The 72,089-nt window shown below is 36.6% G+C and overlaps 1 protein-coding gene across 1 annotated transcript; it reads left to right on the top strand.

Moving 5' to 3' along the window:
• The first annotated feature begins 28,278 nt into the window (after positions 1-28,278).
• On the top strand, positions 28,279-66,417 carry LOC127446435 (ubiquinol-cytochrome-c reductase complex assembly factor 1). The gene is made up of 9 exons (XM_051707337.1): positions 28,279-28,474; positions 29,045-29,149; positions 32,531-32,638; positions 36,489-36,561; positions 39,461-39,518; positions 43,837-43,945; positions 57,127-57,204; positions 57,364-57,477; positions 65,790-66,417. The coding sequence occupies exons 1-9, from the start codon at positions 28,400-28,402 to the stop codon at positions 65,922-65,924; spliced, it is 855 nt and encodes a 284-aa protein (XP_051563297.1). The 5' UTR covers positions 28,279-28,399; the 3' UTR covers positions 65,925-66,417.
• The last annotated feature ends 5,672 nt before the right edge of the window (positions 66,418-72,089 follow it).

Below are 72,089 nucleotides of genomic sequence, written 5' to 3'. Positions count from 1 at the left end.
ATAGCCACAAGATGTAAACATTATATGTGTTAACATGATTTTAGTGTGATAAAATTTCTGTTCTACGTGATTTTAGTGATATTGGGTTAGACGGTGTTGGGACGAAGTTGTATTATTGGATATAACTTTACACCGATAAGGTTATTAAGCAATTTTATCACACTAAAATAATGTTAACACATATAGTGTTTACATCTTGTGGCTATACTTTTGAAACAATGTGTATTTTAATGTTTATGAACTGGCCCCATTCACTTCCATTGTAAGTGCCTTACTCTAACCATGATTTAGCTTAGTCTTTTTTATTTATTAATTCATTAACAAGTATGTGCCAATATACGCTACTGGTCAAATGTTTTGAAACTCTTGACTGAAATGTTTCTCATGATCTTAAAAATCTTTTGATCTGAAGGCGTATGCTTAAATGTTTGAAATTAGTTTTGTAGACAAAAATATAATTGTGCCACCATATTAATTTATTTCATTATAAAACAAAAAGTTTTATAATAAGCCAATAAGTGCCCAGCATAGATGGGAACTCCCTCAATACTGTTTAAAAAGCATCCCAGGAATACCTCAAGAAGTTGGTTGAGAAAATGTCAAGAGTACATGTCTAGGCAAAGGGTAACTACTTTGAAGATGCTAAAATATAACAGTTTTTTTTTTTTTTTTCCCTTTTTCACCCAATTTGGAATGCCCAATTCCCAATGCGCTTTTAAGTCCTCGTGGTCGTGTAGTGATTCTCCTCAATCTGGGTGGCGGAGGGCGAATCTCAGCTGCCTCCGTGTCTGAGACCGTCAACCCGCGCATCTTATCATGTAGCTTGTTGAGCGCGTTGCCATGGAGACAGTGTGTGTGGAGGCTTAACGCCATCCACCGCGGCATCCACGCTCAACTCACCATGCGCCCCACCGAGACGAACCACATTATAGGGACCACGAGGAGGTTACCCCATGTGACTCTACCCTCCCTAGCAACCGGGCTAATTTGGTTGCTTAGGAGACCTAGCTGGAGTCACTCAGCACACCCTAGGATTCAAACTAGGGAACTAGTGAACCCCAGGGGTGGTAGCCAGTGTCTTTTACCACTGAGCTACCCAGGCCCCAAAATATAACACAGTTTTGATTTATTTGATAGTTCCATTTATGTTATTCCATAGTTTTGATGACTTTACTATTATTCTAAAATGTGAAGAAAAAAAAATATAATAAAGAATGAATAAGTGTTTCAAAACTTTTGACCGGTAGTGTATGCCACAAATTCTGTCCGCTGAGCTTAACTTGTATTGAACCCGTAACGTTCCTTCAATCCAAGAAATTGTATCTCTATAGCTTTTAGCTCTTTCCATCCTGTTAGGTTCCATACCATTAGGCTTCTTTTAGTTTTTTTTCAATTAATTGCATGTAGTTGTGTGTAAATAATCACATTAGTGAATGAGATATGTGTCTGAGCTTGGCCAGAGCATATATCTTAAAGTCTGTTATACCCTTTTATGCTTCCCAAATAACAACACCAACATATTCATTTTGGGAAAAGTTACCAAGTTCAAAATGTACTGCATAACAGGAATGACCCTGGAGTCTGGAATGTCTTTTACACGGTGTTGAAAAAGCCATCACTCTCAATAGAAGCAGATTTGCAAGGAAACAGCCCTAAAAAAAAACACAAGCTGTCACACGTGATTTTGTGATGGTCTAAAAGGAAGCCTTTAAATTTTAATCTCATTCTGCTGTCAAACACAATTTACAATACGTCAGACAATGCAAGGTAAATGAACAAGGGTTTTGCAAAATATCCCATAATTAATTCAAGAATACACATTTTTTGGAGAAAAACAACTTGTCATGATAGCAGCTGATGTGAATTTCTGTTCAATCACAAATGCGCTCAGCATTTGGAAAGGAAACATAAAAGATGAATTAAAACAAAGACACAATTGTCCAATTATGTAACTTGAAGAAATTAGTTAACCTCTTAAACAATTAAGAGATTTATTTACATGCACATCATATTCTGATTAAAGGTATACTCAGTAATTTTTTTGCTCATTGATAAATCTTTCAATAGAAAGACATTAATAGTATTTTGAATAAATAAAATATGTTCAGAACTGATTCCTAAAAAAATGTTCTTTTGAATCTACAGTACAGTGCAAAAGACAGGGCACAACCAGTATAGTCCGATTTCCAAATTAATCATTCTAATGAGCCGTAGGGCTGAAACGATTAGTCAACGTGATTGACAACTTCAACAATAAAAAACTGTTGACAAAAATTCTCTGATGCACATTCTGGCACGGGTACGCTTGCCCCTCGCACACGTTTGCTGCAGCTGGATTATAACGTGATGGCTCGCGATGTACTGAATCATAATATACTGTCTGTGTCATGGTGTGTATCTTATTGTGTAGAAAATTGACAATACACAGCTCTATTAAGAAGAGAGAGTTTGTTTTTGTGAGCTAAAGATGGATCGAAGTGAACAAAAAGGTGAGAGAGTGTAGTCTTATTCCATTATACACTGCAACAAAATAAGTCTTTTTTTGGCTTGTTTTCCAAAATAATATTTAAAACAACGTACATTTACTATAGGAGCTATACTGCAGATGAAAAAATTGTTACTGGAGAATGTTGAATACAATATTTAAATTTAATATTATTATTTAAATATTTTAAAATATCTAAAAATCCTTAAAACAAAATATATTCACCTGAGAAGCAACATATAATATATTTAGACTTGCTTTCAAGGATCTTGAATATGAGTATATTTTTCTATAATGCACTGGCAGAAGTGTGAACAAGTGAAAAAATACACTTATATACAAAAATTGTATTCAAGATGCATTCTCTGAAAGCAAGTCTAAATATCTTATATGTTGCTTCTCAAGTAAATGTATCTTGTTTTAAGGATTTTTAGATCATTTTAAATGGAAAACCAGTCAAAAACTCTTGATAACAATAGGATGTTTTTACTGAATTAAACTTAATAAAATAAGTTTTTCCCCTTGTAATTCAGTGAATGTCATTTAGAGGTATTTTTAAAAGATGATATTGTCCTCTTTATTGTTAGTAAGCACGTTTAATACAACCTTTTGAAGCTGGTTCCAATTAATAAATAAAAAACATACAACGTGTAGTGAGGTTCCTGAACAAATTACTCTTATAAGTCGGTTCTTTTGAATCTACAGTGCGCAACATACAGCGCGACCAGAGTATTCTGATTTACTAACAATTTATTCTAATTTGCCAGTCCTTTTGAATCTACTGCGCGAAACACACAGCGCATCCAGTGTAGTCGGATTCCCGAACAAATGATTCTAATGAGCCAGTTCTTTTGAATCTACAGCACATAACATACAGACTTCCTAGTACTTGACGCATTCACAGAGCACTAGATGGCGCTAGGAAGTGTATTCCTATCATGATTGCAAAGGAGACTGCTGATGTCAAGATATAAAGTGAAAAATGTGTTACATTTTGGTCTGTTCTCCTCCAAAACCGATTGGATCGCTTCAGAAGACATGGATTAAACCACCGGAATCTTGTGGATTACTTTTATGCTGCCTTTATGTGCTTTTTGGAGTTTCAAAATTTGGTCACCATTCACTTTCATTGTATGGACCTACAGAGCTGAGATACTCTTCTAAAAATGTTTGTGTTTAGCAGAAGAAATAAAGTCATACACATCTGGGATGGCATGAGGTTGAGTAAATGTTTTGGTGAACTATCCCTTTAAGAGGAATCAGAACCGGAATCCTAATTCCTTATGATTCCTGTCTCTTTTCATGAGCGTGTTGCCACTTGCCACGTGTTGCACTCCACTCTGACACACAACTCAAAACGAACAACTCAACCCACAATACACCTTTACACCCAAACATTCAAGCAGCCTCTTTTCGAACTCTGCGATTCTCGCCAAAGTGAAAACGAAATGCTATAAAACAAAATTTAGCCTTGTCATGATGTCATAGTCCCTCTACTCATTTTAACTTATCAGCTCTAGTTTTAATGACTCAGCAGAGGCTGAGCACGCTTACGTTGGGCCAATAAATCCAGTTTGGAGGAATTTTGATTGCCTTTTTTGACCACATTCCTTCCTTTTTTACTTTGCAGAGTACCTCACTGCAAGAACCAACCATGTCGGGCTTCAGGGAAGGTCATGCACCTCTGAACGCATCTGAACACAGACTTTAAAACAGTGGTGACCTTGGAATCAACCTAATCATGAAGAAAGATAGAAAAAATGAAATAAAATAAAACACAAGAGCCATCAAGAGTTCCTTCATATGGCATCGCAAACTACTAAGACTTCATGAAATCAAAATTGGAGATTTGTGGCTTTTAGTCCATGTGTTAGTTAGTAAGTAAAGCTTTATTTATATAGCACCTTTTAAAACAGTATTTACAAAGAACTTTGTCATAGCAAATGCTAGTGTACTCCTAAAATTTGAAAACTTCTTTCTCGTCCAGGAAAACGGACCAAAAATACTGATGCCTCGTGTTGCACTATAATTGTTTGTCCAGTCAAATGTTTCATTCCAGAGGAATGAAAATGTCCCTCCCCCCATAACCAACTAGCAAGTACCAAATCAAGGTATATGGCTGTGATTTAAAAAAAAAAACAAAAAAAAACAGGGACAAGCCCTTCAATAAGTCACACTCAAAGTGAACAAAACTTATGATTTTTGTCTGGAAGACGATAAGCAAGTGAAAAAACCTCATAGATTTAAATTTAAGAAGGATCGTGAGTCATACCACTTTAGCAACAGTTTCACTCACTCGCGTCTCATAAACTGGGTTTCCATCCAAATGTTTCGCATTTTAAAGTGCTTTTCTATAAATCCAAATGAAGAAAATATGAATCATTGCGCTTTTCCATGGTGGGACAGCTGAATTAGCTACTTGTTATGGGGAGAGTGGTACAATGAATATAAAAATGACTTAGTGGTGAATTAAATATAGTAGAAAAGATTAAGTACTTTCTACATTGAATAAGTACGTTTAAGCATGAACTTGAAAATATTAAGTAAATATTAAATTTGTACTTAAATTCAAACATGTACGAATGAATGCTCTAGCTTTTAAGGAAATATTATTCTTGATTGTTATCTAAGCAATGAATCATCATGTGTTAATCTTAAAGTAGAAAACCTTGTCATATTTATTCGCTAATTTGAGTAAATTTCACAGGAAAAAAAAATAAGTAAATTTTATTTAACTTTTCGAAGCTGGTGTTTACATCATGCAACAGGCTTTAATAGAGCTTGCATGTTTTTACTGTTTGCAATGTATTAACAACTGTATTTATTGTTGATTTTGTTGTTATGTTTGGTAACTTCTTGTTTTGGGAAGTCTGAATTTCATTTTCTACTCAAAATTACGCATTAATGAAAAATTAAATCTGTTCATTGTTACCATCATTCTGTTTTGAAGTTTTGAGGTCTGTGTGCTCACCAGTAATAAAAAGTAATATTGTTTAATAGACTATATAGCATGTATTAAGCTTTCCTGTGTTAGGCTTTTCGAATGTCATGTAATATACTATATGACTGAACATGTGTTTATAAGGAAAGTTTCGAATGTGAAATGTTCAAGTTTATTTAAGTACCATTTACATCAGATTTGTAAGTACAAATGACTTTTTACGTTAAGTTTACTCACTTAATCAATATTATATTATGAAGTTAAGTAGATTTTATTTTATACCGTTCTAATTAAATGTTCACTTAAATTTAATTAAGTTTAAGTACCATGTACATCAGATTTGTAAGTAAAAACAACTTTTTAAGTTAAATTTGCTCACTTAGATTTTACTTAATTTTATATTATTCAAATTTGCAACAATTTGCGAAATAAAAATGAAACCTTACTGGTCATTTTTTCAGTGTATTTGCAGTATTGGAGCAGTTGTACATTGTTGTTTTATTGAATGCTGCCAGGAGACGCCGCAGAATGGGTTTAAAATCTGGTATAATGAGGGCTGAAATGGCTGCTATGCCCATTTACATTTGCAAAAATTCTTAAAAAAATAGCTTCATGGATACACAGCAATAAAAGCCACTGTGACTGCAAAAACGCCGTTCTCAGAGTTTGCACTTATTTAGGGGCCGTTTACACGACAACGTTTTCAACTAAAAACGGAAAACTTTTTATGCGTTTTGGCTGTTTCGTTTACACGACAACGCCGTTTTGGGGCCTGAAAACGCAAACTTTTGAAAATGGGTTTCAAAGTGCACGTTTTTGAAAACGATGCCGTTATCGTCTCCGTGTAAACACACAAAAACGCGAATTCATGAAAATTATGACGTCATGCGCACGCGTATTACGTGTTCAGTCTATAGGCATGCGCGCGAGTACTTCAAAACAACTCGTGAGACATTCAAAACTACAATGGCGGACTACAGGACTGTGTTTGTGCTGCTCAAGGCTTGTAGTAATAAAGCAACATCATCATCTGTCCTGACAAAATTGCTCAATGCTTTCGCCATCTTTATTGTTTATATTCACAGTTCTGTGGAAGAATGCTTATGTGCGCAGGCACGTTGTGTTTCTTTACAAAGTGACATCGCCAACTACTGGCCTGGCATGCATAATACAGCATTTTTAGTCGTTTTCGCAGATCCGTGTGAACGGGGATCGCTTTGAAACTTTACAAAAACGCAAAGGAAAAACTTTTCAGTTTTTAGTACATCGTTGTCGTGTAAACGTACCCTTAGACCACCTGTTGGAAATTATATGAATACACAAATAGTTGAATAAAAAAATTGGTACTGTGATCTAAAGTACAGTACCACGAAAACAAGTATTGCGATATATCGAAATATGATTGGATTGGCACAGCGCTAGTAAGCACAACTCACATTTCCATTAGGAAATGTACAAACCCTGGAGTCACGAGTTCGAATCCAGGGCATGCTGAGTGACTCCAGCCAGGTCTCCTAAGCAACCAAATTGGCACGGTTGCTAGGGAGGGTAGAATCACATGGGGTAACCTCCTCGTGGTCGCTATAATGTGGTTCATTCTCGGTGGGGCGCGTGGTGAGTTGTGCGTGGATGCAGCAGAGAATAGCGTGAAGCCTCCACACACGCTATGTCTCCGCAGTAACGCGCTCAACAAGCCATGTGATAAGATGCGTGGATTGACGGTCTCAGACATGGAGGCAAATGAGATTCGTCCTCTGCCACCCGGATTGAGGCGAGTCACTATGCCACCACGAGGACTTAGAACGCATTGGGAACTGGGCATTCCAAATTTGGGAGAAAAGGGGAGAAAAAGAAAAAAAAACATTTACAAACATAGTTAGCAGACGTTGGTTGGTTTGGGCTGTGCTCAGTAGTGGGCAAATATTCTGACTAGTAAGCATTTTTTAGAAAGACTCTTTTAAGCTTTCTGGAGACGGTTCCCCATCATAATTTTTGAACAAGCCAAGCAAAGAAAACAAAACGTCAAAACCACAATTTATTGCTGCTGCCATTTAAAAGCTTCCTCTGTTCTCGCCAGCCATAGCTCAGAGTTTTCTCTCAACTTTTGGTTCTGGATGGCAGGATAGTAAGGTATCTCTCTCTAGTCTAGTGAGTAGCCATTTGTGTTGCTGTAATGTTACATTTATGAGCCCTTTATCCCGAACCCCATCTGACATCACTCACTAGTTTAGCTTTACTGTACCAATGCGTCGTTTACACAAGTGTGTCATTTTATAAGCAGAAGCTCTATTAGATGAGAACAAATTCTCCATGGGTTTTTCTGGTGTTTGGGGTGATGTTTTAGAAGCTGTTCGGACAAAAATATGGGGATTTGTTATATAACCATGCAAGAAATTTGAACACAAGAAAGAACAGCACAAGCAGTTTAAGTGCGAGTTGCCTGAAGGTTTACGTGAGCTATTCAATAACTCGCCATATTGTTAGTAGCCTATTTAGAGGGAGTGCTCTCTTCTTTTGGAGTTTAAATGACCATTCAGGGTATGAAACGGGGATCTGGTACTTAAAGGGGGGTATCAAATTGCCCCTAAACTGGCCTGCTTAATGTCCTCCACTGGAAAAGCATTGTCCCACGTTAGCGTAACATTAGGGTTGCATTTGGGAGCTTTTTGCTGCCACTCTAAAGAGTCAAATGGGACACGCAATGAAATACAGGCAGCGGTCATAAAACAGCAACTAAACAAGGAGCCAGTGAATGGCGTAGGCCTCCTACAGCGCTACAGGGAGCAAAGTGCAACTCAGATGCCCACAGCCAAACCAGAGCATGTCTACAAACTGTAAACAGATGCGGGCAAATGTATACTGTGTTTAAAGTGGTTGAGAGTGAGCATTGATTTGGGATTGTTTATTTTAAAGCATGGCAACAATATTGAGATAACGTGGTAGTACAGTAGCACTACTTAAATTGCTTATGCTTGTATTATTTGTAAGTCTCTTTGGAAAAAGGCTTCTGCCAAATTAATAAATGTTTATGTTGTAAATGTTTCTGTTACACAACTAACACATACAAATGATAAACTTAAATGAAAGAGCATGTAAAACGAAAATAGTAACACAAAAGATGGAGAGAGAAAAAAACATAACCACTGTTTCCTATGAAGTTGGTTTGGCAGTAAAATAGCCATTGCAAACATTTACCATGGTAAATACAATTTCCTCTAAAATACCATAATTACTACAATTGCTATTGGAAAACCACATTAAATTGAAGGAATATTTCAACATCAATACACATTTAGCCTAAACGACATCATTTGTGGCATAATATTTAATAATTGAGCTAAACTTGTATTAAACCCAGAACACTCCTTTAATAAAAGATCTTCTGCAAACACTGTAAGAAGCTTCAGAATGTTCCTTTTATTTTTTATTTTTGTATTTTTTTAAGACAGTGGTCATCACTGTGGTTTTATTGCAGTAACTATAACAGTATGGTATTTTGGCTGAAAATGTGGCATGGTAAGCCACAGTTTTGTGAAAAATATCATTATTGTCACTAGCCTACTGTAAAACCTAAATAAACTAGCATGCGATCACTTTCAGAATCTTTGAGTCATTTTGTTTAATTTATTTTTTTAAGACAGTGGTGTCTAAAACAAAATTACCACAGTTTTATTATTGTTACAATAACTGAGGTAACAATGGCATTTTGTTGGAAACTATGCGTCACATTTTTGTAAGGGAAAGCCTTTGATATTGTAGTGAAATATCCCATACAATGGAAGCATGGCTTCCGATAGAATACCATAGTTACTAGAGTTATTGTTACTACAGTAAAACCATAATAAATTATAATGGGATCTGTTCTTCAAACAGTAAGATGCCATCAGAATCTGCCTGTCATTTAGTTTAAGGGTAACACTTTACAATAAGGTTCCATTCGTTAACATGAGTTAATGCATTAGGTATCATGAGCTAACAATGAACAATATATTTTTTACAACATTTATTAATCTTTGTTAATGTTAGTTAATAAAAATACAATTGTTCATTGTTAGTTCATGTTAATTCATGGTGCATTAACTAATGTTAACATATACAACTTTTTTTTTATTTTAGAAATGTATTACTATCTGTTCAAATTAACATTAACCAAGATTAATAAAGGCTGTAAAAGTATTGTTCATTGTTAGTTAGTTCATGTTAACTAATGGTGTTAACTAATGTTAATAAATGAAACCTTACTGTAAAGCATTACCAGTTTGATTTCTTATAGTGATGACAGTGGTGACTAATACAGAGTTACCACAATGTTAATGTAGAAACAATAATTGTAGTAACTATGGTATTTTGGCGGAAAATGTGGTCACCATTGTAAATGTTTGTAAGAGAAGCCCTTGGCACTGCGGTAAAAACCCTTACAAAAACTTACCACAGTTTCTGCTAAAATATCATTGTTACAACAGTTATTTTAAAAACTAATACATGAATATGGGATCTCCTTCAAGCACTGTAAGCTTTCAGAATCTTTCTGTAATTTTGTTTAATGTATTAAATTGATGACAGTAGTGACTAACACCAAGTTACCACAGTTTCATTGTAGAAACAATAATTATAACTGGCAATCTGATGGAAAAACTTTTGCAGTTTTCTTTTTTAGTAACGGAAGCCCTGAAATTTTTTTATTTTGTGGTGAAGTAAATATAGCAGAAACGATTAAGTACTATATACATTAAATAAGTTAGTTTAAGTGTGATCTTGAAAATATTAAGTATGTTCTACATTTGTACTCAATTTAAACATGAAAAATTAATGCTCTAGCTTCTGTAAATATTATTTATGATTGTTTGTTATCTCTAAAATGTGTCTTCATGTATGAATCCTAAAGGGGAAAATCTTGTCATATTTATTTGCTAATTTGAGTAAATTTCACAGGTAAATAAAATAAGTAAATTTAAATAAACTTTTCAAAGCTCGTGTTCCCATCATGCACCCGGCTTGAATAATTAATGAGCGTACAGTACATAGTTTCACTGTTTGGAAGTTGATTTAAGCTGTTTTTATTGTTGATTTTGTTGTTGCGTTTGGTAATTTCTTGTTTTGTTAAGTCTGAAGTTCATTTTCTTCTCAAAATTTTCTGTTCATGATAAAAAAGATTATCTGTTGATTGTTATCAGCACTGTGTTTTGTGCACCAAGCGTTCAGGTCTGCATTCGCAGCTCTGGATCTTGCTTCTGTCGCCATTAAAGCAAGATGATATTGTCTAATAGACTACAAAGCATGCATTAAACTTGCCTGTGGGAGATAATTAATACATAATTAAGTACGTTAAAAAATTGAAATGCCAGTACACAAATTTACTTGAAACAGAGTATTGCAAAGTCAGCTCTACCTGAGAAGTTCTGAGAAGCCACCAAGAATTGTGTGTAGTCTTTACTTGAAAATATGGTCTGTTAAAGTTACTAGCAATTTTTGTGAGGAAATTGTTTACTAGACATTTTTAAGTAAACCTCATTCCAGTGTTTTTTGTTTTTTTCAGTGTACAAAAGGCATTGCATTGGGTCCTGGGTAACTCAGTCGAGAGTTCGAATCCAGGGCACTCTGACTGACTCCAGCCAGGTCTCCTGAGCAACCAAATTGGCCCGGTTTCTAGGGAGGGAAGAGTCACATGGGATAACCTCCTCGTGGTCGCGATTAGAGGTTCTCACTCTCAATGGGGCACATGGTAAGTTGTGCGTGGATCACGGAGAGTAGCATGAGCCTCCACATGCCGTGGGTCTCCTCGGTGTCGTGCACAATGAGCCACGTGATAAGATGCGCGGATTGACGGTCTCAGAAGTGGAGGCAACTGAGAATCGTTCTCCGCCACCCGGATTGAGGTGAGTAACCGCGCCACCACGAGGACCTACTACAGTAAGTAGTGGGAATTGGGCATTCCAAACTAGGAGAAAAGGGGATAAAATAAAAAAATAAAAAATCATTTATTTACCATAATAAATGAATATGGCATTCTGAATCTTTGTCATTTTGTTTAATTTATTATATTTATGACAGTAGTGGATATGCCAATTTACCACAGTTTTATTGTAGTAACAATACATGTAGCCAATTAGGTGTAAACTATGGTTGCCATGTTAAATTTAGTTTAATAAATCATATCTCCATTAGATAATAGAACCAAATCTTGTTTCAAGACATTATTGGACTAAGTGGTAATAAGCTGAATGATTTATAGATATTTCCAGAGTTGATAAATTGTTGAGAGTTTCATTAGCCACACGCCTCTCAACAGCACTTACACCTCGTGCAATACATGCGCTTTCACAAATAGGCCTGTTATGCTTCACAATTAGCGCTGAGTGAGTGTTGCACAGCTTCAGGCAACGAGTCAGATCTGCCGGTCTCTCGGAGCCTCTTAAACCCTGTGCAGCGTTCGCTGGGTTATTATTGTGTTACCAAATACATGAAAGATATGAGGTCAGTGCTGCATGTTGTGTACAGGCCCCGCAGCGGCTGCCAAACAAAACATGCACGGCCGTGCCACCGTTTAGTCCACACTAAGCGACGCACACAAACACATTCCCGCCAGTGCTGTCGAGTCACATTTGTGAGGTTTTCAGCATCTCGGCTTTCAGCGCCGAACTCTGTTAATTGATTCTCTGTAGAGTAATTGTGTGATATACAATTTCGGGGCGAGATGTCGAAGTAATTGGTCATGTTGGAGCGGCTGTTGGCAGCCGCATTGCACTTTCAGGGAAATGTATGTGTTCAGAGAGTAAGAGTGAGAGAAAAGTGTTTTACATGTTGAAATACCCTAATCACCATTTTGAAAATTAGCTTGCAGAGGATCGTGCAACTGGAAAACATTAGAATCACTCTTCGAAATTCATTCTTGAATGAAGACTTAAAGTGATAGTTCACCCCAAAATGAAAATCCTCTCATCATTTACTCACCCTCATGCCATCCCAGACATGTATGACTTTCTTTATTCTGCTGAACACAAACAAAGATTTTTAGAAGAATATCTCAGCTCTGTAGGTCCATAGAATGCAAGTGAATGGTGGCCAGAACTTTGAAGGTCCAAAAAGCATATTAAGGCAGCATAAAAGTAATCCATACGACTCCACTGGTTAAATTAATGTCTTCAGAAGCGGTATAATAGGTGTGGGTGAGAAACAGATAAATATTTAAGTCCATTTTTACTAGAAATTCTCCTCCCTGCCCTGTAGGTGGTGATATGCACAAAGAACGAGAATCAACAAAAAATAAAAGAAGAAGAATGTGAAAGTGAAAGTGGAGATTTATAGTAAAAAAGGACTTAAATATTGATCTGTCCCACACCTATCATATCACTTCTGAAGACATGGATTTAAGTCCTAGGTATACTTCCATTTTGACGTGAACGCTCAGCGTTTGTGTACAGTCGAACGCAAGCCTGTCAAAGTATACTCCATATAACTGTGCGCACATATACACAGGCGGTTAGCGCATGCGCGCTATGGCTGCTGAGACACCGGACTTTCTGTTTAGGATTTTAGACCCATAAAGATGTCTTTATATTCCTTCAGACAGGAGTTACAAATGCAGGTATCTACAGACCTCCTCACATACGCGCTCTTGACTTGCACATCAACTGTTGTTGTTTTTACTTTCATTTCCTGATGTTTAGCATTGATTACATCTTCTTCTAGTGGTTCTTCGTGACAGCAATGGCTCAAAATGTAAGTGTTGCCACCTTGTGGACCCACTAAAATCAGGCTGCGCATTCAGTGCTAGATCACTCTGTTGATGATGAGATTTGTGTCACTTGTTCTGTACGTGGACACTGCGTTTGCATCTGACCGAAGCATACTTTGGGCATTTAACCACTGGAGTCATATGGATTACTTTTATGCTGCCTGTATATGCTTTTTGGATCTTCAAAGTTTTGGTCACCATTCACTTGCATTGTATGGACCTACAGAGTGGAGATATTCCTAAAAATATTCGTTTGTGTTCTGCAGAAGAAAGAAAGTCATACACATCTGGTATGGCATGTGGGTGAGTAAATGATGAGAGCATTTTCATTTTAGGGTGAACTATCCTTTTAACCTTATTTGTTCAAACATCTGTTACATTAAAGTGCCTGATGATTTAATTATTTAATGGCTATGTGTCTGAAATGTGAGCTGGTAGGTACAGTATTGTTGGATAACTGTATATAATCTATCATAAGCGCAATTACATTTAATATAAATATCAAAGGTTATAATTGCTGCACTTGTTGGTTTTTGTTCATTTATTGAGAAAATGTTTAGCCTGAAGATTTTAAATTTAACCTTAAACATCTTTGACATGTCAGTTATCATTAAATGTGTCAGTTACATTTATGAGATAATTGATTCGGATACAATTGAATTGGAAATGCACATAGAAATATAGCTGTGAGCAATAATTAATGGGGTTCAAGCGGTTTAAGCACATGCGTAATAAGGTATTATGTTTTATGTAGCAAGCATGTAACCACATAGACCATAGATGGAATAGACCATTTACAGCCAATACAGGCAATTTACTAAGGAAATACATGGTTTTTAAAGCTTTTTAAAGCTCATAGCACCACCTATGGTCCGATCTCCATAAAAGTACGCGTGCTTGTTTAGAATCATATGTGGCATGTGCTCACCTAATTTCGTGAAGTTCTGAGTTTTTGTTTAGGAATTATGGGCTTATTTGTACACTTGACCATGCCCATTTTCTAAATGACACTGTTATAGCTACCCAAAGGGTAAAGTTCAACATTTTTTTAAATATAATTATTGACCTAGAGAGTCCAGAGAATTGTACTGCATTGGTTTTACTGAGGTTGAGCGAAAAACCTAGGACTAGTTCACAAAAGTAGGTTTTTTTACATAATCGTGAATATTTAATGAATGATTTGATTGACAGCAGTGGTTCTTGAGGCAAAGTTGTTCAGTATGTGGAGATCTAACAAATGATATGAATTATAGCTGCATCCCAATTCAGAGGCTGCATCCTTCAAAGGTCGCATTCGAAGGCCGATTGCGTCACTGCTGCGCAAACAAAGCTGTCCTAATTCGAAGGCTCATTCAAATGCGGCCTCCAAATCCATCTTTCGTTTCCTGTGAAATGAAGGATACAACAGATGGATCCTTCGCGGCCTTGCCTACCCCAGAATTCATTGCGCGCCAGTGACGACAGGATTTTTTTACACTTTTAAACATAAGTATTGGGTTTCAACTTACTCAAGTATCTAATGATACAAATGTAAAAAAAGTAAACAAAAAAAAAACCTTTAAAGTGGTTCAAATGTTGACTTATATCTTACTAAGATGCGATTATATATAGTTTACACTCTTTATTATATACAGAAATGGACCATGGTGAAAATATTTAGACAGTTTGTGAACCCTGTTTTGTTTTCAGACAGTTTAATATAACTTTCAAAAAAGTCCAGTACAAACGTTACAGTCACTCAGCAGCTGTCACAGTTGTTAGGCGATAAGAACAGTCCTCTGTAGGCTAGACTGTCCCAATTAACAATGCTCAGTCTGACCTTCGCGGTCTTCGAAGGCATGGGATTTGAAGTCAGAGTCCTTCAAAGGATGCAGCCTTTGAATTGGGACACTTTGTGTGTATGTGTGAAACACCACGTGATTACAGAGGCGTAAAACTCGTTAGGGCCATCCATTAACCGATTTCTTTCAAATTTCTCACAGACCTCTAGGGCCAGGAGTCGAACAGGCCCTCTGAGTTTTGTGCCGATCGGCCTCCATTAACCTTGTCTAATAGGTGCTCAAAATTAATTGGCCGAGGGCAGCCATGTTTTTTGAGATACGCCAATGTCCTCATAGACAGTCATGGCGCCTTGGACAAAGACACTGCATGCCGGTTTTCAACTCAATCAGACTAACGGTTGCGTAGTTAGAGCTGTTTTCAAGTTTTTTCCTGTTATAGCGCCACCAAGTGGTTTTTTTACTGTGACCTCAGATTGAGCTGATACACAGGTGTACTGAGTTTGGTGAGAATATCTCATTTCTTTCGGGCGTTATAGCCATTTTAGTAAAAATAGCCCACCCTTTTCGAACGTTTTGGCACCCCTTCATGACCGTAAGTCGAAATTTCTACTTTTTTTTGATAATTATTGATAATCAGACTCCAGAGTATATATCTGCACTGGTTTGGTTCCGATCGGGCGAAAAACCTAGGACTAGTTCACAAAAGTAGGTTTTTAACATTATCTGAAATATACCGAATGGTTTGACAGACACCAATGTTTCTTGAGGCAAAGTTATTTAGAATGAGAAGAGCTATCAGGTGATATATATTACTTGTGTTTTTTCACAACACTGCATTATATACAACCATTAACACCTACAAAAATCGTGATAGCACCACCTAGTGTCCGATTTTTTTTAAACTTTGCACAACCCTCTCAGACCAAGAGTCAAATAAGTCCACCAAGTCAGTCATTGTTAACCTTGTGTAATAGCTTCTTAAATTTGATTGGCCGAAGGCGGCCATGTTTTTCAACATACGTGAATGTCCATACAGACAATGATGTCAGCTGAGACAAAGACAATATATGCAAATTTTGAAGTCAATAGGATTAACGGTTTCATAGTTACCGCCAATTTCATGTTTTTTTTTGGTATTATAGCGCCACCATGTGGCAAAACTGCGCCAACTTTTCTGGCTGACCAAAGATTGACCTCTAGTTTGGTGAAGATATCTCATTTCCTTCAAGAATTATAAGCATTTACGTAAAATTGGCCACTCCTACTTCCAATGTTTTCATACCGTAGCTAGCTCGAGTCGTAAGTTCAAACTTTTTTTGATAACTTCTGATATTGAGACTCCATAGAATCTTTTGGCACTAGTTTGTTCCCGATCGGACGAAAAACCTAGGACTAGTTCGCAAAAGTAGGAAAAATCCAAGATGGCGGAATTTTTATAGGCGGAAATGAGTATAAAGCACTTGAGTCTACGACAAACGGTCTAGGAGTTATGAGCAGTTTCGCGTTTTTGATGGATGTAGCGCCCCCTATTGACCGATTTCGTCGAGTCCGTGTTTCTGAGTAGCGAGCAATACTACTACCATCTGACCAAGTTTCAAGTCTCTAGGCCTTATGGTTTGCTCTGCCCGATCAGTTTTATGGTGGAATAATAATAATAATAATAATAATAATAATAATAAAAATCTTAATAATTACAATTACAATAGGGTTTCAGCACTAAGCGCTTGATCCCCTAATAATGTTAAATTCAGCACCCAAACTGTATAATTAGAGGTATGTGATAATTGTAACACACTGTAATAAATAAATAAATAAATAAACACTATAATGTCAGTATACAGTATACATTTAATGTGTATATACTAATGTACACGCCACCAGACAAAATTTTAAACATATTGTCATAAATAAACTTTTAAATTTACTATGCTCCAAAAGAGATGTATGACACGTGTTTCTTCTTCAATTGCTGTCATTTTGCTCTAAAATCTTTAAAATTACTAATTTTAGGTAATCTAATCTGATTACAGCTCCGTCAAACAACATATTGAGCAATTACAAGAAAAAAAGGCAAGTCAAGATCAGTACCGATATCTTGTGGGTCCTTGAATTTCACACAGTATTTGTGAAAAGCTTCCTCTGTCTAATTGTAATCTACTTCCTGAATTCTTCCCAAATCATAATCTGAATTCAAGTCACCGGGCCAAATATAGTCTTGATCCAGTTTGCAGGTTGATAAGAAGCAAAACGTTGCATTTGGACCACTTCTAAAAATACTTAGTCTCAATGCCACATAGTTGAGTGATACCCTTATATACTCACTTGGGAAACTGGGTGGACCTGAATGACCTTTTGCTATGAACTGAAACCCATAGCACTCCAAGATTCAACAAGGCATGTTGTGAGTAGCTCTAGTGTCAATACTGCCCCTGCCAAACATCCTTGCCATAACTTTGGCCAACCTTACACAGCATGCCGAGTTCCGAGATTTGACTTTCAAGAGAGCGTTGGGATTTGTTGCCAGTGTTTTGCTGTTTATGATTCCCTGCAGCGATTGTTTCTGAGAGCTATAATATAATGCAAATTTGAAGTCAACCAATTAAAAAAGCATTAGGGCCTGTGCTAACCCCTCTTCACCTCACACCAACAGTTGGAGAGAGTCTTGGCGTATCTCGCCATTTCCAAATGACTTTTCTTTTGTTATACATATGAGATTATAAATGTTTCTCGTCATAATCTTACATAAAAATGTAACAACTTGCTAAAGGGATAGTTTACCCAAAAATGAAAATTCTGTCATCATTTACTCACCTCGTGTTGTTCTGAACCTGAATGGCTTTCTTTCTTCTGTGGAGAACAAAAGGAGACGTCAGGCAGTATACACATTACATTCATTTTCATTATATGGGAAATAGAGCAGTGACAACATTTTTAAAAATTTCACTGTGGTGGCGAAAAACATAGAACGGATAAAATTAACCATGGTTTTTCTATAATACTATTGTAGTTACTATGACTGTAGTATGTTTTTAGTGGAAACCATGGTTTTACTATAGTAACCTAATATTGTAGTAACCATCATTTGGATACAATTAACCATGGTTTTACTTTAATAATATTAAAGTTATCATAACTGTAGGAAGTTTTTTTGTTTGTTTGTTTTTGTTTTTAAACCATGGTGTTACTATAGTAATATTGTGTTTTGTTTTGTTTTTGTTTTGTTTTTTTGGCTGAAACCATGATTTAAATGCAATTAACCATGATTTTACTATAGTCATAAAGTAATCATAGCTGTAGTGTTTTTTTTTTTTTGTTTTTTTTTTTTTTTTTGGTTTGTTTGTTTTTTTGGCTGAAACCATGATTTAAATACAATTAAATATGATTTTACTATAGTAATATTAAAGTAATCATAACTGTAGTATATATATTTTTTTTTTTTTTTTTTTTTGTGGCTGAAACCATGATTTAAATACAATTAATTATGGTTTTACTATAGTAATATTGTAGTAAACATGACTGCCATGAGCACGTTTTTTTTGGCGGAAACCATGGTTTTACTATAGTAGCCTAATATTGTTGTAACCATGATTAATCTTGTGGTTACCATTGTTTTTCTAAAAAATACCATGGTTTAACTATGGTTACTGTAGTCAAATCATGCTTCATTTTCATTAGGGTTAACCATGAATTGTACTACTATTTGAACTATGGTATTTGCAGTTAAACCATAGTTACCACAAATTATTATATTTTATTACCATAATTTTCATTTCATATTTTATTATGATGGTTTTACTACAAATACCATAGTTCAACTATGGCTATTGTTATAAAACCATGGTTAATTTATTGGGAGGGAATGCAAAATTTTAATTTTATTTGAGAAAACAAATTCCCTCCCTGTCCTCTAAGGGTCTTCTTAGGAATGACTAGAGTGTAAGTAAATGATGACAGAATGTTCACTTTTGGGTGAAATATCCCTTAAATGTAGTCTTGATCAAACAGACCTGATGTCTTTTTACTAATGCTAACTACAGGCAGTTTATAAAATACAAATTTAATTTAATGCTCTAAAAAGGCTTTTCTAGCCCTGTTATTCATTGATGCTGAGAACAATATCATTAAACAATATTGATATATGTGATCCATTTAATAATTTGTGCATATCGTGTTTGCACTTGCACATTTAAATTAGTGTTATAACAGCTTCAGAACAAGTTTATCCAGCTGTAGTTTGTTATGCTAATTTGTTAGCACAGCTGTCAAGAACAAGATGTTCGTCTGCAACACTTGTTTGATTGTTTACATCAGTGGTGACAAAAAAGAATCCATTTGAAAGCATTTTTAGCATGAAATCTGCAACCCCTCTGAACTCAGGAAATCTTTGCTTGTGGGTACACCTCCACCCTACCTCGCTCGGCTGTACCCCTCAACTCTAGAGCCACTTTATGGTGGGGGTTTATTTTTCTAAGATTAAACTTTACACACAGGGCAGCTAATTAGGCCCGAGTTTGTTGTTTCACCTACTTCTGCGTCTCTTGAGTGAAATATAATGTTATGTGCTAACCCTTCAACTTCACATGTGCTGAGTTCTTTCTTTTTATGATATGGACAACTAGACTTTATGGAGAGGTTTTCTATTTCCCATAGGCTATGGCAAATATATCTATTTTTGGATATGTTTTTTTGATGTATTTTAAAATATAGAAACATCGGCCAAAAATATATCTTGAAAATGTATCGTTATTGTTTAAAATATGTACATTTTTAATATACAGAATTTTTGTCTATTTTTCATGATTTTTTTTTTGTTTGTTTATTTAAAATCAAAATATATAAAGTAAATATTGTCCTGAACATATTTAAAAAATAAATGTCAAGAAAAGTAAAAAATTGCGGTAACACTACAGTAAGGTTCTATTTATTAACATTAGTTAATGCATTAGATCTTTTTTTACAGGAATTATTCATCTTGGGTACAGTTAATTTATCAGAATACTATTATTCATTGTTTGTTCATGTTAGTTCATAGTGCATTAACTAATGTTAACATTTACAACTTGTAAATAAAAAAAACTTTAACATTAACAACATTAATAAATGCTGTAATTGTTCATTGCTAGTTCGTGTTAATTATTGTGTTAAGTAATGTAAATGAATACAACCTTATTGTAAAGTTTTGCCAAAATTGCTTTTATCCACTGTTTTGTTGGTACGTTATCACTGAATTTACATATTTATTCATTAGGGAGTTGCTAAAGCAACCTACAGTATATTTAATACATTTTATCAGTATTTGTGTTTCCTGGAAATTGAACCAATGACACTGGTGTATATTATTTTGTAATATATTTTTAAATTTGAATGTTTAAACAAATACATTTTCAATTTAGAAAATATAGAATAGGAGAAATGGGCAGGAGTAAAGACCTGAGCGACTTTGACAAGGGCCAAATTGTTATGGCCAGACGACTGGGCCAGAGCATCTCTGAAACGGCAAGGCTTGTGGGGTGTTCCTAATCAGCAGTGGTGAGTACCTACCGACAGTGGTCGGAGGAGGGACAAACCACAAACCGGCGAAGGAGTGTTGGGGCGCCAAAGGCTCATCGATGCACGAGGGCAATGAAGGCTATCCCGTCTGGTCCGAACCGACAGAAGGTCTACTGTGGCACAAGTCACAGAAAAATGTAATGATGGTTACGGGAGGAATGTCACAACACACATTGGGGCTGCATAGCCGCAGACCGGTCAGAGTGCCCATGATGAGCCCTGTCCACCAAAAGCGCCTACAATTGGCACGCGAGCATCGGAACTGGACATTGGAGCAGTAGAAGAAGGTCGCCTGGTCCGATGAGTACAGTTTTTTTTTTTACATCACTTGGATGGCCGTGTACATGTGCGCCATTTACCTGGGGAAGTGATGGCACCAGGATGCACTATGGGAAGACGACAAGCCGGTGGAGGGAGTGTGATGCTCTGGGCAATGTTCTGCTAGAAAACCCTGGGTCCGGCCATTCACGTGGACGTCAATTTGACACGTGCCACCTACCTAAACATTGTTGCAAACCAGGTACACTCCTTAATGGCAGTGGTACTCCCTGATGGCAGTGGCTTCTTTCAGCAGGATAATGCGCCTTGCCACACTGCACGCATTTTTCGGGAATGGTTTGAGGAACATGATGAAGAGTTCAAGGTGTTGCACTGGCCTCCAAATTTCCCAGATCTCAATCCGGTTGAGCACCTTTGGGATGTGCTGGACCAATAAGTCCAATCCACAGCGGCTCTACCTCGCAACTTACAGGACTTGAGGATCTGCTGTTAGTGTCTTGGTGCCACATACCACACCTTCAGGGGTCTTGTAGTGTCCATGTCTAGGCAGGTTGGCGTTGTTTTGGTGGCGCACTGAGGACCAACAGCATATTAGGCAGGTGGTCATAATATTTTGGCTCATCAGTGTATTTCTTAGTCATACTGTCTACAATATATATATTTTGGCCAGGAAAAATGACAAACGTGATTGGTGTGGTATCCTTGTTGATTGTGCTTTCGAGGTTTCAAGATAATTGCAGCTGTATTAAAAGCCAAATAAATAAAAAAATGGAAGTGCTCTCCGGACAAGTCAACATTTACAAAAACATTGTGTTCTCTTAAAGCAGACCAAGCTGAAGCAACAGCCTCCTCATGCTTTTATGACTCGTAACTGACTGTGGATACTGTATATTTACATATATTTTGCAGTTCCTGTGTGGTCTGTAAACCTTATAGCACAAATGATGCGTTTCTGGGCAATTCAGGACTAAAATAGTGGAGTTAGAAATATAGATTTATATAGAAAAGAAGCTTTTTTTAGCCTATGTTTCAATTCATTGACCTTGTTGAATGCATTACTGTGTGTTCTATATGGCTGTATAAATAACATTTGAGCAATAAATTGTTGTGCCACATGACCTCACTTAAAGATGTATAATTTTTTTCAATGTTACAATATTTCCTATCACAGAAACATTGACTCATATAATGGCATGAGTTTGGGGTGGGACTGTCTGTTTTCCGACCAATGGAAAACAGGGGTTGAGCAAACCTGTTTGAAAACCATCATTATTCTTGCAATTCCGTTTTGTGACACTAGTAGCGCTGAAAGTACTTGACTTTTACTGCCGAGTGTTTAAATCGACTAACTCTGCAGAAACTAGCTAACTTCAGTCTTAACTATTGATATTTGTTGTGCATGATTAGTTTTTTCCTTGCCTTGTTTCCAAACCTTGTCGCCATTCTTTCCTTCATGCCAAACTGACATACCGACAAAATGGTACACACATACAACACACACTTGACACACTCCGAATCTCTCTTTCTTGCTCACACACACAAACCCATGGAATGCCTGAGCAGGATGGCCACCGCACATGGACCGACACCCCTTATTTATAGCTTTCTTTCCCAAGGTTTTTCTCACAGGAATGGGACCGGAGCAGGAATCGAATGTTTCCTCTCCTGTCTTCATCAATCACTTCTTATTAATCCAAACACGCAGGAGAAAGCAGCCCTCGCTTCACTCGAGGAAAAAGGCCCATTTTGTTTTCTGAAAGAAACATTTTTCTCATTGAGTCAAGCCGGGATTGAAATGACCCCTCTCCAGCAATAGTTGGGTTAAGAGAGGTTAAGGTATAAGAGTATTACTGTGAGGGATATGGAAATCCAGGTGAGCAATTCATGGAAAACATTTATTACAAAATGGGCAGAGTCAAAATATTATAGGGTTTTTGGTAGCACTTTTTAATAAGGTTACATTTGTTAACATTAGTTAATGCATTAGTTATCATGAACTAACAATGAAATATATATATATATATTTTACAGTATTCATCTTTGTTAATAAATTACAGTTGTTCATAGTTCACATTAGTTCATGGTGCATTAACTAATGTTAACTTGTACAACTTGATTTTAAAAATGTGTATGTGTTGAATATGAGTGATATTAGATGCAGACAGTTGTGAAAAGCCAAGCTATTGAAGAAACATTTTTGGAGTGAGACCAATTTTTTTTTTTACTAACATTTAATGTTGTTAACTAATATTAACAAATGGAACCTTATTGTAAAGTGTTACAGGGTTGTTTCATAGCTTCATACCATGAGACCCACATTTGATTTTCAACCACTGAAAATGGGTAAAATGTTATCATTTTCAGATGGCGACACATTGAGAGCCCCATATCTCTAGGATTTAACCATACAGAGTGGTGAAAATGAAAAATGAAGATACAATAGGAAAGTTCATTCTGAACCAGAATTTAAAAGGATATTATGATATTTTTAATATTTCTAGAGTTATAGGCACTCCAAAAATGTGCACCATTGGCATATAATGCAACAAGATGTGCTTAAGTCAATTGATTTTAGTAATACACCTACCTATCTCTGCGTAAAAATAAAACAATGAGGCTTCCACCTTTCTACGTTTTTATTTTTTTAACTTGTTGTTATGCTTCAGAATCATAGGTGAAAATGTTCATTTTGACCCCCTCTTCAAAATAATGGATTACTCAGTAAATATTGATTTAATATTTTGGCTTTCATCTTAATTTATGTTTATCTTTCACCAGTAACAAAATTATGAGCCAGGGCCATCTGGTTGAGTTGAAACAAAATGACCTTATAGAGACTTTGAGGCGGGTTCTTTTGACTTGGACCATGGGTGGGACTTACCGAGCTTAAGCCACGAATGTTTTCCATAAAGCTTAGAATGTTGTTATCATCTTGTAGTGATGTCAGAAGTAGTGCTTTACTTTAATATTTTAACAATACTCTATAAGACTCCAGTTGTTTAATCCATGTCTTCTGAAGCAATTTGATTGGTTTTGGGTGAGAACAGATCAAAATATAACTCCTTTTTTACTGTACGCCTTGCTATTGCAGTCTCTAAGCACAATCATGATTTCAAACTCGATTACTTTTTCTAGTGCTTGATGCATGTGCAGAGCACTAGATGGCGCTAGTGTAATCGAACTTGAAATCATGATCGCCAAGGATACTGCTGATGTCAAGATGTATAGTGAAAACTTTGTTATATTTTGGTCTGTTCTCACCCAAAATCAATTAGATCGCTTCAAAAGACATATATTAAGCCACTGGAGTCTTTTGGATTACTTTTATGCTGCCTTTATGTGGTTTTCAGAGCTTCAAAATTTTGGTCACCATTCACTTGCATTGTGAGGACCCACAGAGCTGAAATATTCTTAAAATCTTTGTTTGTGTTCAGCAGAAGAAAGCTATATTAATCTGGAATGGCATGAGGGTGAGTAAATGATGTGAGAATTTTCATTTTTGGGTGAACAATTCCTTTAAGTCACGAGCCAGGACATTTCCTTTTTTTTCAGAACTCTTAAACTTTGGAAAAACTAGCTAATATTCCTTTCTCATAAGCACCTATTTTAGCCTATTTACAGCCTGCTATAATGACCGACGGATCAATGATATAAAACTCTCAATTGTAAACAATGTGCATCGAACAACAGAAAGCCAAACTTTTGTGTGACCAAAGTTAGTGGGACCTTTTTAGTTTTAATTTCAGTAATATTTAAAATGCTACTATATAAATGACATCTCACAGATGTGACATTTAATGTAAAGTCTATTATATTTCTATATTTCATCAAAGGATGGCTCCATATGTTGATCCCTGAATGTCCACTGACACTAGAACCACCCTTGACTTGGACCAGTAAGCTACCACCAAAAAAAACCCTAGCAACATGCTACAAACTACTCAGAACAACTTAGCAATCACATAGTAATGCCCTGACAACAAGCCACAAATATCAGCATGTTCTGCATAGGCAATCACCAATAAAATTTTCGTGTCGCAAGTTCGAATCCAGGGTGTGCTGAGTGGCTCCAGCCAGGTCTCCTAAGCAAACAAATTGGCCCGGTTGCTAGGGAGGGTAGAGTCACATGGCGTAACATCCTCGAGGTCACGATTAGGGGTTCTCGCTCTCAGTGGGGCGTGTGGTAAGTTGTGCGTGGATTGCAGAGTGTAGCATGAGCCTCCACATGCTGTGGGTCTCCGTGGTGTCATGCACAGTGAGTCACGTGATAAGATGTGCGGACTGACTGTCTCAGAAGCGGAGGCAACTGAGACTTGTCCTCCGCCACCCGGATTGAGGTGAGTAACCGCGCCACCACGAGGACCTACTAAGTAGTGGGAACTGGGCATTCCAAATTGGGAGAAAAAGGGGATTAATAATAATTATAATAATAATAATAATAATAATAATAAAAAGTGTGTAATTTCTGGTCCACTTGCACACGTTACCCCTTTTTCATTGGTCAGATAGTTCCGACACAAACCCAAAGTTGCTGTGTTGCACTGGCCGGAATGCTCAAACAAACAGTGTAACGTTTTGAAAGCACCATATTATTTTACTTATAGTTGTCTCTGTATTTTAAGCTGAGATAGGAGAAAATATTTTAACCTCCAAAAAATGATATGCATCACCTTTAAACAAAATACTGACTCGAATCTGAGTGAAGCACTAATTATTTCATCATGAACTGAATGCTGGTCATAAAAATGCTCTGCTCAGCATCACCTATCCCATATGAATTCAGCTAACTGCTTGTTTGTTTTCTCAGGGATGGGTGACATAAAGATGAACAACATTTGGACAATTCCTCAAAAGGTTAGCTACAATACCACCTTGTATGGCACACCTCTCCTCCTCTCACGCTGTTTGCTGAAGGTGTTAAACACACTACACAAATATTTCATTCGTAAAAATGGTGACATTCTCTTTCCTGGTGACATTAAAGTTAAAACTCCACAGCTATGAGGAAGAACCTCTCTCCTAGCATAAACAGTCATTTGGAAAGCTACGCAAAGACAACTAAAACATTACCTCACCTACACCCTGCTGTGAAAACATCCCTAGTTCAAAGTGCTCCAGTGTTTTTGGTACGTTTTCGTATGTGCCATACAGAGGGGGGCTCCATGTATTATTTTTCTTAATCGTTCATGCAGAAGGGGCATTGCCTATTTTTGTGATTTTTGGATATGGCCAGGCAGGAAGTCGCCTCGATGCCCGGATGGCTTTGAACAATTTGTGGACGCAGCAATGTGTAGCCTTGCTTACTCTGTGGCCCGGGAACTGTGAAGTCAGGTACTTATTCAACATTAATCTTCTGAGCAGACTTGGGCAACCCATTCGTCATCTTGGATGATTGGAATTCTCTGTTTAGCAGTCTGCCAGCTGAATGCCACTGTCTGACATTGGCAAGCTGTTCACCAGACGCTGTCAGGCTACTCTGTATTTCATGCTTATGTTTGTAATGAAGCTTTGTTCTCAAATTAGATGGACAAGAATGGGCCCAATACTTTGCACAGAAGATTTAATTGTGTTAAAAGGAAAAATATTTGGACGATATGGCCTTTTTCATGGACGATGCTGACACCAATATCTAAAGAGCGGGGTTATCATTGACATATAATGCCAGGCTATACAAAATACAACTTAAGGGATAGTTAACGTAACAGCCACATTGAAGTATAGTTAACTTAGTTAACATAACGGCCACATTAGAGTAATCCATATGACTCCAGAGGTTAAATCCATATCTTTAAAAGTGATATGATAGGTGTGGGTGAGAAACAGATCAATATTTAAGTACCTTTTTACTATAAATCTCCACTTTCACTTTCACATTCTTTCACATTTAGAAAGTGAAAGTGGAGATTTATGTTAAATCTGTTTTTCACCCACACCCTGTCATATCACTTTTAAAGATATGGATTTAACCACTGGAGTCATATGGATTACTTTTATGTGATTTTTGGAGCTTCAAAGGTCTGGTCACCATTCACTTGCATTGTAATGAACAACAAAGCTGAGATATTCTTCTAAAACCTGGGATGGAATGAGGGTGAGTAAATGATGAAAGAATTTAAATTTTTGGGTGAACTATTTCTTTAATAATGGCAAATGAGACGTACAAAACATTACTGAGATTAAGAACACTGATTTTATTCAATATTTACTCACATATATATATATATATATATATATATATATATATATATATATATATACACACATATATATATATATATATATATATATATATATATATATATATATATATATATATATATATACTGTATATACACTCTCGGCCACTTTATTAGGTACACCTGTACATCTACCAATCAGCCAATCGTGCGGCAGCAGTGTAATGTATAAAAGCATGCAGAGATGGGTCAGGAGCTTCAGTTAATGTTCACATCAACCATCAGAATGGGGAAAAATGTGATCTCAGTGATTTAGACCGTGGCATGATTGTTGGTGCCAGATGGGCTGGTATGAGTATTTCTGTAACTGCTGATCTCCTGGGATTTTCAACTTCTGGGATAAAAAATTCAACTGAACGTTTGAAGAATACAGTATTTGTTTATAACAAAAGTATTCATTTGTAACATTATAAATGTCTTCACTGTGTTTAATTTTTCTATCATTCTGAAGTGCTACTCGTAAAGTTGACCATCCTAAATTGATGGTTGATAACAGCCTGGTGCTTCCCACTTCTCAAGTGCAGAAGTATCTTTGATGCTCAGCTGACACTTGATGCACATATTAAAAATATTTCTAAAACGGTCTTTTACTACCTTAGAAACATTGCCCGACTTAGGCCCTTCCTCTCTCAGACTGATGCAGAAAGGCTTATCCATTCCTTTATTACCTCTAGGCTGGACTACTGTAATGCCCTCTTTTCAGGTCTACCAGCAAAATCCATAAATAGGCTTCAGTATATTCAGAACTCTGCTGCTTGTGATCTTACACTTCTCTATGTCAACACATTACCCCTGTGCTCTTGCAGTTGCATTGGCTTCCCATCAATGCATGTATACTCTCCTTTTAAAATATAAAGCAGTTCATGGGATAGCACCAGTGTATCTTTGCAACATTGTTGCACTTTATACTCCCTTTCGTCCTCTCAATTCTGCTAACTCTTCAGCAGCCCTCCTGCAAACTTAAACCTATGGGGGAAAGAGCTTTCTCCTTCAGCTATGGAATGCTCTTCCTTTTTCCATTAGAAATACCCCCTGGATTGTTTTAAGAAGTTGCTTAAGACTTTTGTTTAAGGAAGTCTTTTATGAAATTGATTGTTTTGTTGTTATGTTTATATTTTAATTTTGTAGCGCTTTGAGTGTAAGAAAGGCGCATTATAAATCAATTTATTATTATTTATTACTAACTTTTATAACGAATCGACCTCAAGCATCGGAACTATTTTCCACACGTCTGCTTTCCACACGGACGTTTTTAATGGCGGGACAGATTCTTTTGACATTGTGAAGGGGGAGGTACGAAAACAAACAGTTACACAACGTGTTGGAAAATATCGATTACTGATTCTCGCCTTACAGTCACAATACTGTATTATTGTGACTTTAAGCGGAATCATGTATCGGCGACCGCTGCAGTCCGCCGTTAGACATATATTAAACGCGTCAGCATCGAGAGCTTTCCTCGGAAAGGTAAGTTATACACAAAGCTGATAATATCACTTAAGTGGCTTTTATTATGGTTATTTTAAGTTTACTCTGATTTATTTAAGTCGGAACTGGCTTTATATGGGGGTTTAGATGCATTGTTTACATCGTAAATGTCCTGTTGTTGAAATTGTTCAACATAATGATAGGCAACAGTCCTATACATTTTGACCTACACATCAGAGGTGTGTACTGTATGTATACATGTGATAAGTGTACAGTTTTTTTTTACTTAAAATTTCATTTGGTTGCTGTAAATGATGCTTGATTATGCATTATTAAGCATATACAATTAATGTATTGCTATGGCAAGCTGTCACAGTGTATTGACTGGTAAGTTGTGCCATAAATCTTTCAAGCCTGAATCATACCTAAAATGTCAGTTGGTATTTCATAACATTTGCATCCTTTCACACATTTTAATCAGTTGGTTTAGTAGTCACATTAAGTCCAATTCAGGGATACATAGGAGTCTGAACCACCATTTGTTTCATTTCAATGGCTATAAACTAGATTGGAAAGCACTTGTCATGTTGTATATTTTTGTTTCCCCAGGCCATTGAACAAGATGCGTGTCAGGTCAGGGCTTCAGTGGCTTACCGGATGACAGCAGACGTCCCCAATCTCTCACAATGCCGAGCTCTTCACAGCACAATAGGGGTGTGTGCCCATCAATGTTTGATGACTTTTGACAGCGTAAAACCTTTTCAGAGCAGTATGGCTGGCCTAACCTCAATACCAGTTGTTGTTGTTATTTTTAAAGGCTTTATTAAGGAATGCATATAGTTGGTCACAATTAATATTTCTGGAAAAACAAGCTCAAAATAAGGGACTTGCCTCAACCAAAATATATGAAAATTCCATTAATATTTTTTTCCTCATGTGGGGGAATTATCAGAATAGAAATCATAACAAGCGAAGTATACAATAGCCTATATAAAATAATGTCTTTTCAATAAATGTATTCTTAATATTAAATATGTACCCCCAAACCAAAAACAAATAAAAAAATTATATATATATGTGTGTGTATGTATGTGTGTGTGTGTGTGTGTGTATATGTGTATATATATATATATATATATATATATATATATATATATATATATAAAATATATAAAAAAAATTTTTTTCTTTTTCTCCCCAATTTGGCATGCCACATTCCCAATGCGCTCTTGGTCCTTGTGGTGGCATAGTGACTCGCCTCAATCCGGGTGGCGGAGGACAAAACTCAGTTGCCTTCGCATCTGAGACGGTCAATCCGCGCATTTTATCACGCTTGTTGAGCGCATTACCGTGGAGACGTGTGGAGGCTTCACGCTATTCTCCATGGCGTCCACGCCCCACCGAGAGCGAGAACCACATTATAGCAACCACGAGGAGGTTAACCCAACGTGACTCTACCCACCCTAGCAACCGGGACAATTGGTTGCTTAGGAGGCCTGACTGGAGTCATTCAGCACGCCCTGGATTCGAACTTGCGACTCCAGTTGTAGTAGTCAGCATCTTTACTTGCTGAACTACCCAGGCCCCCCAACCCAAAAAATATTTAAAATATTTCAAAAATACTTTTCCGAAAATTTTCTCTGATAAACCATTTAGACTTGGGTGTTATTAAAAAAAAATTATTGGAACGAAATGAACAATTACGAACATTTAAAAATAAGGTTTTCACTCTGGAACAATTGAAAGGGACTTCTTTTTCGGCTACATTCTGCAAAAAATTTATTTCGTTTTCATTCCTCAAAGTTTTGCAATCCCTGATTTGAACAATACTGATTATATGCCATTGCCATGCACATCTACTTCTGAGTAATGGACACACATAATGACTGTTATAACAGATGCATCAACATGCTGTCAATTATAAAAATATCTTGTTGCCATGTACATCTACTTGTGTTATTTACATTTGTTCAAAACCCTGCACGTTACGAATTAAATGTGATGACATGTAAATGCTCAAAGTCTGTATCTCAACCAGCAAAACCCATATTCAATCTGACCCATTTTTAGATACTGTTCTTTAAAACTGTTATCGATAGCAGAGCAATAACAAGTAAATAATTTTGTGGAAAACCACCACATTTTTTTTATACAAAGGCACTTTGATACAAAGACATACAGGTATACAGAGTGCATTGTGAGTCACAGCAGTAGTATTAATTTTATTAATAGTTGAAGAAAAACCACTTAAAGGAATAGTTCACCCAAAAATTTGCTGATAATTTACTCACCCTCAGGCCATCCAAGATGTACATGACCTTTCTTCATCAGAACATGATTTAACATTTTTAGGAAAGTGTCCCAGGTTTTCAGCTTCATCCAATGCAAGTGAATGGACACCAAAATTGTGATGGCTAGACGACTGGGTCAGAGCATCTCCAAAATGGCAGGTCTTGTGGGGTGTTCCTGGTATGCATTGGTTAGTACCTAGCAAAAGTTGTCCAAGGAAGGACAACCAGTGAACCGGCGACAGGGTCATGGGCGCCCAGGGCTCATTGATGCATGTGGGGAGCGAAGGATAGCCCGTCTGGTCCGATCCCACAGAAGAGCTACTGTAGCACAAAATGCTGGCCATGATAGAAAGGTGTCAGAACACAAAGTGCATCACAGCTTGCTGCGTAGCCGCAGACCAGTCAGAGTGCCCATGCTGACCCCTATCCACTGCCGAATATGCCTACAATGGGCACATGAGCATCAGAACTGAACCATGGAGCAATGGAAGAAGTTCGCCTGGTCTGATGAATCACGTTTTCTTTTAGGTCACATGGATGTCCGGGTGCGTCGTTTACCTGGAGAAGAGATGGCAGCAGGATGCACTATGGGAAGCAGGCAGGGCGGCAGAGGGAGTGTGATGCTCTGGACAATGTTCTGCTGGGAAACCTTGGGTGCTGGCATTTATGTGGATGTTACTTTGACATGTACCACCTACCTAAAGATTGTTGCAAACCATGTACACCCTTTCATGGCATCGGTATTCCCTGATGGAAGTGGCCTCTTTCAGCAGGATAATGCACCCTGCCACACTGCAAAAATTGTTCAGGAATGGTATGAGGAACATGACAGAGTTCAGGGTGTTGACTAGGCCTCCAATTTTCCAAGATCTCAATCTGATTGAGTATCTATGGGATGTGCTGGACCAACAAGTCTGCTCCATGGAGGTCCCACCTCGCGACTTAAAGGATCTGCTGCTAACATCTTGGTGCCAGATACCACAGGACAGCTTTAGAGGTCTTGGGGAGTCCATGCCTCGACAGGTCAGAGCTGTTTTGGTGGCACGAGGGGGACCTACATGATATTAGGCAGGTGGTTTTAATGTTGTTGCTGATCGGTGTATATATTTATTGTGAAGAGAACCCACATAAGATTAAATGCAAAGACAAAAATGCAGCAATATGGAATTTATAATGATGTAGGATGATCCAGGTAAGATCAGAAAGTTTTTAAAAAGGAGATGCAAGGCAGTGATGTAGCAATATCTTATATGTGTTAAGAGAACCCATATGAGAAAAGATGTTTCAGTTTTTAAGATATTTTATGCAAATAAAATGCAGATCCTCAATGCTGGTTCAGGATTTTTTCCTCGAGTTACTTCATAGTTTTATGTCGGTGGTCAAAACAGCTTTCTGTGCTTCAGCACCACTAATTGCATTGGTTTTGGTGATGGCAGCAGCTCCCGACACGTGATCCAAATCTCATATTTTATTGGTCTGCTTTTCCCAAAAGCATTGTAAACTTAAGTAGATCGTAGAAACCATTGCCGCCAATGGTCTCTACAATCAACTTAAGCTTGTGATGCTTTTGGGAAATTCTCGGTGAGAATGGCTTTATAGGAGTCACTTGTTTCTAATCAAAATCTTCATTGTGCGAGTGATCGTGATTTGGTGTGAAAATGCCTTAAGTGTTCCAATGAGAGAATATATTGTTTATATGCCTTATCTGTCTGTGTATATCTTCATTTTGCTCTAGATGCCCATGTGTGTATGCCATTGTTTTATATAGCCCTAATGGCAAATGTTTTCCATAATCTGCTTCCAGCTTTGTACGGTTAAAGAGACCCCACAGGCCACAGAAGAAGAGGTGGGGGCCTTCACTAAACTGATCGAGGCCATAGGCTTCACCGGACCACTCAAATACAACAAATGGGTAAACATCAACTCATCTACGGTTATTTTAAAGGAAAAGTTCAGCCACAAATGAAAATTCTGTCATTGTTTACTCACCCTCATGTCTTTCCAAAACGGACTTTCATCTGTGAAAAAAAAAAAAAGATATATATATATATATATATATAATATTATTATTATTATTATTATTATAATGTTTTTTTTTTTTTTTTTAAAGAAGCTCTTTTCCATACAACCAAAGAGTGATGTATTCAAAAAGGACCATGTTAGAGACATGGCGCAGTAGGTAGTTCTCATAACAAACAAGAGCTATTGGATCACGGAGACATAGCTTCAAGTCCGGCCTCGAGTCATGTCCTGATCCAACTTTCCCCTCTTACCCTCAATTTACTGTCTCTCCTAACTGTCCTGTAAAATAAAGAAGCATACAACTTGTGCTCAATATTCCATGGCTTTTAAAGCTGTATGGTAGCCTGGTGTGATGAAAATGAACTTATATGTGCATTTGCATATTCAGACTTGCAACAAACAAAATTCAGAAAGCATTGGAATAGGTTTGATGTCAGTCTCTCCAAGCGATATTGGTTCTTGTGTGTTTCGTAACCAATAGTGACCATCCAAGTCTGAATATGCAGAGGTGTAAATTAGATTTTTGAGCTATGGAACATTTTCAGACTTGCTGTGCATCAGTCGTATGGGCTACTTTTATGGTGCAATTATAATGCTTTTTTTTTGTCCATTTTGGAGCTTGAAAGACCCTTGTCACTATATTTTTATTGTATCAAAACATTCCGCAAAACATTTGTCGACCTGAGGGCCAAATAGGAATGCACTGATGTATCGGCTATCGATATGTATAGGCCAATTATTGACCAAATTAAAACCATTGGCATATCTGTAATAAGCATGAAAATGCAGATATGAAAAAACTAAATAATTAACAGGGTTCCCAGCGTCCTGGAAAACCTGAAATTTTGTAATGCAGTTTTCGAGTCATGGAAAATTAGAAAAATACCTAAATGTCCTGGAAAATAATTATTTGTCCTTGAAAATATTTCAGTATAATAAAATGATTTGACTGTGTTGCTTGCAAGGTTTCTGTTACATGTACAAAAACATGGTAAGGATCGGGACTCAGAATAGGAGTAAAATACACAAATTCGTATCGTTTTGTCACTGCCGGCGACTGCGCATTGTGTAACAAAATCACCGGTTAATGGCGCTTACATCCTCATGATTGATTACAGCAGCAGCCAATCGTGTGCTTGGCAATCGTGGTCCAACCGAGGCAGATCCCTTGATTGGTTACAGCTACGGCCAATCGCGTGCTTGGCTACAGCAGCGCGTGCAGAGTGAGAAGCGGCACTCGTGAAACTTCTCATTCTTAAACAAACTGAATGACCTGGTACATGTACCAACCGACTGAATGAGGGGAGCATGTTGTTCCTTTACTTCAGCATAGGCATGTGAGTCTACGTTGTTTATCACATAGAGAAAAGGATGGAAGAGCAATTAATGTGTAAAAGTGACTGATGTTTATACATGTTGAGGGGCTTTCACATGACTCGCGTCAGCGCTGCCGAATACATTGAAATCTATGAAGTGACGCGTCAAAGCAACTACGGCTCCAACTTCACACCAAAGTGTTTTTCACACAATTTTTTGCCTCACAAATAATGTCTTTGAGAGTACAAAGCTACAATAAAATTTTAAAACTGTCCAAATTTATGAAGAGATATTGAATGTCTCATAATTTATTTTAATTATTACCTTATCGTTTCAGAGTATCCAGAGACCCCAGTTATTTAACTACAGTAATTGCATTAACAAAAAACAAAAAGAAAACACTAAGACCTAAACGAGTCCTCTTTTTACTTTCTGCAGTCAAAGCAATTGCCATTTTTTTCACTTCCAAATAAATGTTTTCAATGTTTATCGTGCACACCTCCCGCTTTCTTGGATGGCAAGCTCGTAAATTCGCCCCTGCGTGACGCTTTCTGTAACGCTTTTCATGTGGAGGGAAAAGCGACGCTGACGTTGAGCGGAGTGTTGACGCCTCGATTCAACTCATGTGAAATGCGCTTTACAATGACGAAAGGACATTATTGAAACTAAGGCATGCCCAGCAGTTTAAATGCTGTAGGAAAATGATACAGTACACCTTCTTTGTTCTTATAATGCTTAAACATTCTACTGAAGTCAGTATATTTGTCATGCAAATTTTAATAAAGGAGAAGATGAGGACGTTATTGATACTCATTATCATTATTAGACTATTATTGTTGTTGTTTTGGATGAAAAGTCATGCTCGGCAGTTCACAAACTGAACGGAAATTATAGATCTTTGTTCTAATAATACCTAAATACTATAAAGTCTCTTGGTAGATTTCGGTCGTGAGCATCTCAAAATGATTCAGTGACTCACTCATTGCACAAGACAATTTGTCATCACCTAGTGGCATCTCCAGAAGTGGTCACTAAACTAATCAATTAATGAAAATGAACAAATTTGTGAAACGGAATCAAGCCACACCAAAATACCCTTTATTTTTGCAGCTAATTCTGCACAGTTGTGTAGATCATTTTCTATACTTGAATCATTAAAATAGCTTAAGTTGGTGCTTTTAGCTTATTCTTTAAAAAAATAACCCTGGAAAACATGTCCGTGGATTAGTGATTGTCTCAACTTTTTCAACCCTCATGAGTTTGCATCCCTGTGAATTATGAACTTTAGACAACGATGACAATCGGACCACTGTTTTTTAAATTTTTTTATTAATTCACACTGGGTTGGTTGCGTGGGGATTCAGCCTTAATACCTTGGGATGTGAATTAATTTAAAATAATTCAACGATCGGAATCAGCTTATACTGTGATTACCACATGTAGTATGCGGAAAACACGGAATCTATGTCCTTTGTCTGCAACTGCCAAGTCAGATTCCTTGAAGAGTAATCTTACCTGTCTTATAAAAATCTATTCTATTCTAGTCATAAAAATAGCATTAGCTATAAAAATGCAGAATGTCATAGAATATGACCTATTTGGACGAAATGAATGTTTGAATGTACAATTAATCAAATGAAAATTGTGATATGTCCTAGTGTGATAATTAAACTTAAGTCTCTGATTTAATTGAATAAATAAATAATCTGCAAGTGATGCAGGCTTCAAAATGAATGTGTAGAGCTCATACACTGAAAACGCCTCATCGTGATCATCATGCGTGCTCGTGTGTGAAATGACAGAGACAGAGAGTACTCTGAAGTGTGCAGTACATACAGACTATGTATTTATTTAATTGAATCACAGCTTTACGCAAACTGCATATCTGGAGGTGAGAAACTTCCGTCAAAAACACACAGAAACAAAATAAGCTAAGTGGCAAAATATCGGTATTGTTATCGGTAATCCCTTGAGGAAATTGGTTTATTCAGCTGACACTTTTGAAAATATTTTGTAACTAAGTCGAACCAGTTTTTATCAAAAATAGATTTTAAAAACATTACTTAGGTTTTTTTTTTTTTTTTTAATCACAATTTGGTTTTTGCCATGAAAATTGCCGTGGAAGGTGGCATGACTTTAAATCACAAATAAACAAACACACTTTTCTGGTATGATTTTAAAAAACATCTACCAGGGCCAAACTTTTTGTAATCCGAGCTGACCATTCATACTGGAGCTGCAGTGCGGCTGTCTAAACCTTGAGCAGGTCTGCCTTATTATGTGGCATATGTTTGACATGCTAGACCGGACTGAAAACATGCAAAATGCGTGGTCTTGACTGATTTCATCCTTTCTTGCTTTTGATCACACCAGGTGGAGTGGCTTTTTGATCATGTGTGTCACAAATGTCTCTTCTTTTGCAGAAAATTAAGATAGCTGCTTTGCGCATGTACACATGCTGCGTTGAAAGAATCAACTATGACGAATTCTTTGAAAGTAAGTATTTTTTCTGAATGCGAGAACTTAAGGTATCTTTCACAGTGGACAAAGAGTGGGAAAAGAAAGCATATTTGCAAATGCTGAATATATTTTTAGTGTTTGCAAGTTAGCAAAAGAGCTGGGTGGAAGTTTTAGGTTTTGATGATATGCTGCGTAAGATCTTTTTTGCCACTGTAATGACTCTCGGCACATTTGTTTTCACTCAGCTGTTTGTGGGATTCAACAAACAACGCAACACCATTTTTTATGTAAAGGCTGAATGATTATTTAAATTTATGAAACTAGATATGCAATAATGGTAAGAAGACCAATAGTAATTCACTATGCAAATATTACGATTATGTCATCGCTGTGTTACATTTTAAATGCTAAACATTCTGCTAATATTAGTCAGCAGGATATTTTTAAATTTAAAGTCTCCATGAAATCACAGATAGTTTTGTGGCATTTAGTCTATGTTTGTTAGCATTGAAACCATCTATATGCTAGTGTACTCCTGATTGACAAAAATACATTTTAGCAGATTTGAAATTTACAGTTTTTCCGTTCTGGAAAATTAGAACCAAATATACTGATGACTCATCTTGCACTACACAGTTTTATGTCCAATCAAATGCTCTCTAGAATATGAATGCTGCTCCTCCTTTTCACCAGCTGCAGAATAGAAAGTGTAAATGTTGGTTCATGGCTGTACATAAACTAAAGCCTATTGGCTATTTAAAAATAAAGGGACAAGCCTATCAATAAGCCCTTTTCCACCGACATGGTTTGGGTTCCTGGGCGAATTCTCGAACTGTTCCACATGTTTCCACTTCAGAAAAGGCCATTCCAGGGCAGAAAAAATTGTTCCGCACCGGCACCAAAAGCTTGCTGGTCTCTACGCAGGAACCAACTACGTCAGGGAGCGGAGGGCGTGATAATGTTTCGTCACCAGGTAAAGTTTTCCAAAACAACAACAGTAGCTACCATCTGCAGCAAGAAGTACTTCATTACTCTATAATAACAATAAAAAAAAAAAAAAAAACACAAACGTATCAGACATCAAAAGCTTTGGGGAAACACGGACGAAACGAGCACTCTACTTGCGAAATCGTCTTCTACAGAGATCCGAGATAAATAGAGAGATCGCAAAGGGAAAAAAAAGAGTCTACGAGGAGATACAGAAAAAATTATGCACGCCTGTGTTTGGTGTCCTTTGCAGCTGATCTCAGTAAGTTATTTGATTTGCCAACTTTGTTAGCTTTCCTTACACTCTTCTTGTCTTATTCTGTGCATTGTTTTGTTCAGTAAGGGGATTTTTCACCAGCTAGTTAGGATGATTGCGGCTATCTGTTTGGTAACCGGTGGGATTCTCAATCAAATCGTAAACATAATATTATATGCTATGGCAAAAATCCAAATTTAACCATCTGCTACACCAATTTTAATAACGATTCCACTGTTACAGTTTATAGTCCTTGGCAAGTTAAGCTCCATTTAAAACTTCATACAGAATAATCTAATTTCATTACCTGTCGCCTTGAGAGTAGATGTCATCTCTGGCAATCTTGTTGAGCAATATAATAACGTTAAGATAAACGGATGCATTTATCTTTGTTTAAATATGTCCTTAAAAACAGAAGTAAAAGCTGTACACAAACACTGTGACATGCCATGTTTGTTTATTTTTAAGGTATTCACATAAAACTAGCACATAGTCACTTAACTCGTGACATCACCGTTTGGATTTCAAGTCAGTAGAAAAGCGAGGCCGATTTACTATTGGCTCCAGATTGCCCCGGCCGTGAACCAGCCAAGCACATACTTGGCACGAGAACCATCCCAATTTCAGTGGAAAAGGGCTAGATATGTCCTGACCAAACTTCCTGTTTCAAAAGGAATTGCATCAACACAGGAGAGAAAACTGCACTTGTTAAGCCATTTCATGGTGTCTTTAAATCTTAAATTAAAAAGCATAAAGTTTACAAAAAAACAAAAGTAGATAGCACACCTAAGGTTGAATTTATCTACAAAATGACGTTTAAATGGAATCTGATTTGTATCAAAATAATAGACCTGCCACTGTCTAGTATGTTGTTTATTTGTTAATATCAAACAACAATAAAAAGAAAACGCTTTCTGCTCTTGGCTGGATAATTTAGTAGCTTTAAAAATTATGAATTATAATCATACAGTGAAGACCAGTGATTTAAGTAGTTTTAGGCTACTTGGCTTTTGTTCTATTGTTATTACTGTATATGTTCCATTGCTTGTAATTTGTTATTTTTCTTAATTTATTGCAAGACTGTTCAATTGTCTTGAATAATTACTAGAAAACTTGAAACAAGTAGTATTTTGAAATTAGTATTTTTTTTGTTGTATCGAAATTTGTATTGAGATTTATCAAATTGCTTTCAAATGTAACATTATAAATTATAATGGAAACATACCAGTATTTATCAGAATCTAATTGAACCGGGAAATCTGAATTGATACCCAGCACTATGTCGTGCAGAATGAATTGCATAAGTTTAAAAATTAGAGTTAAGAGTTTAGAACAAACCCTTAACCAGAATATGTAGTATCAGTACAGTGCTGCCTTGCAAACACTGTAAAAAGAATATGTTTTTTTACATCCAGCATGCATTATAGCAGCATGGTCTTATGTCATGCTCATTTAAATTCTTTGAAAAACTCCTAAACACCCCTCACTTCGGCCGAATCGTTGAAATGAGTGTAAAGGGACCTTTTCAGCAGCACCTGAAAGATTTATGTGGCACTTTACAGCTGTGTTATGTTGTTTTCTTAAGCTGAGAAAAAAACAGGTGTAAACCCAATAGCGGTTTTGGAATCGGAGACCAAGTTTGCATTGGTTTGACTGGATGTTGTGTTTTCTCGTTCTCTCTCTTTCTCCCAGAATGCTCTCTCCCGGACACACTCAACTCCTGGTTTTTGGTGGCACAGCTCCACGTTTGGTGAGTTTTTTGGCATTGTTACGGTTAGAATGGCGATACTGTGCCATGCAAACTCTTTTGGGAAGTATCGCTTGCCATGCTGTGTAACTCTAAATCATTAAAGGAACAGTTCACCTAAAAATGAAAATTCTCTCATTCTTCACTTACCCTGATGCTGTCACAGATGTGTATGACTGTCTTTCTTCAGCAGAACACAAATGAAGATTTTTAGAAGAAGATAGAGCTCTGTCAGGTCCTTATAATGGATGTACACGGCTGCCAGCGCTTTGACGGTCCAAAAGTCACATTTAGGCAGCATAAAAGTAATCCATGTGACTCCAGTCGATCAGTGAATGTATTCTGAAGCGAATCGATAAGTTTATGAAAGAAACAAGTCGATAATTAAAATGTTTTTAACTTTAAATCGGCACTTCCATCCAAGGCTCTGATGCTGTTTGAAATGGCCAAATTTCGCGTGATGTTCGTTCTTCTGTTGTAAATAAGCGCCACTTCCAATTTCTCGCGTGAACTCGCCGACACGCTTACATCACGCTTTGCGTCAGATGCTGGCAGGAAGCGCTTTTTAAAAGTTAATAACGTTTTAATTATCAATTTATTTGTTACGCAAACATATCGACTTGCTTAAGAAGACATTCATTGATTGACTGGAGTCGCATGGATTACTTTAATGCAGCCTAAATGTGACTTTTGGACCGTCAAATTGCTGGCAGCCGTGTACATCCATTATAAGGACCTGACAGAGATCTATCATCTTCTAAAAATCTTCCTTTGTGTTCTGCTGAAGACAGTCATACACATCTGGGATGGCATCAGGATAAGTGAATAATGAGAGAATTTTCATTTTTGGGTGATCTGTTCCTTTAATGGGTTATTCATTTAAAGCATTGAGTTGATTTAAAATCCATTTGCTCTGATGGATTCCAAATGGTGCTTCACAAGACCTGTTCATTGTCAAGAGCATCACGATATACCTTGATGTTAAATAACGACAACACGCACTTCATTTATGCAGTTTTTTGCAACGAGGTCTTACAGTTATTAGCAAGAGCTTAGGGTTGGCTATATAAAGTTGAAGTCAGAAGTTTACATACACCTTAGCCAAATACATTTAAACTCAGTTTTTCACGATTCCTGACATTTAATCGTAGAAAACATTCCCTGTCTTAGGACAGTTAGGATCACTACTTTATTTTAAGAATGTGAAATGTCAGAATAATAGTAGAGAGAATGATTAATTTCAGCTTTTATTTCTTTCATCACGTTCCCAGTGGGTCAGAAGTTTACATACACTTAGTTGGTATTTGGTAGCATTGCGTTTAATTTGTTTAACTTTAGTCAAACATTTTGTTTAGCCTTCCACAAGCTTCTCACAATAAGGTGCTGGAATTTTGGCCCATTTCAACAGACAGAACTGGTGTAACTGAGTCAGGTTTGTAGGCCTCTTTGCTCGCACACATTTTTTCAGTTCTGTCCACAAATTTTCTATCCGATTGAGGTCAGAGCTTTGTGATGGCCACTCCAATACCTTGACGTTTTTGTCCTTAAGCCATTTTGCCACAACTTTGGAGGTATGCTTGGGGTCATTGTCCATTTGGAAGACCCATTTGCGACCGAGCTTTAACCTCCTGGCTGATGTCTTGAGCTTCAATATATCCATATAATTTTCCTTCCTTGTGATGCCATCTATTTTGTGAAGTGCACCAGTGCCTCCTGCAGCAAAGCACCCCCACAACATGATGCTGCCACCCCCATGCTTCACGGTTGGGATGGTGTTCTTCGGCTTGCAAGCCTCACCCTTTTTCCTCCAAACATAATGATGGTCATTATGGCCGAACAGTTCAATTTATGTTTCATTAGACCAGAGGACATTTCTCTAAAAAGTAAGATCTTTGTCCCCATGTGCACTTGCAAACTGTAGTCTGGCTTTTTTATGCTGGTTTTGGAGCAGTGGCTTCTTTCTTGCTGAGCAGCCTTTCATGTTATGTCGATATAGGACTCGTTTTACTGTGGATATAGATACTTGTCTACCTGTTTCCTCCAGCATCTTCACAATGTCCTTTGCTGCTGTTCTGGGATTGATTTGCACTTTTCACACCAAGCTATGGTCATCTTTAGGAGACAGAATGTGTCTCCTTCCTGAGCAGTATGATAGCTGCGTGGTCCCATGGTGTTTATACTTGCGTGCTATTGTTTGTACAGAAGAACGTGTTACCTTCATGCATTTGGAAATTGCTTCCAAGGATGAACCAGACTTGTGAAGATCCACAGTTTTTTTTTCTGAGGTCTTGGCTGATTTCTTTTGATTTTCCCATGATGTCAAGCAAAGAGGCACTGAGTTTGAAGGTAGACCTTAAAATACATCCACAGGTACACCTCCAATACAGTACACCTCCTATCAGAAGCTAATTGTCTAAAGGCTTGACATAATTTTCTGGAATTTTCCAAGCCGCTTAAAGGCACAGTTAACTTGGTGTACAGTATGTAAACTTCTGACCCACTGGAATTGTGATATAGTAAATCAAAAGTGAAACAATCTGTCTGTAAACAACTGTTAAAATTTTGTTACTTGTATTATGCACAAAGTAGATGTCCTAAATGACTTGCCAAAACTATAGTTTGCTAATATTAAATCTGTGGAGTGATTAAAAAATTAGTTTTAATGACTTTAACCTAAATGTATGTAAACTTCTGACTTCAACTGTAGCAAAACAATTATATCTCAATATCTTTCAGCATTTTTGACATTTTTCAATATATTGTCTTATTATGCATCAAATATTGAATATATACATATAAAAAATGTATTCCTTCATATATTAATAAATATTTGTTTTTGCTCTAAAAATGGCTCAAAATTGTTTTTGTTTTTTTGTTGTTGTTTTCAATTAGAGGAAACATCCTTCATCCAATCAGTATGTTTAATGCAGTCAGATGTTTAATATAAATTTATAGGTAAATCAAGATATGTTTTCCACTGTCTATTCTTCACTAAACAAACTCAAGTGAGATATTTAATTTTCATTTATATGCGCCGATATAACAATACATAGTAATTACCGGTAATGGCAATATTTACCTATATGTATTTTACAAAATATTTTAATAATTAAAGATGCTACACAAGAACTTCTGTAAAAAAAAAATTGAGACGATTCATTGAATCAAAATGGACAGTTTGAACTGATTTCACGGAAATTAATTAACTAATGCTTACGTTTATTAATAATGGTATTCATAAATAATGATGTTTATTAATGAGTTTGATTAATAATGATTTTTTACATAAATTAACGCTTACTAAAAATGACTTTTTGAATGTAATGAGGTTTATTAATAAGGATGTTCCTTAATGATGTTTTGAATATAATTGCGTTCATGAACGATGTTTGGATGTTTATTAATCGTGACGTTTATTAATAATGACGTTTCGTATCGATTCATTAAATCGAAACAAAGTTTGAACTGATTCATGCAAATTAAATCGACTTTTTTGATACTGGAAATGTGTGTAAAAATGATTAAAAGTTTGAATAATTTGTGGAGTGTTACAGCTCAATGACATTGACATTTTTAATTTGTCTTCTTCACCTGTCATCGTCCTCATCGATAGCATTTGCTGATGTTATGTATGTTTATGAACAGGTGACGGATTGGTTAGGCTTATGAAAAGATGGAATGTGTGATGTCATCAGAAAGAGACAGATGATTAATGATAGCAGTTTGGCGCCAGCACTCTGTACACGTCCAGTTAAAGGCGCTTTGTGTTTGCGTGTGCAGCCCTGCGTGTACATGATGACTAACCGTGCTTGTGCAGAGTGACATGGACTGGGAAAACTCAGTCAAACTCACACATGCACAATCTCGCTAACACTCACACCTTCTTATCGCCTACACCAGTTATTTATGAAAACCTGTAGGTTTCTGCAATCATAAAATTCTGTTTTAAATACAACTAAAAGGGATAGTTCACCTCGAAATGAAAATTTACTCACCATCATGATGTTCCAAAACCATATGACTCTTAATTAATCTCCTTTTGTGTTCCACTGAACAAAGAAAAGTCATATGGGTTTGGAACAGCATGAAGGTGAGTAAATAATAACAGTATTTTAGGGTGAACTATCCATTTTAGTGTCCAAATTACTTTTTGGGGCCACTGTGATTTTTATTCAGCTGAAGATCACAGTAGAATGGATCTCTGAAGTTTCCTGGTTACACAGATCCTGACAGAACCTAACGATACACAAGTACTCTTTACACCCTCTGTTTGAAGAGCAACAGCTCTGTGTTAAGTCAGGGTTCTGCTCTTATCTCATAGGATGTGTCTTGTCCGGATGCGACAGGAAGGCAGAGCTGGGAAGTACATGTGCCGTTACATCGTCCACTCCATGTGGGAAGACGTGGAGCAGAGGAGCAAGATTATGGGGGTACGAGTTTCTGTATGTGTGTGTGTGTGTGTGTGTGTGTGTGTGTGTGTGTGTGTGTGTGTGTGTGTGTGTGTGTTTGTTGTATTTACTGCCTCTTAAAAGATCTTGCCATTTTATATTTGTACTAGGGCTGTCATTGATAAAAACTAAATTTTATCGAATTAATGACATGATATGCTAATTAATTTATAGAATTAATCGCAATTAATCACATATGTTAATTAGTCCTGAATTAGACCCCCATTTAAATTCAGTATATAATAATCAAAATAATATAACATTTTTATATATAGTGTAAATAAATATACTGTGTGTGTAAAAAAACAAACAATATATATATATATATATATATATATATATATATATATATATATATATATATATGTATGTATATGTATTATTCTAACCGCAAATTCTAGGCAAAGGGTGACTACTTTGAAGATGCTAAAATATAACACAGTTTTGATTTATTTTGGATTTTGTTTAGTCACAACATAATTCCCATAGTTCCATTTATGTTATTCCATAGTTTTGATGACTTTACTATTATTCTAAAATGTGAAAAAAAAAATTATAATAAAGAACGAGTAAGTGTTTCAAAACTTTTGACCGATAGTGTGTGTATGTATATATGTGTATGTATATATATAATTCTCTCTCTCTCTCTCTCTCTCTCTCCCCCTCTATATATATATATATATATATATATTAAATGTAGTTTAAAACTTCAAAAAATGTCTCAAGACCCCTGCATGGGTGCGTTATTTGTTTTTTTTATTTGAGTGATTTAACGCGTTAAATCTGCAGCCTTAGTTACACACACTGGTACCTGTCATATGCTAAATGTGGCAATCAACATTACTGATGGATACATCGGCCAGGCTGATTAATCGGTGGTATTTGGCCATTTTGAGATTAAAGGCATCGGAAGAAAACCATGCCCACTTGGCTAATTAACAAAAGTGTTTGCTTTTTGAGTTTTATTTTTAAGTAGCATTTAATTTCAGCATTTTTGTTTATGCATTGACCCTCAGATGTATTTGAACACTTAAGCCACACTTGAATGAAAAACAAAACACAAAATACACACAATGTATGAAAGTCAATGTATTACATAACAAAATATCAAAGCAAGTGGCATTTAATTTCAAGGCAGAAAGCACAAGTGGACTTTAAGCAGAACATTTCACAAAAAGAAGCTTGTTATAAAACAATAGGTATACTGTTCAAAATGAAAACAAACAGTATTTGGACAATTTCTGGTTGTTTAACTTGAACTATACCTGTGGTTACACTGCTTGGACACCTGTGTGAACTTAAGGGGAACTGACTTCATATATCAACTAAAAATCACCTTGACAGCAACTGGTTAAATGTTATGCAAAAATGGCTCAGAAAAGTGAAGTTCTTCACATTTTTAATGATATTTCATGGAGAAAGGTCTAGTCTGTTGTTTGGATATGTTGAAAAAAGAGGAAATGATAAGGATATACAGTGAAATACTGCCACACACACACACACACCCTCGGTGTATAGGATGTAATGACTACGCTCTACAGACTGTGGCGACATTTGGAGCCGAGCGCTGTCCAACGGAGTAGCAAAAGGTGTTTAAATCTCCATGAGGTCAGTAAAGATGACATGCTTCTGCTGTGTGTACGTGCATGTGTGCGCGTGCATGTGTGTTTGTTTGTTTGAGAGGAAGCCAGCACAAGGCGCCTGAGGGAAACTGCTGTCAAAAAGGGTGGGAACAGACCTCAGCCCAGCTGTGAAAACACTGATCTCTCTCTCTCTCTCTTACTCTCTCTCCCTCTCTCTCTCTCTCTCTCTCTCTCTCTCACTCTCTCTCTCTCTCTCTCCCTCCCTCCAATATCCCAACACTTCTCTTTCTTGACATCCCCAATTTATTCTGCTCTGTCTTAATCATGTAGGAATGAATTAAAGCTGGTTGCATTATATAAAAGTAAGCAACATTGTGAATATCGAAATTATTTCAGTGTGCTTTTTTTAGTTCCCTAAAGACATCATTAGTCTTATGACAGATGTTTTACGAGCGTCTCTGACATTTACTTCTGTAGCAAAAACGGTGTCATAGTTAAGTTCGATTTATTTCCATGAATCAATTCAAAACTCTCAACAATTTGTTTAGCGGCATCACTTAAAAACATTCACAGAAGTCTCCATGTGGCATTTTTCTCATATTACATTTTTTTTTAGGAAAACAAAGTATATTTATGTAAATATTTTAGTATTTAGTGAAAAACAGTTTGGGGAAAACGTGCCTTGATTATTCTTAACTATGTGTTTTAGTTCTTACACATTTTGAGTCTACTTGGCAACAATGGCTGTTTGTTTAAATGATGGTCCCTTTGATTGAAAAGTATTACCCTTTTAAGTAATTTGAAAGCAAATACATTAATGTTTAGATATATATTCAATTTTGTCAAAAGGCTGAAAAATATCATCATTGCACTTATTTTGCAAACCTTCATTATTAGAGTGTTATGACATTTCTGACATTTAGTAGTTAAAACGGCATCTAGTTAAGTTTAATTCATTTCTGTGAATCCATTCAATGTCTCTGTTCCATTGAATTGATTCAAAACAATAAACCATTCGTTTGGTGTCATCTATTAAAAAATGTTAACGGAAGTCTTCATGTGGCATTTTCCACATAACATTTTTAGTTAATAAATGTAGGTAAGTATTTCACTATTTGGTGAAAAACAGTGTAGAAAATGTGCCTTGAATATTTTTATCTAGTTTTGCATTAAACATTTAACAATTGCTGTTTGTTAAAATGATGGTTCCTCTGATTTGAAAAAGTCGCCTTTTTAAGGCATTTCAGAACAAATACATAAATATATATATATAATTTTGTCAAGGCTGAAAAATATCGAGATATAAAATAATTGTCAAAATATTAACTACAGTCTTGACCGACAAAAAATAGGTATCGTTTAAAAGCTTAGAAGCACTAATTTGCAATGCATGCAGGCATTATGACCAAAACTGTACAAGTGCTTTGATATTTGCAGACAAATCAGAAGTGTTCCGTTTTGATTAAAAAAAAAAAAATAAAAAAAAAAAAGAAATTACACTGTACATATTATTGGAATCAGTAAAAACATCAAACTGATCAAATAGCCATGTGTCATATGTTGTTGGAAAGCTCTCGAAGAGAAGAATACAACCAACTTATTTGTTTTACTCTGGCTCATCTGCCGCGTTTTCACTTATAACTACGAAAAATAAATGGAACATAAAATATCACATACCATTACCAGTGTTAATTTTTTCACAGTTTTTGTTTTAGTCATAGTTTTAGTCTTTTGATGAAAATGTCCTTTAAAATTAGTCAATATTTCGTCATGTCATATTCATTCAATTTAGTCCATTTTACTCAGACGAAACTGACATAACATTTTAGTCAACGAAAATATCTTTTAGTTGATGATGATGTGCAAAATGGCCAAAAAAGTATGTCAACTGTAACAGACCAAACTTTCATCAAATATTCAAACATTAAGGAAAAAAATTCATAAACATTTTCTAATTTAAACATGTATCAAACACTTAACTCTACGTAGCCTAATGTCCTTGTTGTGAGAAACTGTGCTCCTAAAATAATAATAAATAGACTGAAATATTAGCTACTTTTTAGAAGTTAGCCTACTGTATTCTGAATTCTTCATGCTTTAAGACTTATTCATTTTCCTTTGAAAGGATATTACATTGCATGTAGTGTGTTTCTTACGGAAACAGCGTATTCACAACGCAAATTACACATTGCAAGTTACGCGTATTCGGACTAGTGCGTCATTTAGTTAAGTTCACCTGTACATTCGCTTCACTGTGCAGATGTGAGTTGTTATATTACATATACTGTATGTTGTGGACATAGTGATTAAACTCATGTATACATAAGATGCTTTTGAATGAGGTGTTTACCTTGTTTTAAGGCGGTTTTATTTTGCCGGTGTTAGCGCATTCAACTCACACAGCTTAAACGGGTAAATCCCCAACATACTGGATTAATAGATTAGAATAATCCATATCTATCTTCTATATACAGATTCTCTAGATGTTTCTTTTTCTGTTTATATCTTGCACTGTTAATATCTTGCAATATTATTTTTATCTCATCATATTTTCGTCAACAGTATGCTTTAATAAAATAGTTTAATTATCGTCATGATCCGTCTTTTTCATCTGGGTTTCGTTGTCGTTGACAAAATCAAAAAACACTTTGTCAACGAATGTTTTCGTCAGTAATTTCGTTGATGAGATTAACACTGACCATTACTTAGGAGGTGATTATCTTTCAAACAAGCCCTCACACAAGGTAATCAGATGCAGAGATCATTAGATAATCCACACGAAGCACAATGTTACACATGGCCACCAGGAGATGGCGCCAAGTAAATGACACAGACTCGATGCAGACTCATTGAGTCAAAAGGCACTCATTCTGTGAAATCTCATTACTTGACTCATGTCTTCCCTCTATGCAAACCTTTAGTCATTGTTGTGTTTGCTTGTGTAATTAGCTCTTATGTACAATTATTATGTTTTATTTGTTTGGAAAGGCTTTTGGACACATGGAGACGTTTTTGGACACTATGATCAAATATTTTTGTAGTGCTATAACTTTTGATTGCTTTGTCGTATCAGCACAAACATTTTCTCAGAGACAGTTGACATGATTGGGAACAAAACAAAAGCAGTTTTTCGAAGCCACCTTATTTACATGTATAATGTCAAATAAGAAAAATGAGGAAAAAAAGTTAATTGTTTTGTGATTTTTCAGCAGTTTCTTAGGCTGAGAGTCTCGGAATGTATCATTAAAAATGTGAAGAGTGAAGAAAAATGTTTTCTTTTCAGTGATACCAAACACTTGACCCTCTTTTTTTTTTTTTTTTTTTTTTTTGTTGAGTTATAAGCCTTTAATTTTGGGTATGCCACTGAAACAGGAACTCTTTAAAAACACCATCAGAGCTTAAAGTGGTAATGTTCAACTTGATTCAAGGCTGTGCATGTATATATTCTCATATAAGACCTTATGCAGTGGCCTGGGTGTTGTATTGCATAACCTTGTTAACTGGTTAACATGAGCTAGACCAAACCAGTAACAGCTAATCAGTCACTGCAAGCTCATGGATATGCCAGCACATGAGAGAGCTGGAGCCGAGCCAAGCGTTGACAGATTTCATTTGACCGTCATTTAGAGTATTAGCCGTTTTGAGTCGTAGAGTACACTCTTGGGTTTTACAATTTAGACTTGAGGATAGAGGAAGCTTTGTTCTGAAAAATATCTAAACATTGATTTGACAAGTATACAGCAACGAAGTTGATGAAGTGTGTAATATTTTTGCCGTTAGCGTCACCAAACATATTCCGACCTGCCTGACGTAGCAACACAATGGCTCAACCAATGGCAGTTAGGGGGAGTGTTTGGGGAAACCTGATGACACTATTTTTGCAGTTCCAATGATGGCAGTGCTAGTGGTGCAGAAATTACCCTCTTCACCTTTAACCCAGGGGAAACCTAAGTTTAGTGTAAAAATTTCTTTTTTTTATATGACTTGTCTCCCATTGTATTTCCACAAGCCAGGAAAAGGTTTAATATTAAGAATATTTTGAGGTAGTGAAACCATTTTTTACATTTTGATGGAATGGTATGTTTTTGAGTACTACTATTCGAGTGCTTCAGTACTACACTTTAAATGTGTGGTTTCAATTAAATAGCACCACTCTTATGCCATTTTGTGCCAAGACTTTTTCCATTATGTAACTTTTCCCCCCCTCTCTCAAAGCCCATAAATCAAAAATCACAATTTTTTAGTGAGGGCTCTTAATATAATCCTCTCAAGCGTATTATGAATTTGAGATTTAAATTGCAGTCATTTTATTAATAATACGCCTAAAATGTAAAGATAGATGAAATTTGGGCCCCTAAAGTATTCCCCTATAGAGAGTGTCTGTTCTAGCAAACACCATCTTTAAAGTTTTAAAGCAAAACTCAGCTTAATGTGAAAGCATATTAATTTTGATTTAACCCTCATTTATAAAAAAAAAAAAAAAAGAAAGAAAGAAAAAGAAAATTGCGATTACTGTAAGGCATTTACAGTGGCAGGGAGTGGGGCCAGTCCATAAACATAAAAATACTTATTCTTTTAAAACATAAACATTAACAGTAGACATGTTAACATGATTGTAGTGCGATAAAATCACTTACTAACCTTATCTGTGTGAAGTTATACCCAATATTACAACTTCATTGTCATGATGATGTAATGGCGGTAAACCCTGTAATCCCAGTATTTTATCACATTGAAATCACGTTAACACGAATAATGTTTGCGTCTTGTGGCTACACTTTTCAAACGCTGTATATTTTCACTTTCTTGGACTGGCCCCATTCACATTCATTGTAAGTGCCTTACCTTGATTATTTTTGTATTTTTTTACAAATACAAACATTTTATTTTTATAAGTCTAAATTATTTTTTAGGAAATCAACATTATGCCACAAATGCTGTTGATTGAACTTGTACTGAATGCAGAGTATTCCTTTAATGTTAACTTTTTAATAAATTTGGTTCATTCTTAGGAAACTGTGCCATCTGTATGCACCATGACTTATTGCTAGAGCTGTCAGAATTAACGCGTTAACACATGCGATTAAGTTTAACACCTTAATTTTACCAAAGCATATACACTGGTTTTTTTTGCGATGTGTCTGCCTGGATTCATTACACTGACGCACACTTCACAACCCACACACTCACAACATTGCTTTGTGTCAGTGATCAAATGATGGAGAAAGGAGCTTTTAACGCTATTTGATGTACAAAACAAGCCCAGATGTGACTTGTGATAGAAATCAAGTATTTTTCAGCCTAAGTAAGGTGCATCTTAATGACCACCTGTAGCAAATCTTAACTATCAGCAGAACGCAGAATGAGGCGTTTTTGTCTGCCAGCGCTTTTCATATGGAGTTCAAAGCGCCGCTTGATGTTGGCTTTGCCATCCTGACACGAATCATGAATGTGGCTTCATGATTACTATAGGAAAACGGATATCCACAGCCTACCAGTAGATTAATATTGTGGAGGATGAGAGTTTAAGAGATTTAATGCCCATTGCAATGAAAATGCAACCTGTGTGGGGACTAGTTCTTTCAATTAGTCAAACTCCCACTTAGACTTTGGGAAACATTTAATGTTACTTGAATTGGTGCTATTTTAGTGCATTTCTGTCTTAATACTGTGGAAGGCTTTGTTTGGAAAAGTTAATAAAGCATTATATTAAGTCATAAGCTCAAAGTCAATGGGCATGGCAATGAAGTTTTGGTATTTTCGTGCAAGCATACGCTAAGTCCAGGCGCAAGTGGGTTTGGCAAAATCATGTGCGCAAAAGGCAAATCTAAGTGCAATTTAATTCTGAGGTTCTTCTCCGGTTATTCCAGTGTCTGCATCCTATTATATAGTCCATTCTCTCAAGCACCAATGGTTTAAAGACAGCACATTCATAAGAAGTTGATAGTGTAAATGGACTGTATGCAGTTAATTAAAAGATTAGAAATATGGACTTAAGTTCTTTCGTGCATTAACTGCGTCCTTGATGAATGCTAGGCATATTTCATTGACAATGACACACACTCCTTTTATATGAATGGAAAATGCGATTCTCATCAGAATTTGGATTATAGAGAATGTAAGTATTATTAATCATTTTCATCTGCTGACACACAAATTATGGCTAGCATTAACAGTGATTGTATCAGAACGCACTTCCGAAAAAAATAAATACATTTATTGAAACAAATTAAACCAAATTTCTAAATTCAAATTACACTTCAAACTAAATTAAAATATAAGTGGTCAAAAAAATCATACAAAATCCAAACATTTTACTTTGTCCAACCTCTTCCCTTTTGCAGTAACTTAATAAAATAAATAAAATAAAAAATACCAATATAAATTAGATCATAAATACAATTTTAAATATAAACAATGATAATAATTGAAAAATAAGACATGAATTTTAGATAGTTTAACACAATCTCATAATTATTCTTTTTTTTGCAAAACGGCTACGACCGTGATTGTCAGGGACTTAATTTAATGTTCCACTATATTTTAAGAGTTTGGACATAAACTTTATTACTACCTGCTGGTGGAATCTCCAAACTGCAAATGCAGGAACTGAATTTGGACTTTGCACTGAGTTAAGATGTGATACTGAGACATCTTAGCGCAACGACCCAATTCTTATGAAAATAGTAAATTGTGCTTTTGCCACTTTATTTACATAAAATACACACACAGTTTGCATGCCTTTTACTGAAAAAAATATTGTAATTGGGAGTAAATAATGTGATATTCACAAGCTAAAGCTGTTATTAGACATTTTTGCAATGATCTTCGACCCTGTAACAATCAACCACAGAACATTTTAAATGAAACAGGGTTGACACAGAGAAATATCATGGGTTATTAGTATAATAATGTCATTTGTGGTTATGGCCCTGGTTCTTTGGCCCTGCGGTGCGAAAATATGTGGCGCAAATGGCACATTTATGTACAGTAATGTGCAAAAGTTTTAGGCAGTTTTCAAAATATAATGCCATTAATAGTTTTCATTTATCAATTAACTTCATACAAATTGCAGGTAACATAAAAATAAAAAAAAAACTACCTAAATATTTTGTGTGACCACCCTGTGCATTTAAAATGGCTCCAATTCTCCTAGGTACACTTGTGCACAGTTAAGTATGTTGGCAGATAAGTTCCAAGCATCTTAGAGATCTTGCCTCATCCAATGTATTTAGGCTGTCTCAATTGCTTCTGTATCTTTATTTAATCCTAAACTGAATCAGTGATGTTGAGAACACTGTGGGGGCCATACAATCTGTTGCAGCACTCCTTGTTCTACGTCTGATCTATTCTATTTGCAAAAGGTATGTTTGGAAATCTAAAATTGATATTTATTATTGAAACACTAATGCAGGAGAGATCAAATAATCATCTTAAGACAAATGACTTTGTGAAACATCTAATGTGCCTAAGAATTTTGCACAGTACTATATATATTTCTAATCTCTGTTCAGATCAGAACTCGTTTGCATATTGTATGAAATTAAACATACACTTTTGACTTGTTACTGCTCCCCGCAACTCTTCCGTCACGTGTATGAAGTTGCCCCCGATTTTGCGGAGCATGTATGTTTGTGCGATGTGATTTTGTATGAGATGTGAGTGGGGTCAGGGTGTGGTGCGCGTTTTGGCTCCAAGATCATTTGGGACTGAAGACATCTGACCCTTCGGTCCTGGCAACTGCCATCGAGTGGCACTGCAGAAAAATTACCTCATTTTCCATCACAGTCACTCTGCTCTTATTGGCTCGCTTTCTCGCAGTCTCTCCTGCAGAGTAGGGTCACTAACATTGTGCATATTAGCAATAAGGCAGCGTAGGCCCCGGATTCTTTAATTTTACAGTGGTCCCAAATTTTTGGCACTTAAAGGGTTAGTTTGCCCAAAAATGAAAATTCTCTTTATCATTTACTCATCCTTATTACATCTAAGATGTGTATGACTTTCTTCAGCAGAACACAAATGAAGACTTTTTAGAAGAATATCTCTGCTCTGTAGTTCCATACAATGCAACTGAATGGTGATCAGGCCTTTTGAAGCTCCAAAAAGGAGATTAAGTCAGCATAAAAGTAATCCAAAAGACTCCAATGGCTTAATCAATGTCTTCTGAAGCAATCCAGTTGGTTTTGGGTAAGAACAGACCAAAATATAACTCCTTTTTCACTGTACATCTTGATGGCAGTCTACTTGGCGATCATGATTTCAAGCTCGATTACAGTTCCTATAGCGCCATCTAGCACTTCGCACATGCATCAATTCACTTGTGTTGTATGGACGTACAGTGCTGAGATATTCTTCTAAAAAATCTTCGTGTGTGTTCAGCAGAAGGAAGAAATTCATACACACCTGGGATGGCATGAGGGTTAGTAAATTATGAGAGATTTTTCATATTGGGTAAACTATCCCTTTAAGCTAGATTTTTTTACAAAATGTCAAAGGAAACAATGGTGCAAGCAAAATATCAACCAGTGGGATTTGAGTTTGGGGCGGGAATATTTGTTTTCTAACCAATAGAAGATGGGAGGTGTGTTTAGGGAAACTTGTTTGAAAGTAGTCATTTATTTTTGCAATTCCATTTGGTGATGCTTGTGATGCAAATTACACACTTCACCTATAATATTTTCGACTTAGGTAAAAAATCCAACAATTTTAGAACTTGCCGTTTGTGCAACTTAGTTTCAATAGATGGTCCTTTTGGACTGAGGAGGAAGTTTTCAGTTTTTTAACTGGACATTGTACATTGAACTAAGAAAATTCAATTTGTGACAATATTACCCCTTTAAATTTGTCATAGCACCATTACTTCATAACAAAGTGATAATGGAATAACCCTGAATGCCAACAGCTTGTATTTGCAAAGGTAACTGAGAACATCAACTCTGTAAAGACTGGCACATATGCATATACTCCGACCTGATGTGGAAGTCTGTTTTCACAGGTCAGAATTGAGGAGGTATTTCCCTTCACCGTTATTTTTTAAGCTGTGAAATATCGTGTGTAAACGGAGTGTAATCAGTGCGTCTGGCAGGTTCATAACGGGTCCGTCCTGTTTTATCAGGGTACGGTTACAGCACTGGAAATGGACAGACCCCCGCTCACTCAGTCCTCGCCACGGTTAGGTTACTTCGCCTAATTGTGCTAAAATACTTGTCATTTGTGCCATGTTAGACCAGCCCCCCTTGAACTTTCTTCCACACACACTCACTTTTGAGTGTGCCGGGACGTGTGTGTGATTCAGCTAGTTTTTCTAAGCCTTAGTAATAACAGTAAAGTGAGATATGACACTAATTTGGCGGGGAAGGGTAGCGATTTTGCCTCTCCAGCAGTTTTGGTCCCTTGGCCTGATTAGTGCAGGGATTAAATGTCCACGCCACGTTTTAGTGTCCTGCGTCAGAACACGGGAAAGGAGGATGGAAGGACAAAGATGGATTGGTGAGAAAGGTCAGGGTGGATGTTTGGAGGATAACATAAAAAAAGGAGCAGGTGAAGAAAGGGAGAGGTAGGCTATGCAAGTCACGAGTGTTGGGCGTTAGCATTCTACATACATTTTACATTTATGCATTTGGCAGACGCTTTTATCCAAAGCGACTTACAGTGCCCTGATTACAGGGACAATACCCCTGGAGCAACCTGGAGTTAAGTGCCTTGCTCAAGGACACAATGGTGGTGTCTGTGGGGATTGAACCAACAACTTTCTGCTTACCAGTTCAGTGCTTTAGTCCACTACACCACCACCACTCATGTACATATTTAACACAGTTGCAATAATGGTAGTTTTCAAACAGGTTTCCCAAATAAGCTGTATTAAATATGGTATATTAGGGCTGTCGATTTAACGTGTTAATTCAGTGCGATTTAATTATATAAAAAATAACGTGTTAAAAAATGTATGCAATTAATCATGTCCCCGGACCGTAATAAGGAATATTCCTTCCATCTGAGCAAATGAACCTGTTTTCTCCAGGGGCAGTAACAGTAGGTGTACATTGACGCGTCCTTAGATAAGCCCCTATAATAAACGTTAATAAAACTGATTGACAAATTAAATTGCAAAATTGATCACTGTTTTGGATGCCAAGAATGTATTCGTAGCATTCACTGACATAGTGTAAACTGTAGACTTTTGGCGCCCTTGTATTTGTGTTCATGTACTTGCGTAGAATATGTTGTGGTCCTTAAGGAGAAACACAGAATGTAGAGAGAGCGTGCAGAGAAGACAAGGAGGGTAGAAGAGTTAAAACACAGCCAGATGACATTGATTATTTGCAGGTCTGTGTAATTATGCACAGGTGCTTTACAGCCCCATGCATACGTGAACACACACACAGTGACCCAACGCACTCCAAGCATGCCGAACACCCAACATACAAGACTTCAGAATAAACAGACTTGTTTTGACAATCTCCTTACCCAAAACCTCCTAAGGGCTGGTGTCTGTGGCCGATATGTGCGTATGAGTGTTTAGATTCATGTGGAGTGAAGCACCTGGGCTCTTCAGATCCATTCCTGCTTTTGTTTTCAGGGTTAATATTGTTGCGTTATTGTCCACATGTTGCATATTAACCTCCAAAGACAATTCCAGCTCTGACTGAATGCATTACTGTGATCTCAGAGACTCAAATTGTTCCATCACCTGTTAGCGTCCAAATGATGCCTCTGAAATTAAGTGAAAGGTCATGGGGAAGAATCAATGGTGCCAAAAACAAAAAAACATCCAGTATGCAGCAGTTCTGTGGATGGAAACGCCTTGTTTATGAGAGAGGTCAACAGAGAATGGCCAGACTGGTTCGAACTGACAAAGTCTACGGTAGCTCGGATAACCACTCTGTACAATTGTGGTGAGAAGAATATAATCTCAGAATGCTATTCTGAGATGCGGGTTGGTGCTGTTTTGGTGGCACAAGGGGGACCTACACAATATTAGGCAGGTGGTTTTAATGTTGTGGCTGATCGATGTGTGTGTGTGTGTGTGTGTGTGTGTGTGTGTGTGTGTGTGTGTGTGTGTGTATTCGTATTTAAAAATGAGCACTATGCATAAACAACAACTTCTAGATTAAAAAATGAAGAAAAAAAAAAACTTGCACACTCACACATAGAAGCATACATTCCAGGTCTTCTGAAACGATACAATCACTTTAAAAATGACAGAATTTTCTTTTTGGGTGAACAATTCCTTTAACAACGTCATGCATCCACAGCCCCAACTAGTGCATTGAGTTGTAACGGCAAGATTTAGGTAAGAGAAGCAGTTTCATTGCTGCCCACTGAAGGCAATGGCACATAAAAAAAATCAAACTGCAATATTCAAGTAGTGTTTATACTAGTTGAATATTTAAAGCTGAATAAGTACTCGATTTATCGATTACTTGTGCACATCCCTTCCATTTAACAGTCTATTGAAGATGCAGTCCATAATTTTGGAACTGACAAAAGAGGAATTGTTAAAATTGTATTCGGCCAAGGTTATCATCTGATGGCGATAATCTCTTAATGGGCAAAAAACATTTCACTTTATTTTCACAGATTGATGCCATTCAAAGGAAAGAGAGTATGAAGGTGATGACAGAAACGTTCTATGCTGCTATTTTTGGATATGATGAGGTAAGACAATCAAATACCACAGTAATAGCATTGATTGAAAACTTGATTGAATAGCATTGATTGAAAGTGGTAAATTTCACCAGTTGTTCCCATCTTGGCATAAAATATACAAAGGATGCACTGGAGTCTTATGAGTTTTTGGATGTCTGTATGTTTTAGGGAATTCTGTCAGATGATTGCGTTCTTGCAGCAGCTCTCTGGAGGAACCTGTTCAACAGACAGTGTGAAGATCCGAGACAGCTTGAGCTCATGGTCGAATACGTCCGCAAACAGGTTAGTGTGCGGCGTGTGTGTGTGTGTGTGTGTGTGTGTGTGGATAGGCAAAGTGTCCAGTTCTGTACTCCTATGCAAACACTGAAATGGGTTCATACAGCACACACTTCCTCACACTAATAAACACGTTCAAGTGCTGTGCGTCACCCCTCCGTCACTCACATCAACTGGCACCTTCCTCCATCTTCCACGCTATAATGTGACATTCATTGGGTAGGAAGTCACCATATACTGTGTTTGTAAAGAGTGTTCCCTCCCAGTCACCCCTGCTTGAGCCCCTCTTCAGATTGGCTCCAACCCCAACAAACACACACAAACCAACCAATACTATATGAGCTGCTTGCCTGCTTTAAAGGAATAGTTCTTGGCAATTATTTACTCTCTCTCATGTCATTGCAGTTCCATATGCACTTTTCCATTAAACACAAAAGGAGAATTTTTGAAGAATCTTTATGCAGTTCATTCCAAATAATGACTACAAAAAGGACAAAAAAACACCATAGAAGTAGTCCATACAACTTGTGCATTATATTCTAAGTCTCCTGCACCCATATGGTAGCTTTGTGTGTGGAACAGAGTGAAATTGAAGTCGTTATTCAGTGTAAATGGAAAAATAACAGCATCATTGGTTTAGAATGACGTGAGGGTAAGGCCACGTCAACAATAAGCTGTTTTCGTTTTCAATTTTCTAATGTCATTTTTTTCCGAAGTATGCCATAATGTAGAGTGTTTTCTAAACTAAAAACGTATCAATCGAAAATGTATTAGTGTGGACATGGCCTAAATAATGAGAAGGATTTTGTGTGTGTGTGTGTGTGTGTGTGTGTGTGTGTGTGTGTGTGTGAACTATCCCTATTAAAACTATTAATATGTTCCCCTCTGAATAGGGGAAAAGAACTGAGACATGATCACAACTAAATTGGACCAAAAAAAAGGAGATTTAAGTTCAGTGTTAATGCAAAGAGAACTGGGTTCTTTGTCACTTTTGGGTCAAACACTGTCATTTAGATACGCACACCTTAAACAACTCACAAATACTGTTCCAGATCCTTAAAATTCAGTTTTCATAATTCAGTTATTTGCGAAGGTTTATAAAGTTTTCCTGTTTTACATAATATTTATTGACCAAGATTAATCATAGTCGTCTATGAGTGCAACACCTTACCTTCCAGCAAGACTGGCGTGACAACACGGATGTAAACACAAACAGGAACTGTTGACGGGCCAGTGTTGTCACGCTAGTGTGTGTCAATAGTTGCGGTAACAACAAGCTTTTCCATTGAGACTTATAGCTTTTAAGTTAGTCATTGAAATATTATAATATATAATATAATACACGAATAACTATTTAAATAGTTCACAAATTAATCACTGATATCATCTCTTTCCAATATCAGCCAATTCCAGTTCAATTCAGATCATTTAAACACTAATATAATAATAGCGCAACAGTCAGGTTCTGTAATTCAAAATCCTATTCATTTTCTCCATAGGCTAATTGATTTTTAACAATACCTTATAAAGCTTTAAATACAGACCTGCTATGAGGTTGTTATTAGATGCTATATGCTTCTGTTGAAGCCTTCAGTCTGGTTTATTCCAACTTCATTTTTAAAATTTCTATGAATAACTACACTACCTACAGCAGGGAAACTTCCACCAGTCAGAGAATAATTGTTTTTTTTTTTTTTTTTTTTTTTTTTTTTTTTTAAAAGCACAGCAGCAACTGCACACGTTCATGACATTATTTCAACCAAGTTGGTCTGCATACACTCCCAAACTGGTTATACATTTTTATATATCTGAATATTTCGCAATTAACTTAAATGATATTGATTCTATACTTGCAATCAACAACTTAAAATCAGTAGTTTTATATATTTCCATTATTTTTAATTCGATTATTCGTAATGCTTCATGGGTTTGCAGCTCATTCCCTCATTAGGTACAGGTCTAAGTACATTAAAGGAATATTCTGGGTTCAATACAAGTTAAGCTCATTCGACAGCATTTGTGGCATAATGTTGATTACCACAAAAATTCTTTCGTACTTCCTTTTCTTTAAAAAATCAAAAATCTGGCTTACGGTGAGGTACTTACAATGAAAGTGTATGGGGCCAATTTTTGAAGGGTTTAAAGACAGAAATGTGAAGCTTATCATTTTATAAAAGCACTTACATTAATCCTTCTGTTAAAACACGTATTATTTGAGCTGTAAAGTTGTTTAAATCGTCATTTTTGCTGTTGTTTTTAGGGTTTGTTGATATTGTCGTCATGGCAACGAAGTTGTAAAATTGGCTATAACTTTACACAGAAAAGGTTACGTGATTTTATCACACTAAAATCATGTTGTGGCTATACATATGAATATTTGAGTATTTTAGTGTTTACGGATTGCCCCATTCACTTCCATTGTAAGTGCTTCGCAATAACCCAGATTTTTGCTCTTTTTTTTTTTTTTAAAGAAAAGCAGGGGCAAGTCAAAATAAAAAAAATTTGGTAATCAGTATTATGCCACACATGCCGTCAATTGCACTTAACTTGTATTGAACACGGAATATTCCTTTAAGTACAAAGACGTTAAGTACCCAGTTTTGTAGCTTTTTTTTTTTTTTTTTTTCAAATCAAAGTTTGCAATGTTGTGACTTACCTTGGAGCTGGTTGGTTTGGCTCATTGGTTAAAACTCTCTTATGAAGGATTTTATGAAATCCCAGTGGAAAAAATGAATGGAGGACAAACACTTCTGGAACTAAGACGTCTGAATGAGCAGGCACTGTTGCGCTCTATACCAATATGGTCATGATACATTACGCATCTTTAATGAATTCATCAGGGTATTAATTCATTTACAACTTTTTCAGACATGTTTATGTATCAATGCATGAAAACCTCTAACAGAGGGCAGAGTTCAGCTACACACCCCATCTACCTGTCATCATTCACCCAACCAAAGACATGAAACCAACAAAACACAATGAGCATTCTGCATTAGTGCCGAGCCTATGAGCTCATTACAGGTGCTGGCAGGAATTTATTACAAACCAGAGTGTTTGTGCGAGGTGTGTGTTATTTGCGACTGTGCCGGTGCCTGTAGGCATTCTGCGAAAAAGAAAGAAAATCAACAAATAAGCGTCATCTTAAGCCATACGTATCATGGGCCTGCTTAGTTTGGGATGGAGGGAGAAAGAGAAGGAGAGGTGGAGTGAGTAAGTGCGAAGTTGAAAAGAAATGAAAACAGCCACAGGTGCAGCACATGAGCCATAGCAGCGACTGATGACAGAGCGCAGAGAAGGGACACCATCACCATGGCTACAATGGGACTTTTCTGATGAAGTCACATGCTGCAGTGTGTGCGCGTTCACATATGTGCGCTGGGGCCTGACTGCATCTTTCTTCGATGCTAATTACTCTCAACAAACACCTGTGAGCTCTGACATCATCGTGTGTGCTTAAATTAGTGACTGACTAGATTTTAACGGCATTAAGTAAGGTCAGCAGGCAAATTTTGTGTGGCAACCTGAGATGTGGACAGTACGGCTCGACTCAAAAAGAGTAGAATGAAAATAGTCATTATTTACGTCTGCTTATATTGTTCCAAAACCGTACAACTTAATTTCTTCAGTAGAACACAAAAGGAGATGTTAGACCTCAAGTCACTTTCATTTCATTTTTTATTTATTACAATGAAAGTGAATGGTGACTGAGACTAATATTCTGCCTAACATCTCCCATTCTACACATGAATATGAACGCAAACACTTTCATCTAGTGTTGTTGCGTTCTGAAAAAAATATTTGTATTTAGAATTATTTATGTTTATTTAGTGAAATCACAACTTTATTATTTTACATTTTACAGATTTTTTTTTTAACAGTTTAACTTCTTGCTTTAAACATTGTGAATTTGTTTTACAACAGTTGCTATTTGCCACCCCTGGAGCCGTGAGTTCGAATCCAGGGTGTGCTGAGTGACAACAGCCAGGTCTCCTAAGCAACCAAATTGGCCCGGTTGCTAGGGAGGGTAGAGTCACATGGGGTAACCTCCTCGTGGTTGCGATTAGTGGTTCTCGCTCTCAGTGGGGCACGTGGTAAGTTGTGCGTGGATCGCGGAGAGTAGCATGAGCCTCCACATGCTGTGAGTCTTCGCGGTGTCGTGCAGTGAGCCACGTGATAAGATGCTGACACCTGACACTTGTCCTCCGCCACCCGCATTGAGGTGAGTAACCGCGCCACCACGAGGACCTACTAAGTAGTGGGAATTGGGCATGCCAAATTTGGAGAAAAAGGGGGGAAATAATGAAAATATAAAAATTGCTATTTGGTCCAAATGGACCCTTTTCACAGACTGGGATGACTGAATTTTTTATTATTTAATATAAGTTTATATTACCCTCGCATTAATTTAATAAAGCTGCTGAGTAATGTTAAGGCCACGTCCACACTAATACATTTTCGTTTGAAAACGCATTCTTTTCCCTACATTTTGGCCTTCTGTCCACACTGAAATGGCATTTTTGTGCATCGAAAACTGAGCTTTAAAAAAACGCTCTCCCAAGTGGATAAATTTGAAAATGGCATGTTCGCTTTTTAGTGTGGTAGGACTGTCACTAACAGTTATTTTGGTAATCGAGTAATCTAGCGATTATTCTGACAAATAATCGAGTAATCTGTCAAATTGCATAAAGTTGTCGAGATAAAGTCACGTTTGTCTAAAATGTGTTCATTAGCCTAAGTTTTGATGTACTCTATAATTGAAAACAACAACAAAATGATTACGCAAATAATGTGTATAGCCAGCAGACACCCAAAGCAGATCTTTTTTTTTTTTTTTTTTTTTTAATGCAAGATCTACTTTTTTATGAACAAGTTCAGCACGATCTACCCATTTAAATTTAGAACTCAAATATGGGAAATCAGGCCATGGAAATAAACAATTTGATCTTTTCGGAAACAATGTCTGCTTACCAATCTTGTTTATTGAGGATGACTTAAAACAGAATCAGAATCAGAATGAGTTTTATTGCCAAGTATGCTTACACATACAAGGAATTTGTCTTGGTGACAGGAGCTTCCAGTGTACAACCATACAAAAACAATACAAAAACAGCAGCAAGACATAGATAATAATAAAAAATAAAAATAAAAAATAATTATACACATACGTACAGACACACACATACATATACACACACACACACACACACACATTGGTAGTGCAAATTCATGGTTAAACTATTTAATGAAGATATAAAAGCAATTTTATTTGGTTGTTTTTTAACCATCACTTACATGCAACACAGAATAAAATATTAACAGTAATTGAGGCAAGATGTTTCACTCTCTTGCGTTAAACTGCAGCATTTTTGCACTTGTGCTACATACAGTCCAGATCGCAAAAGCTTATCGCTTTCCATGAAGACTACTGTGTAAAATTACCTTCTTCATCTGGACATTCAGTTCCTTCTTGAGTAATCACTCTTAATAATTTCACATGCGAAGACTAGCCTTTGCTCCTTCAGGTAAGCCTGTTTCATATTGTATCTGCGGGGCGAGACGTGCAGCTGTGTGACTTTAACGGTAGGGTCACGTTGAGCTTTGACAGCTCACAGAACTGCGGCTTTATTCAGTAAATAAGGTTCTCTGTTTTCCATTGAGTTCTATTACTGGTGACAATGGCCATAAACTATAAAATGTTTATCAGAAGTGGGGGCACTGAGAACAATTAAAAACTTGATCTTTATGAAATCTAATTTACATGAGGAGGAAGATTGTCGCATTTACATTCAAATGCGAATACATTTACACATAACGGAACACAAAGTACAAACTGCAGAAAATAACCTTCTTAGATCGTATAGATTCAGTCAGATTTACTGAGCAGAAAGTGTTCTCTTTACATGATTTTATGTTGCTTCGTAAAAACATATATTGCAAATGAGTGAGTAGATAAATAGGTTTAGAGTGCTTTTTTTTCCCGCTAAGTTCAGCATGTCCCAAGTGGCAATGCAGGGCTCAATTTCTTTCCCGAAACTGGACGCGCAGCACCGCAAATCGCATGCAGTGAACGTACCGCGTGTGTCCAGCGAGTATTTGAAAACTTGATGTCATCTTTTCAAGTGCTGTTGAATTGCTGATATATGTTTTTCAAATCTAAGTGAAGCGCTGTAACACAGCTGACACTGTCTTTATATGTCCGTGGACCACTTCACTTCCGCCTTATTTTCAATTTGTCGATTCGTCAATTTTGTAATCGAGGAATTTTTTTAATCGAGTAATTGAATTTAAATCGAGTAATCGTGACAGCTCTATAGTGTGGACAGGAAAATGGAGAAATCTGAAAACGATGACGTATTTGTTGTCATGTGACGCAGTCATGTGATCTATTTAACCCAAAACAATCAAGATGGCGGCCCATGTTGTAGCGGCGTTGCTGTGCCTGCTATCAACTTTGATAGCATTGTTAAAGATAAATGTTACTTTGTACAACCTTCACATTGCATTCCTTGAAATGCTACAGGAAGTTTACTCAGAATTGCTGTCCGGAGGGTGGAACACGAGGACAACTGCGTTTCAGACCGTACATGAAAATGATGCAGGGCAACGCTTCTTACGTTTTGTTTTCTCTCACAGACGCAGTTAGGGGATTTAATCATTTTCAGATGTTTCAGTTTGGACAAGCAACTTTTGGGAAAATGTTTGAAAAAATCAGTCTGAACAAAGAGCGCTTCGAAAATGAAAATGCTGTTTTCAAATGTAGCTTTCTCTTCTAAATGCCATAATCCATTTGTTTTTTTCCTCTTGTGGAAAGTCGTGGAAACATTCTAGTGGATTTTTTATTTTTCTGTTGTAGCAAATGGGAATGCAAAAAAAAATATATATATATATTTAGTCTCCCTTGTACCTCTATAAAAGTTACCCGTTATTGTTGACTCATGCGTTCCAAACTCGGAAATCTGAAAAGTGTTTATTATGGCTCCTGTATTAGAACAAAGATCAAACTCATTTCACAGAGCAAATAAATAAATATCGAGAGAACATTTTTTCAGCTATATTGCCAGCCATATACTCCCTGTTTAATATGAAACTTTCATCAGTCTTTTAACAGTTCCCAAGACACTGTTGTTGTCCTGCAGTGGTAAGCACAGCTGTCTTCACTGTGCTATAGTTTTAATTAGTTCGCCTGTTTTAAACACTGGGAGGTGAATTCATTGAGGTTTTTCTTTTTACAGCGCTGTTATAAAAATGATGTAAATCATGGCTGGTTTTGATCAGACTGGTTGTGAGGTTCAGTGTGTAGTGCATTCAGATCACACTTGTATTTGATGCATTCCTTCTTATAAGGGAGACCGGGGCTAGTTGTCACATTTTTCCTTTAGTAGATATATTTCTGTAGTTAAGTCAATTTCTGTATAGGCACATCCTTTACAGTCTTGTCTGCATAAAAGAGACTGAACATTTTCACTGTTATTGCCCAGAAAAAAAGATGAAGTTGATTTAACACACTTGTATAGCAGGGACTGTTTCTACACTATATGGGGTAAGTTGTCATAACAGGAACCTGCTTTTTATTTACTGGTTCATTCCATGCTAACGCAGTCATAGATCTCAAAATAGTAACTGCTGTGTAATAGGTAATTTTTTATAAGGAGGTCATAATTTCAGTTTTCGCCTGTGATTTGAAGCAAAACTATAGGTAAAAAAATAAAATAAAAAATACTTTTTTTGTGCAAACTAGCTTCATACCATGTGGCCCACGTTTGGTTTTTGACCATTTAAAATGTGGAAAATTAAACAGTTCATGCATGAAGCCACATTGAGAGCCCCGTATGTCTGGAATTAAACCATATAGGGCCTTAAAAATGAAGATACAAAAAGGGAAGCTTTTTCTGAACCTAAATCTAAAGGATATTAATATACCCCCCCCCCCCCCCCCCCGACCTGATGTTTATAAAACATACAGTGCCTGTTTAAATGGTTAAAATTAACCTTCATTATATAATTCACTCTTGTCTGATTATATCTGTGATTTTATGTTGTTCACTTGTTTACCCAACAGCTAATATAAAAATATGATGATATGATATTGGAATTTTAGTTTAGAGGAAAGAATTCAATAATAGGATTAAACATCCTAATTAAAGACAGTTTTGAACTACGTGTTTGAAACCATCATATAAACACTGCTAGCATTTATGCAATTGGACTTTTGACTCAAAACCTGAGATATAGTGCCCCTTGTGGCAACGTGCCCCTGTGACAACAAGCCCCTGTGTCCCTTGTAGATTATACAGATGTTCTTTTCTCCAACACAGATGCAGTTCATTGATGCTCTGGATGGAGAGGACCTTCTTTTAACAGGAGAAGTGAAATGGCGCCCCCTGGTGGAGGAAAATGCAAAGAGCATCCTGAAAGTTGCCACGCCAACCTACAATGATACTGGCCTCTAAGAGTCTACACCTAATGAAACGACATTATATAGAGATGCCAATCAGAACACGATCAGCCAATGAGGAAGCAGCACGCACCTGATTAGCCACACCCTCTTCCCCTCTCTCTCTTTCTCAGCCTGACTTTCCCTGACTTTCTCCAGTGGTTAGTCAGTTTTACACATCAACACAGTGTTGGGAATTAAAACACAGGTGCACACACACAAACGCACACATGCATTTGTTCTCATGTATTGAGAGTATTAAGGACTCATCAAAAGGGTTTTGCACTGTCTTTTTCTCAATATATAGAATATTCTTGTATTTATATATATCTCTGTCCTTACTGCTGCAATGCCAATGTTTGTAGGAGAAATACCCTGGCTTTTTCACTTTACCTCAACGTTTTCAGTGCGGGCAGTTTTTTTAAGTTGTACTCTCAATGTGTTAGAGGAAAATCAGTGTGTGTGAATGCGAGTGTTTTTTGTCAGAGTTTGTCAACCAATAAAAGCACTTCTAGAGTAAATACCTCAGGAATTCTCTGTGTATTTCGGTTTCATTTTATCCATTCAATCTGAATTTCTCTTCAGGAAAGCATACTTACATACTACTATGTATACTGTTTCTGCATTCATGTAATGCCCAGATGAATTACTGCATTTTCCAAAATGTGCAGTATACAACAGAGATTTGACCTTCGAAGAATGACGAATGAACAGAAGTAATATTGGTCACAATGGTCTTTTTGCTCAATATTTATCAGACTGCCAAAATTGACATTTTTACACAAAATTGAAATAAAAATAATAATCATTTTTATTTGCCAGATAAATAACGTATATGTATACTGACAGTGTGTACTGCACAGTATTCAGTAACTAGTGAGCTAGTTTACCATTCTGGTTATGTTCAGAATGGAATACTAATTTACTGCATATTGTGCTGTATATAATGTATACCACCTACTATTTTGTTTTTAAATGGTATGTGAAACAGTGCACCTTATGCAACAATCAACATTTCAAAGAGCATGTTTCAGCGAGTGGCTTTCAGCTTATCAAAGAAATAAATATGGTTATTGTGCAGTTTTAATCCAATTTTGGGGAGAAATGGGTTGACTTTTGCCAGGCCAATCAAATAATGAGACAAAAAGGAGATGTTAAAAATCACAGATTATTTCTGGTTCATCCATCACATAAGAGAGAAGTAGGAAGACTGGTTTGGTAGTAAGTTATTTTAAATCTAGCCACGCTCTCTATATATACAGTGGCAAGAAAAAGTATGTGAACCCTTTGGAATCAGCTGGTTTTCTGCATTAATTGGTCATAAAATGTAACCTCAATTTCATCAAAGTCCCAAGTATTGTCATACACATTGTGATTAAGATAACACACAAACAATTATAATAGTTCATGTCTTTATTTAACACATTATTTATGGTTTTACTTTGATGTTTAGGGTCATTGTCCCGCTTCATCACCCAACTTCTAATGAGCTTTAGATGGTGCACAGCCACCCTGACATTTCCTGTGGGATATCTTGATGATAAGCTTGGGAATAAATTTTTCCCATCAATGTTGGCGAGCAATCCAGGATCCAAAGCACCACCAAATCATGATGCTCCCTCCACTGTAATTCACCTTTAGAGTGATGTTTTCATGTTGGTATGCAGTTTCCCCTTTTTTTGCCAAACCTAGTGGTGTGTGTTCTTCCCAAACAATTCAGATTTAGTTTCATCAGTCCACAAAACATTTTCCCAGTAGCATTGTGGAGTGTCAAGGTGGTCTTTGGCAAACTTCAGGCATGCAGTAATCTTTTTGGTGGAAAGCAGTGGCTTCCTTCATAGTGTCCTGCCATGGAAACCCTGCCTGGTTAATGATTTCCTTATACTAGACTCATGAACAGAGATGTTAACCAATTCCAATGATTTCGTCAAGTCTTTAACTGTCAATTTAGGGTTCTTTTTTACTTCATTGAGCTTTATGCAGCGTGCCCTTTGAGTCATCTTGGCTGGACGGCCACTTCTAGAGAGAGTAGCCACAGTACTAAATCATCTCCATTTATAGACAGTTTGTCTAACTGTGCACAGATGAATATCTAAGCTCTTCTAGATAACTTTGTAACACTTTCCAGGTCTATGCAAAGCAACAATTCTTGATCGGAGGTCTTGTGAGATCTTTTTTTTGCTAGGCATTGTCCACATCAGCAGATGCTTCTTGTGAATAGCAAACTCAAAATATTTGAGTGCTTTTTATAAGTCAAAGTAAATCTAACCCACACCTCCAATCTCGTTTCATTAATTGAATGGCAGGTTTGCCAACTCGCCGACTCTAATTAGCTTTTGTTGACATAAGCCTAGGGGTTCACATACTTTCTCCAACCTACACTGTGAATGTTTGAATGATGTATTCAATATGTACAAGAACAATGCAATATTTGTGTGTTTTTAGTTAAAACAGATTGTGTTTGTTCATTATTGTAACTTAGATAAAGATCAAACCAGATTTTAAGACAAATTTATACTAAATTCATGTAATTCCAAAGGGTTCACATACTATTTCTTGCCACTGTTTCTGTGTCGGCCACATCCACACTAATCTATTAAAGTCTGGAAAACAAATTCGCTTTCAGGCCACGTCCATACTAATCTGTTTTCGTTTGAAAACGCATTGATATCGCTACGTTTACGCCTCTCCATACTGGAACAACTTTTACCATCCGAAAACGGAGCATCTCAAAAACACTCTCCATTAGCACTTTCTTCGGAAAACAGTGATGTTAGTAAACTTTTCAAACCGAGGCCACGTCCACACTAATCTGTTTTCAGTTTATTAACGTCATTGTTTTCCGAAATATGCAATCATTGAAAGCATTTTCTAAACACATAAAGCATGTTCCAGTGTGGATAAGAGGTGTAAACCTAGCAAAATGTATGTGTTTTCAAAAAATACAGAAGTGTGGACGTGGACTTAGCAACAGAAGATTGATAGTTGTGGGTCAGTCGTAGGGCCAGAGATTGTTTGTGGTTGCTTAATAGGTTGTTGTAGCAACAGCAGGTGTTCTGTTTTGAACCACTGAACTTTTGACAGCCCATCTGCTCTGCGTTCATCTCAGAACGTTTGTCCAAAAACCCTTGTCTATATCTTAATTATAAGGAAGTTATAACCAAAAACTGGGTCATTATAAAAATTAATTTTAGATACTTAAATTGATTTTAATTGGTTATACAGTGGTGGCCAAAAATAATGGCAACCTTGGTAAATATGAGCAAAGAAGGCTGTGGGAAAAAAAAAAAATCTGCATTTTGATATTTCATTCAAATAAATTCACAAAAATCTAACCTTTAATTGAAGTAAAACAATTGAAACAATTCAATACTTTTTGCAACCTCCCTTTGTCAAGATCTGAGTCTTCTCTTATAGTGCCTAATGAGGTTGGAGAACACCTGACAAGGATCTGAGACCATTGATAAATACAGAATCTCTACAGATCCTTCAAATTCAGAGGTCCCTGTTGGTGGACTCTCCTCTTAAGTTCACCCCACAAATTTTCTATGCGGTTCAGGTCAGGGGACTGAGATGGCCATGGCAGAACCTTATGGTCAGTGAACCATTTTTATGTTTGTTTTGGATCATTGTCCTGCCGAAAGATCCAACCAGGTCCCATTGTAAGCTTTCTGGCAGAGGCAGCCAGGTTTTTATTTTTTTATCTGTCGGTATTTGATAGTGTCCATGATGTCATGTATCCGAACAAGATGTCCAGGACCTCCGGCAGAAAAACAGCCCCACAACAAAAGCAAACTGAAGATGCTTGAGTTTGTTGTTGGATGAGAGCTTTTTTTTCTTGAAACCCTCCCAAACAACTTGTGGTGGTGTAAGTTATGTCTGATATATTTTTTTGAGACTTTCTGACCCCAAGACCCATCTAATTTCTGCAGTTCTCCAGCTGTGATCCTTAGAGATTCTTTGGCCACTTGAACCATCATCCTCACCATGCGTAGAGACAATATATAGACACACGTCCTTTTCCAGGCCGATTCTTAAGTCCTCCAGTTGATTGGAACTTGTAAATTTTGCCCTGATGGTGGAAATGGGCATTTTCAATGCTCTGGCTATTTTCTTATAGCCACTTCCCATTTTGTGAATCTCAACAACCTTTTGCCGCACATCAGAAATATATTCTGTAGTCTAACCCACTGTGATTGATGATTAAGGGAATTTGGCCTGTGTGTTACCTCATATTTATACCCCTGTGGTACAGGAAGTCATGGCTGAACAATTTTATGTTCCTAGTCACCCAGGTGCACTAAAAAATTTAAAATATGAATGGGAATATACTTCAGATATATTTTAATCATAATAATTTCTAAAGGTGCCAATAATTGTGGCCAACGTGTTTTGGAGAAAAATATTTATTTCATAATTAGATGTTTCCCCTCTTTTAATTGTTTTACTTCAATTAAAGGTTAGATTTTTGTGATTTTTTTTTTTAATGAAAGATCAAAAAGATAAACAATGCAGATAATTTTTCACAGCCATCTTTGCTCATATTACCAAGGGTGGCAATATTTTTGGCCACCACTATAAGTGATCTATGCTGCCAATAATGGAAGTTCTAAGGCATTCCCAGTATGAAGTAATGTTCTAGGTTCAATACAAGTTAAGCTCTGTTGACAGAATCTGTGGCATGCTGTTGATTTTCATAGAAAATAAATTCACAGTTTGAAAAAAACAAACAAAATTTTAACTTACATTAAAGCACTTACAATGGAATTCATGTAGTGCCGGTAAATCCGGTAACTTTTGCATGAAATGCACACACCCACAGAAAATACTTTGGTAATGCATAACCAGAGGTTCATCTGCCTAGTAGTCCCATTGTATGATTTTGTCTAAGTTTTAGACAACTTTACAGCTCAATATTTTTTTCTTTACAAAAGACTTTTTGAAAAAGTGGTTTAACAAATATACAAGCTGCACATTCCTGTTTGTTAACCCTTTTAGGAATCTCTTGCCCCATTGACTTCCATTATAAGTGCTTTACTTTAAACACAATTTTTGCTGGATTTTACAACTGAGTTTAGATTATTTTACATTTATGCATTTGGCAGACTCTTTTATCCACAGTGACTTAAAGTGAATTCAAGGTATACATTATATCAGATGGTGTGTTCCTTGGGAATAGAATCCATGATCTTGGCATTGCTAGCACTATGTTGTACCAGTTGAGCTACAGGAACTGTAAATGTAAATGCATTTTCTGTAGTAATCATCTGTGAAAATGGTGCATTCCGTTAAAAAACAATGAGAAAAACAGAAAAGTCATATTCATTAGAGAAACATTCTTTTTGAGACAACAGGGGGCGCTCAAATTTACCAGAAACGTTGTTGTGCATTTGATACGTTTGAACAGAAAAACTCACCAATTCAATGTTTTGAGGGGAAACAATCCCATAACAGTATATAGTGGTACTAATTAAGACTATTGCAATTTGAAAACCCCTTAACCAGAAGTAATAAACGTAGGCATGTAACTTGATCTGCAAATTTGCTCTACAGATATGCAAAATGAGTCAAATTGCGCAGTTTGATGGGGAGAGGTGTGCTATTACTTTATAAAGCTAGCAAATATGTAAAATTTTTGCCTGGTGGATAAAACAGGTGAGAAAAATCCTATAGACATATTGAATGAAGGATTTTAGCCATATCTAGAGACTTGGAGGTAGACTCTTGGCAACCAAGCACACGTCTCACGATATTGCAAAATGTAAATATTGTTATGTAACTACTGATCTCCTGAGATTTTCACACACATCAATCTCTAGAATTTTCTCAGAATGGTGCCAAAAACAAAAAAAAACATCCATTGAGGGGCAGGTTATAACCAATGGAAACGCCTTGTTGATGAGAGAGGTAAACGGAGAATGGCCAAACTGGTTCGAACCTACAAAATCTACGGTAACTCAGCTCTGTACAACTGTACAAATTGCAGTAATTCATCTGGGCATTACATGAATGCAGAAACAGTATACATAGTAGTATGTAAGTATGCTTTTCCGAAAATAGCCAGAAGAGAAATTCCTATAGTGCTCAATCAGATTGAATGGATAAAATGAATGCTATTTTGAGATGTGGGTTGGTGCTGTTTTGGCGGCACGATGGGGACTTACACAATATTAGGGAGGTG

This window comes from Myxocyprinus asiaticus, chromosome 9 (genome assembly GCF_019703515.2).
Source record: "Myxocyprinus asiaticus isolate MX2 ecotype Aquarium Trade chromosome 9, UBuf_Myxa_2, whole genome shotgun sequence".
NCBI lineage: Eukaryota > Metazoa > Chordata > Actinopteri > Cypriniformes > Catostomidae > Myxocyprinus > Myxocyprinus asiaticus.
Note: the sequence above shows the minus strand (reverse complement) of the source record. Positions and strands in the feature narration are given on the sequence as shown.

Bases quoted from the DNA above. Each gene is read 5' to 3' on its own strand.
- LOC127446435 (XM_051707337.1), top strand. From the start codon at position 28,400: ATGTATCGGCGACCGCTGCAGTCCGCCGTTAGACATATATTAAACGCG. The intron at 29,150-32,530 runs GTGTGTGCCCAT...ATCTGCTTCCAG, and splicing joins CTCTTCACAGCACAATAGGG to CTTTGTACGGTTAAAGAGAC. The intron at 36,562-39,460 runs GTAAGTATTTTT...TCTTTCTCCCAG, and splicing joins CTATGACGAATTCTTTGAAA to AATGCTCTCTCCCGGACACA.